Consider the following 72089-nt stretch of genomic DNA (forward strand, 5'->3'; position numbering starts at 1 on the left):
TTCAACCCACTATCGGTAGTAAAGAATTTATGAGGATAAATCTATTTTATTGTAGAAAGAAATTTAGTAGCAAACTGAGTTATGTTATTAAATTTAAGAAATGTCTATAGGTCAGCCAGACTATGAGGAGAAATGAGTAAATGAAACACTATGGTGAGAAAGTGGGGATAGAAGGTGAGGATAGGTGAAGAATGCTTACTCTTAAGAATATTAAGAATGTTCTTGCAACTGAGTGAAGATATGATTGAAGTTTGAACAGATACAGAGATGCCAATAGTTATTTTGCAAAGAATCATTCTTGATTATCTAAGTTACGGGAAACCACCCACCTCCTGACTATGATAATACAATGAGAAAAATATATATAAATTCTTACTAATTCTTTCTCTTTTGTACTCATTAACCATGTCCACCTTTCCTGAAGTTCCCCATGACCCTTTCCAGCACAACAGCGTGACGATAGTCAATAATAACTGAACTATACATTTTAAAATAACTTTAAGGGTGTATTTGGATTGTGTGCAATTCAATGGATAAATGCTTGAGGGGATAGATACTCCATTCTTCATGATGTGTTTTTTTCACATTGCATTTCTGTATCAAAACATCTCATGTACCCCACAAATATATACACCTATTATGTACCCACAATTTTTTTAAAATTATCATTAAAAATATGTATCCAATCAATTGTAGTTAGTGGAAAAGCAATATGATCCAGTTATCTTATACATGGAAGGAAAACTAGAAATTAGTTTTTAGAAAATATGCACAGCAAAATATGAGATTGCATGAGGAGGATTTTGAATAATAAATTTGTGATGAAATTGCAAAACTGATAAATTTCCCACTGACTTTCTTTATATTCATTAGAAATAGGCTGGGCGCGGTGGCTCACGCTTGTAATCCCAACGCTTTGGGAAGGCGAGGAGGGTAGATCACTTGAGGTGAGGAGTTCGAGACCAGCCTGGCCAAGATGGTGAAACTCCGTCTTTACTAAAAATACAAAAAAAGAAAAAAATTAGCCTAGCATGGTGGCAGGCACCTGTAACCCCAGCTACTCTGGAGGTTAAGGCAGGAGAATAGCTTGAACCCGGGAGTCGGAGGTGCAGTGAGCTGAGATTGCGCCACTGCACTCCAGCCTGTGTGACAGAGAGAGACTATGTCTCAAAAAAAAAAAAAAAAAAAAGAAAAGAAAAAAGAAGAAAAGAAAAGTAATTAATTATTTGTGGACCTATATTGTCTTCCCTGTCTTGTCTGATAATGAGGATAAGAAAAATCGCTAAGTAAGATGATTAATTATACATAATGAGAATGCTGAATTGGAAAACATGATTACCAACCTCGACCACCTCATCACCTGAAGAAGAACTGTGTGTAGAAAAGTAAGAACACTAGCACAACATTCTGCATTTTTATCTACATCTGGATTCCATTTGAGATAGGCTATTTTTGGTGAGAGACTTGCCCTTTTTAGATGGAGATGGAGTAATTAAACATACTTGGATATTTAATTAGAAGCTTGCTCAGGGAGTTATAATCCTGGCTCCTCCATCATTCTGATTGATGTGGCTGTAAAATTTTCTCAATGTACTTCTAATTCCTGGTTCCACGTGAGGGCCTGAATATCCTTCTCAGAGAAAGAATTAAGAGAAAGAACCAAGTGAACTTGTTCTGAAATACTGGACTGGTTCAGATAAATTCAAGACATTCACAAAATAAAGAGAGATGCAACAGTGGTGTTTCTTATACCTCATGATGTAAAATAAGTTGAGAATTAAGTGGCCTAAATGTTTACACACTAACTTGCTCAATAATTATATTTTGAGTGACTATGTTCCTGGCCTATGCAGACCATGAACTAAATTCTCTTGATAGATAAAGTGAGAAAAACGATCTTAGTTTTATTAAAGCTTTAACTATGGATCAGGTCATATTAGTATAGGACACCCAGAATCAGTGATTCTGTTTGTACATCAAAAAAGAAAAAAAGACAGAAAAAGAAATATTAATGAACTCCTATATATTTCTTATTTCTAAAAGAATATGATATAACTTCTGTTTAAAAAGACTTAAATAATTTAAGGTATACAAATAGGAAACACTGAAAATTCATCAGAAGAAAGTAGAATATAATATAACTTTGAGGTTCTCAGCAGATTAAATAATAAATATTCTTTAATTTGGAAGTTTGGGTTAAATATATTTTTTCTTTAAGGGCCCTTAGTGAAAAGAAAAATGTGTAAGCCTATTAATCAACTTATTCGATGTAGAAAAATGGCTCATTAGTTATTTTCCTTGCCGAAAAATCTGATCTTTTTTAATGAGAACAAGCTATGATCCCAGTATTATTTTGTTATTAAAATAAATGTACTAATTTATTTCTGTATATATTGTAATTCAAAATATTAATTACAGAAAAAAGATCAGAATCCACTATATTAAAGACATCACACTCAGAACTAATAGAAATATAGATTAGAATTTGGATACTTCATCTCCTATATAGCATCTGGTATCTATGCTGCTCATAACATAGAATAATGTATTATTGGCAAATGAGCAGCATACATAGTAAGCTATTTAAAAAATAATGACAGCCTAAGGAAACAGAGTGAAACATGTTTTTAGACTAACACACACGTATACATTTTTGGAAGAAAGTTTCTTATATATCTCAAAAACAAAGTGTGTTCCTTTATGTAATTGAAAATAATGGTGCTAAAAACATACTAAATGCAATATATCATGGTTGATTTCCAAATCTTTATCCGAAAATTCTTAAACACTTTGCTGCCAGATGCTACTTTAAATGCTTTCCAGTATTCACATACTGCTGAAAACCATCCTATGAAGTAAAATTAGTACCGTACTTCATAAATGAAGAAACACAAAACCAGGAATTAATTTGCCCAAAGTTGCACAGCTAGCACCTGGAAGGACAAAAAAGGTGACGCAGGAGAGTAAAAGAGAAAACACATTTGAAAAAGTGTTGTAGAACAGTAGGAAAACTAGAATTCTATTTTTTGACCCTTTTAGGTACTCATGAAAAATCAGATTCACTTAACAAACAAATGTTTCTCAGTATCTTGTAGAGATCTGTGTTTTAACAATTCCTTTATTTTTTAAATGAGTACAGCCAAGCTAATATTAATAAATTGATGTAAATAATAAGGAATATAAACATTTTATAACATAGTATCATCTTATTTTATATGTCCTGGGCATCTTTCACAAACTGGAAAAAAATAATTTTTCTGGTCAGACATCTGTTAACATATATGCTGTTTAAAATCACATCCAATAATAACATGAACAGTCTTTCAGGGATATTTATTACAACACAGTATTTTTAATGGCTTTAGGGTGCTTTATATTACAGTTTTTCTTTAATCTGGCAACACTCCTGTAAACGAAGTAGATCTTTTGTATCCATTTAAAAATGATGAATCTCGTACATAAAGAAGGTAAATAGCTTCCCCAAATCATGCGAAAGAAAAGCAAAACAAGCAATGAAAGACACTCAGATATAAGATCCTTGATTCCATGTTTAATCCAGTGTCTGTTATATTTGATTCTTCTGAGGAAAAATTCTCTGCCTTTAGCTATGCTATCTGATACAATAATTGGTTTCAGTAAACTGCATAAACATTTGGATAAGTGTGTATTATAAAGGGAGCAATGTAAGGGGTACTTTTTGGTGAATTATGATTTAGGATTTTATAAGAAACATTTATAAATGTTGGACTAGATAATTTCCTCTGGGTGAAAATTAAATAAAAAGCTCAATGATGTGTTAGCTACATGTAAAAATAACAAAAATATTCCTACATTTCTCAAATTATGTTAGCTCTGGAAAGGGAATCCTTAATTTCTGATTTATTAAATGTATGTAAATTTATAGACTTGGCAAACACAGCACCACAAAATGCACCCACAGCCATATGTACACACACAGACACATATCCATGCCTATGATCCCTCTAGATGCTGTAATATTACACAGAATAATACACAAAATGCTATACAAATTAAATCAGAATAGATATATTATTGTTCTAGGACTCTAGGTCTTTAAATTTGCTAATATGCTTGTGCTTAAATAATTCGCCAAACAGCTTGAAACCCAAGATTATATCTCTGATTCAATAGATGTGAATCTCTCCCCTTCCATTTGTAATAAAGAACAGATTAAAGATTTCACTAATGAAAATGATTGAGATTAATCCAGAAAAGCTAAGAGAGACCTTTCTAATAAATAAACCAGCTTTAAACACTGTTAATCTGATGAGGCTAGGGAGAGTTTAATTAAAATTCTGTCTCCCATTTATCTAGTATTCCGCAGTAAAATAGCTACCAAAACAGCTCAGCTTTCTCTTTTAACATGACTATTATGTATTTATTTATGTATTTTGGGGTGCTGATTGAACAAAATATTTAAGTTTCAATAGACAAAATGTTCTGTCGACTTTATTTTTTTTAAGTAGGTGATAAGAATCACAGGTGTGAGGCTAGACTTTCTTTTTCCCCCCCAGAAATGTCCGTTGTATTGGTCAAGGGTTAACACAGTATGGAGAATTTAAAACTCTCTTCCTCTCTCTCTGTTTGCTTATCAATAACTTTGGTAAAAGATTTTGTGTGGGCTTTTGGATTGTGTGTAGATATCATACTTTTTTTCCCTATTCCAATGACTAGTATAATTGGGCCTGATATTATTCAAGAGATCAACATCTCCTCTTCAACTGGCCAAAGGTTAAGAAGAGAAACCAGAAGATACTGCAGGTGGGAACAGGGGACTAAGAGAAACCACTGTGTCTACCAGTGACCCTGTTGGCCCCTCACGTGGCACTGAAGGTAACATAATGTGAGCATTCTATACATGTTTTATTAAATGCTCAAAGAAAGATATTTTCAAGGCTGTAAGAAAGTAACAAAATGGACTTCGTCACTTGATTCTCGAGTCGGTGATCCAAGTTGGTGACATGCATTCAGTAAACAAATAAAGATGATTACTATTATTATATTCAAATACACATTGTACTGTAGTTGAAAAGATGAGAAATAGAAATATTTTCTAACTAATCCAAGCCTACAAAGATAATCAGTTCTAATTAAAGGAACAAAACCCAAGTTTTGATTGGCTTACCTGTCTGGCTACTAAACACTATCCTACCAACTAAACCGTTAACAATTTATCTTTTTCTTATATAATATTCAGGGGGTTTTATGAAGAAACAGTTTATATTTATATTAACACTTTCCAAACTTAGGAATTCCTAAAATTTTATGGAAAAAAAAAAAGTTTGAACTTAGTGTTGCTGCTGCTTTTGTAGGGACATAATAGACATAATACGTTTGATCTGGTGAATTTGGCATTTTGGATATGACACATTATATAATAAATACTTACGAGGTAGGAAGTGGGACTCGGCTCAGGAGGCAGGGCTCGGACACCAGACCAAATTGAGGACTAGCTAAAAAAGGCATAGGGAGGAAGCATCTCTCCATAAGTCACCCCCACCAGTGTGCCATGTCAGTTTACCATTGCCATGGCAACACTGGGTTGGGGGCTGTTACCATCTCTTTCCATGGCAATGAGCTGATTACCCAGAAGTGACTACACCTTACTTAGAAGTTTCTGTGTAAATCACCCCTTAATCTACATGTAATTAAAAGCAGGTATAACTATGACTGCAAAACTGCCCTGAGCTGCTACACTCAGCATGTTACCTGTGGGGTAGCCTTGCTCTTCAGGCACAGTCACAGAGCTATAACACCTCAGGAGCTGTAATACGGCCACTTTAATAAAGCCGTTTTTTTTTCTACCCTATGACCAGCTCACCCTTGTCTTGTTTCCTTGGCAAGCCCAGAACCCTTGCAGGATAAGCCCTACTTTGTGGCTTGTTGGCCCTGCATCAGTGTGGTGCCTGGCCAGGGGCAAAGAGAGAAGATGGTGGCACGAGAAACAGCAAGAGAAGTGGCAGTTAGCGAAACCACAGTGAGAGAAGCAGCAGTCAGGGATTCGAGGGTCGGCAGTTGGCAATCAGCAGATGGCATTGGTAAATGGCTGGTTGGCAGTCAGTGGTAGGGAAGTTGGCAGGATGGCAGTAAGCAAGACGTCAAGAAAAAGCGATCTGCGGCACGACAAGCTGGGAGACGATGAGAGGTGGTGAAGCAGAGCTGTTAATACCTAAAAGCTAAAACACCAACCAAAGGCTCTTTTCAGAGCCATCGTTTTCCTTGGCCAATAGGGGAATTGAGCAGACAGGCAAGCAGCCATAGTGTCACTGTCTCGTGTGAGACTTGTAGTTCTGATCAGCAGGTGGGTGGGTAACCAGCCCCTGTGCCAGCCTCTCTCACCACTGCAGCTGAGCCCATCAGCAGCCATAGTGCCACTGTCTCGTGTGAAACACGCTGCTCCAACTGGCAGACTGGTGGGTTAGAGTCTCCATGCTGGCATCTCTCCCCATGGCAGCTAATCCCACCCAAGCTGAGGGATCCTGGAGAGATCATCACGCAGGTTTCCATGTAGAAGATTGTCAGCACAATTTGGCTCTGGTGGATGGGTGAGTGTCCCCTCTGCCCCCACCCCCATAGTATCAGGAGAACTAAGGAATAAAATAAAAGCCTTTGGCCAGGTGATCAGTTTGAAGCTCCCTTCGTTTGAGTGCTCCAAAGCATGTCCTCATCACCCCTTCCCCTGTTCCTTTCTCCTCTGACTCCATTTTACTGTTCCATCAGTCATTTTATTTTCAGTTTTAAAATGTATGTTTCGTTTGCAGTCTTATGTTTGCCTTTAACTTTCTGTTACCTGTGTTTTGGCAATTGTTTAAGGCAGGACACTTGGTTTTGAGAGGTCCCCCATTTTGTTGGCTCTGGGATGTTACGGTCATATAGTTTGGTGACCGCAACTTGGTCTTGGGTTCACCATCAGCCACCCCCTTGGGTGTCCCAGGGGTCTTGGCATTTGATGTGGGAAACTTCATTGGCTAAAACTCAGGCACTCTGGGTTTTCAGCATTGGTTTTAACCACCGCTAGATGTTCTGAGGTATTCAGCATTGACATTTTCTCTTGGATTGTGAGTTATATACCTTTCGCCTAGGGAAATATCAGTCTTGCCTTTTGATGCCTTGAAATTAGATATATTATTTTTCTAATAGCCAGTTGCAAGCCCCTTTCTGTGTGCTGTCTCACAACTGCCTTGCTCAAGTCCCTCTTGGTCAAAGGAACTGGGAGTTCCCAGGCTCCTGGCCAGATTGATAGCCATATACAGCGGTAGACAAGTGGAGACCTGAATTTCTTTTTTTTTTTAGTGTCTCTGCTACTGGGTAGGTGCTCCAACAGGTCAGAGCCCCTGAGGTCTTCCCTTGGGGAGCACTATTAACTCCCTTCCCTTCCTCCCTTCCACTGTCACTATTTGTTTAGCCTCTCTCTGCCCAACCCTCACTCTGTGGAATTTAGACTCAACATCCAACTGCCCTTTTGTAGCTGGTAATCTACTTTAGTAACACCCTGCTATGCATGTTTTGTAGAAAGTGGGAAATTAGAAGGGAAAAGTAACTAACTATTTGCTACACGTAGGCTAACCGTAACTCCCTGTAGAGATCTTTACTAGACATGTGGACAACAGCAAGCATCCCAAAAGTCTTGCCACTAGGGTGTTCTTTAGACTAATGGAGCAAATTCCAATTATTGGACAAATTGAAAAGGAAGAAAACTCATTTACTACTGTAATAATATTTGGGTTCAATACAAATTGGTAAGCCAACAGATTGACCTAGGCATGGTTCTTTATGTTATAATGATATTGTACATTTACACTGGCTTTGTAAAAATTAAGGAAAATGAGAAATTTCTTATGTGCAGGATTTTATGGCCCTCTACCAAGATCCTATCCTAAAGGCTAGCTGTAGAATGTGTCTGGCTCGTGATACTCCCAGGCACCCAGAAGCTTTACCAGACATCCTAGATGACCCCTTCCTAGCTGCTCCCCCTAGGAGGCCTATGCTTCCCCCTCATTCAGAAACTCCTCAGTCCCCTAGTTCTGAGGGGTGCTCCACCAGTCCTCCAGCACAGAATGCCACCCAAGGTCATTAGACACCCCTTCCTCTTATCCAACAAATCCTGGCTCATATCCCCTACTGCCTGAGAGGTAAACCCAATGAGTCCACAAGGAGTGAGTCCTCATATCAGCACTCCAAATTGAACTTGTGTCCATTACAGAAGATAGCTGATGAAGATGGAGGAACAATGAGTATAGGTGCCTTTTTCCATGTCTGATCTGGCTTTATGACAGGAAAAATTTGATCAGTTTTTGGAGGATCCAGGGTAGTTTCTAAAGGTGTTTGATAAGTTCACCATATCTTTAACTAAACTTAGCATGACATGCAAATATTATTATCCACTTGCACCATAGAGGAAAAACAAAGAACTCTAAGTACTGATCGTCAACATACAGATGGAGTGGCTGTGCATAACCCAGGCCATGACATTTATTGTGTGGCAGGAAGTGCAGTTCTAGATCTAGACCCTTGACAGGATTTCCAGAGAGGATCATAAAATCTTAAATGCAGATATCATATACTAATTTGTTTAATAGATAATGTGGAAAAGTGTGTGGTGAAGCCTGTTAACTATAATAAGGTAAGAGAAATAGGAGAAAGATGAAAATCCCACTCTATTTCAGGGCCACTTGGTTGAGGCACTCAGGAAATATACTAATATAGCCCCAGACTTTTCAAAAGCATGAGCTCTTCTGGGTGTGCATTTTATTATTCAGCCTGCCTCTGACATTAGGAAGAATCTACAAAAGATAGCAATGGGACCATAAACCTCCATGAGCTAACTCTTACACATTGCCTTTGGGGTTTATAATAATGGGGACAGGGCAGAAAAAGAGGTAAAAATCCAAAGAATTGGCCAAAAAGTACAATTGTTAGAGGCTGCTTTAGGCCCCCTGCTGCCTCAGAGTTATTTATCTCAAGGAATGAGTGAGATCAGCACCTAGGACACTCAGATAAGAGCCTCCCACTTGTTGGCCTTGAGGCCAAAATTAGTGTGCCTTATGTAAGCAAGAAGGCCACTGGAAGAGAACTGCCCCAGGCTTAAGAGGGATCCTGAGATACCCAGACCCATAGTGGCCAAGAAAGCAGAGGTTTGACGGGGCCTGAGGTCTTCTACAGCTCCCACTGGACACCTTACCATCTCCATAGAGGAGCCTTCATTAACCCTTGATGTAGCAGGCCAGAATACGTATTGGACACAGGAGAATCGTACTCAGTCCAATCGTATGTATTGGACACAGGAGAATCGTACTCAATTGTAACCCATTTCTCAGGGCCACTGTCTTCCCAGTCTTGTACAGTAACAGGAATTGACGGCCAGCCAAAAGTTAGGAAGTTCACCAACCCCTTTGGTTGCACCATGGAGAATCATATACTTGCCCACAAGTTTTTACTCATGCCTGAGTGCCCTATCCCTCTACCCCATTACAGGCTACAATTCAGTTTTGGGGTGTCTCAAGAGAAGGCAACAGTCCAGGAAGTGATGCTTCTCCTAGCTCTAAGTGCTTGCCTTAACACAGATAAGAAGACCTCTCTTCCACTACATATTGCATCTCAAGTAGATCTTTGTGTTTGGGACATGAAAGTTCCCAGTAGAGTGGTGAAAGTGCCCCAAGTCCATGTTATTTTAAAACCCTAAAAGAAAGCACTATGGAATTGCAGCCTCCTCAGGCTAAGAGACAGTTAGGAGCCTTTTTGGGAATGGCTAGATTCTGCTGGATCTGGATTCCTGAATTTGAGCTTACAGCAAAGCTACTCTATGAATCTCTAAAAGGGATGATTATGAGCCTTTGAACTGGAATGGAACCTGCCATTATGCATGCTTAACCCTTAAATACAAACTAGGAACAGCTTTTGATTTGGCACTCTCTAACTTAAAAAAGCCTTTCACCCTCTATGTGGCTGAAAAACAAGAGACAGCTTTGGATGTCCCAACTCGAATGCTCAGGAATAGTTCTAAACCAGTGGCTTACTTTTCTAAACACCTAGAGCAAGTGGCAGCTAGGTGGCAAGGATGCTTGTGAGCTGTGGCCACTACTGCTCTATTGGTAGAAGAAGCCAGTAAGTTCACCTAGGAACAACAATTATATGTCATGACCCAACCACCTACCCCCAATCCCAACACCAAACACAGAGGGCCCTAGAAGCAATAGGACACCAATGGCTAACAGGAGGTCATGCACTTAAATGTAAGGCCCTTCTTCTTATACCACAGATGTTATCCTTAAAGTATGTCGAGCTTTAAACCACACTACCCTGTTGCCAGATTTCACTTCCCAGGATACAGATCCCCAACTTGCTCACTCCCGTGGGGAAACCATAGAACAGACCTACTCTAGAAGATGACTTCAGAGAAGCCCCTGTCTATTCCCAGCGTTGAGTGGTTTACAGATGGTAGTTGTTTTATGCATGAGAGAGTAAGAAAGGAAGGTTATTCAGTAGTTAGCCAATGAAAAGTCATTGAGGCAAAAGCTTTAATTAGGGATTGCCAATTAGGAAAAAAAAAAAATAAGAGTCAATATATTTACCTATTCCAAATATGGGTTTCTAGTGCTCCATGCTCATGTGGCTGTACGGAAAGAAAGGGGACAACTAATGGGTAAGGGATTCCCTATACAACATCATTCTGAGATCTTGGAACTTTTAGATGCCGTCCAGCTCCAAAAGGAGGCAGCGGTTATTCACTGCAGGGAACACCAAAAGGGAGACCTCTATTATCAAAGGAAATGCTCTGGTAGACAGAGCAACTAAAGCCACAGCTAAAACAATACCACTAATACAGTCCACTTCATTAATGCCAGGTACTCCATCCAGGTCAGCAACACCATACTATACCCCTGAGGAAATTAAATGGGTAGAAAGTCTTACAAAAGGATCCCTCAGGAAGTTTATGAAGAAGCAACAAACTCTTCCTCCTTGAGGCTGAGCAATGGAAAATAGTTAAGTATCTCCACGGTTCCTTACATTTGGAATGGAATTCCCTATTGAAATTATTTTCTCAAATTTTTTTAGGAATGAATCTATTCTAGACTGCGAAGAGTGTCACCAGGGCTTGTGAATTTTTTGCCTGTAATGACCACGAAGACACCCCATCCACCCTCCCCTACTCAAATCTGTACAACGTAAAGGAACATATCCTGGGGAAGACTGGCAAATAGATTTTATACAGATGCCACCCTATAGGGGACGAAAATGTTTGCTAGTATTCGTCGACACTTTCACCAAGTGAATAGAGATTTTCCTCACAAGGACAGAAAAGCTATTAGAAGTGTCCACATTTTTACTCAAATAAATCATCCCAAGGTTTGGGTTACCTAAAACTCTGCAGAGTGAAAATAGACCCTCATTTGCAGCTAAAGTAACCCAGCAGGTTTCCTCAGCCTTCAGCATTCCTTGTCACCTTTACTCCTCCTGGAGACCTCAATCCTCAGGTAAGGTGGAAAAAAACTAACCATGTTTTTAGAAGGACATTAAAGAGAAGGCAAAAAGTAAAGCTCCTATTCCCACCCACAGCATCACATTAGGACTTTGATTGGAGTGTTGATTCTTTTAAACAGGTAGCGGAGGTCATTCAAAGGCTCACAGATGTAGGTTGTTTGTGTCCTCCTTTTGTGCCTGTGACTCATATGAAACAGTTTTAATCCTGGATTGGCGTACTCAACATGTTATTCCATGAAATTTAACAGCAATGGGGGTACTTGACAACACCCCAAAGAACACTCAACACAAGACTCAAAAACTCCTCTATCAGGAGAACCCATAGGCCTGGGTTTCTATACTACCCATAGCCCACTTACAGGTAAGGATGGCCTCAAAGGGAACTCTAAAACTTAGTTCGAGATGACATACAGGAGGGTCTTTTTAACTTTAGACCTCCTCTTTGATGAAGAGACACATAGAATGCTCACCCATATTATCAACCTGGGCCAGGATCAAAAGGCCCTCCAAACATAGGGAAACAAAATATTGCCCCCTGCCACAAGGGAAAGAATAAACCCTCTTATTCAACCAGGAGGCTTAATCTTGCTAAAAACTTGGAAAGAAAGACCCCCTGAAGACCAATTATAACCAGAATGAAAGGACCTCTTTCGGGGGTCCTTTATCCTTAATCCACTGCACCCTAGCCTCGCCCCCTAGTAAACTCTGAAATGCCACTGTTATGAGTCACCAATGTCCTCCTGATTGACAAATAAGTAGACATATTTAATTATAGTATTTAGCTTCAAGTGACATAGTGGACTCTTCATGATGTAAGATTTGTGGCTGCCATGGCAGAAAGAACTATGTTGGTGATTTTCTTCAACTCTGGCTCCTACTTCTCAGTGAACTTCCCAGGTTCCTTATTCTCCTCTGCCCATTCTTTACATTGTTGATGTTCTTTTGTTTTTTATAATTTATACAGTTTTACTAGACAAACTTATTCTTTTCTTTGAGTTTGACCACACACACAACAGTCTGCACAATATAGTCATTTGGATAACAAGGAGATACCTCAAATATCCAATGAGCATTTATTGATGTTAATTAGTGGTGTTGATACTAAAAACCCAATTGCCATTTATTTGTCCACAATGTATGCCAGGTTATATATATTCCCTTGTAATCTTCACAATTTTTCACTTAGTGGATTATGATGAGTTTTAAATATAACATTTCTGGTAAAAAAATAAAAATAATAATAAGATAATAAAAATAATAAGATAATAAAAATAAATTATTATATTAGCTCAAAACATAAATGCTTATTAATATATAAAGTATATTACATTTCAAATATATTTAAAACATATATAAATTATAAAATAAAATCATTTCTTTTTCTTGACTATTATTTAACTGAAGTTTTGGTTTTCTCTTTGATTCCAGGGAAAAAAAGATCACTTTCTTACTTTAGGGTTTGTTTACATAGAAGCCAAGGGAAAGCTTTCCTTCTGCCCTCTGAAGGTTCATTGAGAATGAACTGACAATAGACAGATTAATAGGAGAAAAGGCACACAGATGTGTTTATTGTGCATAGCACCAGGGGAACACAGGAGAATGATTACCCAATAACCCAGTAGGGTACAGAAGCTTATATACCCTTCTTCATAGGGGAGGGGAGATGAGGTGAAGGAGTAAATGATTTTTATGGGAGAATGAATGGACCTAATGTTTAGACAATGGTTAGTAAACACTTCTCTTTGGAAATTTAATGGGACCTGAGAACAGATAAGAGTCTGAAATAAAATTCATTCAGGCTCTGACTGATAGGAATTTTAATCTTTTCCGGTTAATACAATTTTAGTAAAAAATATCAAAGCAAACTGTGTTTGTCTTTCAGAGTCTTCCATTTCTGTGTAGAGGAGGTAACTTCCCAAAACAGCCTCATTCTGTGCTATTTGGGAGAGACAGAGGATGAGGTCAGAGGGTGTAGGAGGAAGGTTAGGGTGACCTTAAAGCTACTTCTTTAGTTTAGCATGTCAAAGTATAATATTTTGGGTTATCATTTTTGGAGACCCAACATTTGTTTGCTTGTTTGTTTTTGTGATTAGTACTCTTCTTAAAATAGAACCAAACTATTACTATTGTGAGAAATATATTGAAAACTTTGATGCAATATCTATGTATGTATGTATATATATATATATATATGTATCTCTCTGTTTCAGTGAAAGCTTGACTAGGAGGTTCATTCCTCTATTACCAAAGTGTAGTGTCAGCCAATTATCTTTTGATTAAATCATTAAAATTAATTAGTCTGATGGGTTTTGTCTAAACAATGTTTCAAAAACTGAAAGATGTGTTAGAATGTTGTGATAGTTAATACTGAGTGTCAACTTTATTGGATTGTAGGATACAAAGTATTGATCCTGGGTGTATCTGTGACGGTGATGCCAAAGGAGATTAAGATTTGAGTCAGTGGACTGGGAAAGGCAGACCCACCCTTAACCTGGGTGAGCACAGTCTAATCAGCTGCCAGTGCAGCTAGAATATAAGCAGGCAGAAAAATGTGAAAAGAGAGACAGGCCCAGCTGCCCAGTATACATCTTTCTCCCATGCTGGATGCCTCCTGCCCTTGAACATTGGACTCCAAGTTCTTCAGTTTTGGAATTTGGACTGGCTCTCCTTGCTCCTCAGCCTGCAGACAGCCTATTGTGGGACCTTGTGATTGTGTGAGTTAATACTTAATACTTAATAAACATACACACACACACACACACACACACACACACACACACACACATATCTATTCCATTAGTTCTGTCCCTGTAGAGAACCCTTACTAATACAAATGACAAATGTCTTTCATTGCTAGTTTGTTTAGAGCATTAATCTTAATATTTCAAAGAATGGTCGCTATGTATCTTTTCAGATATTTTATTGGGATTAAATTTATAAAACCTAAAATTAACCATTCTAAAGTAAAAAATTCAGGAGCATTTAGCACGTTTACAGCACAACTGCGTCTCTAGTTCCATCCTCTATTTCTACCATATTTCCATCATCTCAAAAGGAAACCTCATGCCCATTAAGCAGTTATTCACCATTTTGTCACTGCCATCACCAAGTCCCTGAGTATCACAGTCTGCTTTCTGTCTTTATACTTTCACCTATTCTAGATGTTTTCTATAAATTGAATAATACAATATGTGATACTTTACGTTTTACTTTTTTACTTAATGTATATTTGAGGTTCATTTATATTGGAGCATGTATTGATATTTAATTGATTTTCATGGTTAAATGACATTTCATTGAATTTATACTCCACAGTTGGTTTATCTTTTTATTCACTGATGAACTTTTGGGTGGCATCCGTATTTTGACCCTTGTGAATAATGCTGCAGTGACCGTGTGTATATGTGTATTTGTTTGAGTACCTCTTTTCAATTATTTTAGATATATTCCTAAGAATTGAAATTATTGAGTCAAGGGATAATCCTGTTTAACTTTTTGAGAAACTGCTAAATTGTTTTTCATAACAGCTGAATCATTTTACATTCCTGTCAGTGATGTACAAGGGTTCTATTTTTTCACATCCTCACCAACAATTGTTTTTCATTACAAATAAATAATAGTTTTTCTAGTGGTTTGAAGTGGTACCTCAATATGGTTTTGAGTTATATTGTCCCAATGATGAATGCTGTTGAGCATCTCTCCATGTGTTCATTAGTCACATTGAATATCTTTCTTAAGTAAATGTATATTCAAGGCCAATTCTCATTTTAAGTTTCTTATGTTTTTGTTGTTGAATAAGAGTTTTTATATAAACAAGATACTAGTCTCTTAGCAGATACATGGTTTGCAAATATTTTCTCTTATTTTAAAGATAGCCTTTCTCTTTCTTGATAATGTCCTTTGATGTACAAAGATTTTAAATTCTGATGAAGTTCAATTTATCTACTTTTTTCTTCTGTTGCTCTTCCTCTTGTTATTGGTAAGAATCCATAGACACATCTAATATAATGAAAATTTACCCATATGTTTTTATGGTTTTATTTCTTATATTTTGGTCTTAGACCCATTTTGAGTTATCTTTTTACATGTTGTGAGGTATGGATTCAAGTGTCTTATTTTGCTTGTGCATATCTAACTGTTTCAGTAACATTTGTTAAAGAGATTATTCATTCTCCTATTTGATTAAATGTACCAAAATCACTGGGATTTTGGTACATTTGTCAAACATCAACTGACCATCGATATATTGGTTTATTTCTGAAATCGAAATTCTTTTTGATTGGTCTATATGTCTAACCTTATGTTAGTATCACACTATGACAATGCTTGATCAATCATCTCTAAATCATTTACTTCTTAAGTCTGTATTATCTTGTAATCCTAAAATTGGAATATCGTTGTGAAATGTGAGCCCATCAGTCTGAAATTTTGGGCTGCATATTAAAACTTACAGTACAAGTTGACTAATACTTATAAGATACATTAAGGGCATCGTGCTTGAACAACAAAAGCACTCAGTGTATTTTTCATGTCTTTAAACATTTTGCCTCCTTTTATTTACCTTGTATCTTAAGAACTAATAGATTACCACTTAAAGTGTATTGCAGACCAACTCAAAAGAAATGAACCTTTAATCCTAGCACTTTATGAGGCCAAAGTGGGAGGATTGCTTGAGCCCAGAAGTTCCAGACCAGCCTGGACAAGATGGCAAGACCCTGTCTCTACAAAAATAACTTAAAAATCAATTGGTCATGATGTTATGCACCTCTAGTCTCAACTACTCAGGAGGCTGAGGTGGGAGGATGTCTTGAGCCCAGGAGTTCAAGGCTGCAGTGAGCTGTGATCATGCCACTGCACTCCATCCTGGGAAACAGAATGAGACCCTGTCTCTAGAAAAAGAAAAAGAGAGTAATAAATTTTCAGTCACTTTAATACTGAGACTGTTGCTTCTCAGTGAGCTTAAATTTTAGGACACTAAGCAGATTTATACCATTGTACTTTCCACTTGCTATGTCTAATCAAATCTCTAATTAGTAATGAAGTATCTCATTTTGGTTTTTAGCTTTATTAACAAGTTTCAGTTTAAATATTGATCTCCCACAATGGCTTATGAGGTGTAACAATGGAGGAAGGGATTTCTGAATAGTAGGAGCATATTAATCTCTTCTCTTGCTGCTAATAAGGACATACCTGAGACTGGGTAATTTATAAAGGAAAAAGGTTTAATTCACTTGCAGTTCAGCATGGCTGGGGAGGACTCAAGAAATTTACAATCATGGCAGAAGGCAAAGGGGAAGCAAAGCACTTTCTTCACAAGGCAGCAAGAAGAAGTTCAAGCAGGGGAAATACCAGAAACTTATAAATCCATGAAATCTCATAAGACTCACTCATTATTGTAAGAAAAGCATGGAAGAATCCACTCCCATGATTCAATTACCTCCTCCTGTTCCCACACTTGACATGTGGGGATTATAAGGATTACAATTAAAGGACAGATTGGGAGGGGACACAGAGCCAAGCTATATGATCCTGCCCCTGGCCCATCCCAAATCTCATGTCCTCACATTTCAAAACACATTCATGCCTTCCCAACTATACCCCAAATTCTTAACTTATTCCAGCATTAACCCAAAAGTCCAATCCAAAATCTCATCTGAAACAAGGTAAGTCTCTTTCACCTGTGAACCTGTAAAATCAAAAGCAAATTAGTTACTTCCTATATACAATGGGGCTACCAACATTGGATATATACAACCACTCTAAATGGGGGAAATTGGCCAAAACAAAGGGCTACAAGCCCCATGTAAGTTCAAAATCCAATAGGGCAGTCATTAAACCTTAAAGTTCCAAAACGATCTCCTTTGACTCCATGCCTCACATCCAGGGTCACACTGATGCAAGAGGTGGGCTCCCACAGCCTTGGGCACCTCCAACTCTGTGGCTTTGCAGGGTAAATCTTCCCTCCCAGTTGTTTTCACAGGCTGGCATTGAGTGTCTATGGCTTTTCCAGGCACACAGTGGAAGCTGTCAGTGGATCTACCATTCTGGGGTCTGGAAGATGGTGGCCATCTTCTCACAGCTCCACTAGACAGTGCCCCACTGGGGAATCTGTGTGGCAGCTCACATGCCACATTTTGCCTCTGCACTACCCTAGCAGAGGTTCTCCATGAAGGCTCTGACCCTGCAGCAAACTTCTGCCTGGACATCCAGGTGCTTCCATATATCTTCTGAAAACTAAGCAAAGGTTCCCAAATATTAATTCTCTACTTCTGTGTACTCACAGTCTCAACACCATGTGGAAGCTGCCAAGGTTTGGGGCTTGTCCCCTCTGAAGCAATGGCCTGAACTGTGGCTTGGCCCCTTTTAGCCACAGCTAGAGATAAAGCAGCTGGAATGCAGGGCATCATGTCCTAAGGCTGCACACAGCAGGCAGCCCTTGGGATGAACTCAGGAAACCATTTTTCCCTCCTAGACCCCCAGGCCTGTGATGGGAGGGGGTACTGTGGAGGTCTCTGAATGCCCTAGAGAAATTTTCTTTGTTGTCTTCATGATTAACATTTAGCTCCTGGTTAATTATGCAAATTGATGTAGCTGCCTTGAATTTCTCACCAGAAAATGGGCTTTTCTTTTCTATCACATCATCATGCCGTACATTTTCCATACTTTTATGCTCTGCTCCCTCTTAAATACTTTGCCACTTAAAACTTTCCTCTGCCAGATACCCTAAATCATCTGTCTCAAGTTCAAAGTTACATAGATCTCTAGGGCAGGGGCAAAATACCACCAATCTCTCTTCTAAAGCATAGAAAGAGTGACCTTTACTCCAGTTCCCAACAAGTTGCTCATCTCCATCTGAGACCACCTCAGTTTGGACTTCATTGTCCATATCACTATCAGCATTTTGGTCAAAGCCATTCAGTAAGTCTGTAGGAAGTTTCAAACTTTCCAACATTTTCCAGCCTTCTTCTGAGCCCTCCTAACAGTTCCAACCTCTGCCTGTTACCCAGTTCCAAAGTCACTTCCACATTTTGGGGTATCTTTATAGCAGCACTCGACCCCATTGGTACCAATTTACTTTATTAGTCCATTCTCACACTGCTTTATAAAGACATACCTGAGACTGTCTAATTTAAAAAAGAAAGAAGTTTAATTGACTCACAGTTCAGCATGGCTTGGGAGGCCTCAGGAAGTTTACAAAAATGGCAGAAGGGGAAGGGGAAGCAAGGCACCTTTTCACAAGGCAGCAAGAAGGCGAAGTGCAAGCAGAGGAAATGCCAGATGCTTATAAAACCATCAGATCTTGTGAGACTCACTCATTATCATGAGAACAGCATGTGGGAAACCACCCCCATGATTCAATTACCTTCACCTGGTCCCGCCCTTGCCACATAGGGATTATGGGGATTGCAATTCAAGGTGAGATTTGTATGGGGACACAGAGCCAAAGCATATCAAAGACAGTCTCTGATTACTGGGTAACTACCATTTATGTAAACCGAAAGAGACATGAACATTTAAAACAATAATCTCATTAGTAATTAACTCCTGTTGTACTGAAACTCAGTTCTGAAATAATCAGTCATATGGTTGAAAACTAAGTAGAACTCAGTGACATTTGGTTAACTACAGTTTCTGTGTTTTTTTAAATGCCATATATTACCTTTAGCCAGATTTTTCTTCCCCATACTATCTTTCATTGACAATGGTTAGATAGATTATTTACATTAATAATAAGGGTTGTGAAAAGAATTTAAAATGGCTCCTGATTCATCAGTCTACATACATTATACTTATAAAGTTGAAGTATATTTTTACACAAAGTACAGTGTATTGTTTTTGATTTCTTGAAATAAATGACACATGGATGACACATATGACATCATTAGCCAGAAAATACCTTCGTTTTGAATTTTATATACCCTTAATATTGTGAATAAATAGGTGTTGAATATGCATACATACAAAATGCATGCTTTGTTCCTATAGGTTTCATGTAAGTAATGAATGATAGAGTGCTACCTACTTCTATCTCTCTGCTTTTAAGATAATTGTAAATTTATTTAGAGTTTCAAATATTAAAGTTTCTGAATGAATCAATCTCTGTGGACTGCACTGAGGGAAACCTATTTACTTTTTTGTAGTTATAATTATAGAAGGCCAACAATATCAGCTACAGAAAATAATTGGTAAATGTCTGAGTTGAGCACTATGAAGTTCTAAGCAGCACATTGCCTTTAGACAGCCTGATTAGTCTGTACAGGGAGAGTTCTCTAACCATACAATGTTGAAGAAACCAGTCTTTACAAACTATTGATTGTTCTTTGGTAATACTTATTTACTTTTCAAATCATACAGTTTATTATGAACTGGTAGGAGTCCTAAATATACTCTATTCTAAATACCTCAGAGTTGAAGAAACAGAGTTAAGAAATGTTCAAGTATTTGATCATGTTCAAATGCCAAGGTTAGCATCTTCATTTCTTAACTCCCAGTGCAGTGATGAACAAACCATAAAAATAACATTTTGTAATAAGGGCACAAAAGACAGAGTGTGAATTTTCACAGGAAAAGCTTAAAAAAATATTGGAAAATATAGTAGGAGAAATCTATGAGAAACTTAAAACACACCTGTTTTCATTTTATCCCTTTAAGAGGATTATGAAAGGTAAGTGGTGCTTTCAATTCCAACTATTGTTTCCTCACTCATGTTTTTCAAGTTCCTAAGAGTCAATGTATCTAATCTACTTTCCTTTGCTCCTTTCATGGTGGTACAGAATGTACTAAATGCCAATTATACCAATGATAATTATTCTAGTTTTTCTAAGATATCTAAGGTGTAAATAATATGCCCATTTTAAAACTGAACCTATGTACTCAGATTAACAAATGGTATAGTATGATTCACCTAGTAAATGATATAATCGGGATATTAACCTTTGTCTGAAATTCTTTCAAGACTTTCTTTCAATGCTGCTACCTGCATTCTAATATATCATCTTTGTTTTCATGACTTTTATACTTGTGCTCATAAGGCATCATGAGACTATAAAATTTCTACAGTCAATAGATGCATTTGTCTTTACTATTGCACATTAAAGTTTTACAAGTGTTTGGGTAGAACTTTGGATATATCTTGTGGGTCAAACCTGCTCTTTTCACCTTTGTTAATGGCGACTCTATCTTTCCAATTGCTCAGGCAGAAAACTTACATTTTTCTTTAACTTCCTCTTGGCACTAACCTTAATGTGCATTCAGTGCTCATCCACGTCACAGCTTTTTCTTTGTTATAACAGTGATACCAGATGCCCTCAATTCTCACCTGAATCATTCCAATAGTCTCCATCTCCTAACTCTTCCTGTTTCTGATCTTGCCCACATTGATTCTATTCCTAAAAGAATTAACAGAGTTATCTTTTTAAATGGCAAATTAATCATATCTTTCCTCACTTCAATTCCTCCATCTCACTTACAATAAAAAGTGAGAAACCTTAGCATGTCCTAAAAACACCCAGAGAAACTGGATCCAACCCTCATACACATGCAAACAGATACAAACACACTTCTGACCTTATCTCCCCACTTCCTCTTTAACCCTTTTCCCCAGTCAGTATGACCTCCTTATTATTATTCTCAAATCTACTAGAATGACACTTTTGAATCAGGACCTTTATAATTATTGCTTCTTTGGCCTGGAACTCTTTCCTTTCAGTTGTATGCACTGCTAACTCCTTTATCTCCTTTAAATCTCTGGTAATATTATCAATGTGGTTATCTTTAAATACCTTATTAAGACAGAAATCAATTATATAGTTTGGGTCTTCCAGAAGAAGACTTCATGAGTTACCTACATTGAAGAAACAGCTCTTTAAAAATTCAATGTTTTGCAGAATGGTGCATTTGTAAAATAAAGTAATAATTGTATGATAATGTAAAATTGCTATAGAAGTTTTTAAGCATTTTCTCTCACTTTCTATATTTATGTAAGTATACTATTGCCACAAAGTTATGTAGACCAGCATTGTGTCTCATCTTATATTCCATATGAAAATAGCATAGCTACAGTTAGTCATCAATTTCTTTGACACGTAAAATCAAATACAGAAAAAGGAAATAAAACACAGCTGTTTTAAATATTTAATTATTTTTTATTTAATAATCTAACAAAAAGTAATTATGGATTATTATCTTACCTTTTAATGTTTAGAGTACCAAAAATTGTAAGAGACAAGGAAGTACTATGAACTCTGCATATGCATACATGTTAGCTGGGGATCATGTTACAGTGAAGATTCTATTTTATTAGACATGTGATGATGCCAGAGATTCTGCATTCTTTTTTTTAACTTTATTTTTTTGAGGCAGAGTCTCGCTTTGTCACCCAAGCTAGAGTGGAGTGGCACGATCTTGGCTCACTACAACCTCCGCCTCCCAGGTTCAAGAGATGCTCCTGCCTCAGCCTCCGGAGTAGCTGGGATTACAGGCGTGTGCCACCACGCCTAGCTAATTTTTCTATTTTTAGCAGAAAAGAGGTTTCGCCATGTTGGCCTGGATGGTCTCAAACTCCTGACCTCAGGTGATCCACCTGCCTCGGCCTCCCAAAGTGCTGGGATTACAGGCGTGAGCCACCGCGCCCAGCGGAGATTCTGCATTTTTAACGGATTTCTCCGAGATGCTGTTCCTAATTCATACTTGAAGTAGGAATGGCTGGAAAGCAGAGCCTGAAGTAAAGATGAAAGTGCCCACAGTTTATTTGCAATTCATAAGCCTCGAGTGGTTTGAATGAGAAAAAGAGAAAAATGAAGAAAGAAAAAAGAGGGAAAGAAGCGAGGAAATATGATTCTTTACGACATTCACTGCAAGGAGTTAAAATTGTCAAAAAAGTTTCACTGATGTGTAGTCACAATGAACTAAATTTTTCATGAAAAGGTGCAAGGATGAAGTTAACCTTGAGAGAGAGAAAGGCTCTTGAAGTTAACCTTGAGAGAGAGAAAGGGATTATCTTCAAAGCTTGTCAATTCTCACTCAATGGACAGCTGTTTCCTTCATGCTTTTCAGTATCATCAGCTGGCCCCTCAGTGACTTCTTAGAAATCTAGATTCTTTCATCATGGAGGCAGTATTTCAGCTAAGCCCAAAAGTATAAGGGAACCACCGGAAACAGGCAAGGTGCTAAGAAAAAGAAAAGAGAAGCAATGTGTAAGAAGGCCCAATATTCACAACAAATACGTTATTTCTCTTTCTTCCAAGCTTATTTTACTTTTTCCTCCATAAAAGGTATCACCACTTGATGGTGAATATATATTTTATCTATATATAAAATATTTAAATATAAATATATTTATATTATATATCATATATGTTTATAATAAATATATTTATTTATAATATATTAGGTAATATATAATAGTATATGTATATATAATATATAAAATACTTATGTAATATCTTATATATCATATATGTGTATATATATGCATGCACGTGTGTGGGTATATATATATAACAGGTTTGTTTTTATTTTCTTCCATTATAATAATGTATTGTACTTGAGAGCAAAGATTGTTTTTGTTATCTAGCCCCAGAATAATGTCTAACACATAGTAGCTGCTAAATAACACTATGGTAAATAAATAAATGTGTCAGTAAATTTTTAAAAGGTATCTATATGAAGAGATTGAGTCCAAAATGAAACAGTTAAAATGATTTTTCCCTTCACTCTTGGTTATATAGTTTTTCCCCATGGCAATGCATTTTCCTGTGCTAATTCTTCAAATCAGGGAGTCACACAGAAATTCACCTGATGAAAAGTTTTGGATTAGCATTTCATTTGCTATTGCAGATTAATTAACCAAAGCCAAAAATTAGCATGGTTTGTGTTTGGGGCAATTTGTGACAAATCATTTTTTCAGAAAATAATATCCCCTAGGCTAACAGAAATTATAAAGTTCTGATAAAAATGAGCAAGTATATTTTGCTAAATTTTGATTATATTTCTCCTTGATTTAAAAAGTAATTTAAATCATTTTCAATACTGTCTTTATACAGTTCATTATTTTTAATTTAATTTATTGCAAATAGGACTATTTTTACGAATTTTAGGCATAATTTTAAATCATACTCTAGGTCGAGAAACCTTTTCCTACAGGATAGATCTAAGATATTTTAAGGTATATTACTTAACAACTTAAAGCACTTTATTTTGACATTATAAAATAGTATTTATTAATGTATCTGACATTGTAGCTTCATGGTAGCACATCTATGAGTCTCCTTCATTTTGCTCCACATTTACTAGTAGTTTTATTTATATAATTTCTGTTTCCCAGTAGAAATAGTGAGAGAAAAATCAAATTAACTTTGTTTTATATTTTTGACTGTTATGCTTAGATGTTCCTTTTATCAAATTCAATATGTGATGCATTTTTTTCAGTGTTTACGGTACATGCTAATATCACAGATTGTATTTCTACAGATAATTCTTTTACTAAGAGACAGAATTATAATTTCACTTACTTATGTATTTATCATTTATTTTGTGATTACTATACATGTATTACCATACAAAGCATTTATGGGCAGACTGAAAACGTTGTATTCTCTTTATATTTCCTAAAAAAGAGATCATTTTGCATTAATAGTTGCCGTGACACAGAGAGATACTATACTGAATACTGCAAAATAACATAGCTGTTTCAAATATAAAATATTTGTATTGAAAATTTGTCTTGCTTGTTAAGAAACTTCCGTAACAGTTTGACCTGTTGCATCTTTTCTTGTTAGGAGAAGGATAATTTTAAAATAACTTTATATTTTAGTGACTATATCTCAAGGCATAGGCAACCTGTAGACATAAAAATAGGTTGGGGCAATATTTGCTTTTATAAACTTTCATTAATCTACAACAAAGAAATGTCAGAGATTTGTATATTTTCCATTTGCGTCTTTTAATAGTTTTTATTTCTCTGCTGAGATTTTTTTATCTCTCTATATTTTTCTATCTCATTGTTAAAATATGTGTTTTTAAATATTTGTCTGCTAATATTAACTTTTGGGTCATCGTGGGTTTCTTTTTTCCCTTTGATTGGCTTTGAGTTATATTTTTCTAATTCTTATTGTGCTGAGTATTTTTATTGTATTCTGAACATTTTGAATATTATAATACACAGTACATTTTGTTATATTCCTCAGAAGAATGTTAATCATTTTGCTTAAAAGCAGGCAATTTTTGTAAATAAACTCACACTGAATACTCTCTCTCACTCTTAAATGACATCTCCAACCTCCTGTAAGTTTGTTTAAACTTTAGCTGGTATCCGTCTTGCACATATATGGTTCAGAGATATGAGCAGTGTTTATAGGCAGAAATTAGGTTCCACATTTTGACTCTCATATTTAAATAATCCCCATCAAGTGTCTGTATAATGATTATTTTCTATCAGAGATTTAGGCATCTTATTTCTTCCAGCTTCATACTTTTGTTCAGTCTTTAGTGGCTCCATGTAATTTCAAAAATGTTCAGAGTTTATAGTACTTCTTTGTCTCTTACAATTTTTGATACTCCAAACATTTAAAGGTAAGATAATAATCGATAATTACTTTTTGTTAGATTATTAAATAAAAAATAGTTAAATATTTAAAATAGCTGTGTTTTATTTCCTTTTTCTGTATTTGATTTTATATGTCAAAGAAATGATGACTAACTGTAGCTATGCTATTTTCATATGGAATATAAAATTATTCTGTCTCAAGTTACATCTTCTCTTAACTATAGAATTTTATGCCCAATTGACTTCTTGATCATTGTAATGTCTGTATGACATCTCTAATTAAATGTTACATAGCATCTCAAACTTAATAATTTCTAAAAGGCATTTCTTAATTTTCTAACAAAATGTTTCAGCCCTAATTCCCATCTCAGTGCCACTTACAAATACCTGAAGTAAAAAACCTATGGATTTAACTTTTGAATTTTTTTCTCTCAGTCTCTAAGTCCAAGCTATTATTCAATCTTATAAACCAAACCTTGAAACAATAATGTGAATAAAACCCACTTAAAATTGCTAATAGTATTCCCCTATTACAATTGTAACGTCAGTAGTTATGTCTTCCCTCTCACTCCTGATAATCTTAATTCATATATTCTCTTTTTGCCTGTATAGGAAAGTTAGTTGTTTATCAATTGTATTGATATCCAACAGCCAGCTTTTGTTTTATTGATTTTTTACATCATTTTTCTGTTTTCTATTTCACTGATTTCTGTTCTTTATTTCTGTGTCGGTCTGTTTTTGTGTTTCTATAAAGGAATGTCTGAGACTGAGTAATTTATAAAGAAAAGAAGTTTGTCTTGCAGTTCTGCTGGTTGTACAGGAAGTGTGGTACTCTGCTCAGCTTCTGGTGAGCCCCAGGAAGCTTCTAATCATGGTGGAAGGCAAAGGGGGAGTAGTGCCTTACATAGTGACAGCAGGAGCAAGACAGAGAGAAGAGTGAGGTCCCAGATGTTTTTAAACAACCAGATCTCTCATGAACTAGCTGAGCAAGAATTCACTTACCATCAAGGGGATAGTGCTAAACTATTAATGAGGGATCTATCCCCATCATTTAATTACCTCCCACTAGGACCCACCTCCAATACTGGGAATCACATTTCAACATGAAATTTGATGGGGATAAACTTCCAAAACAAACCAATTACTAATTTCTTTCTTCACTTTATTTTGCCCTTAATTTGGCCTTCATTATTTATGGTGGAAATTTATATCATTGCTTTATGAACTTTTCTAAGATAGATATTTAGTGCTATAATTTCTCTTTAATTTATTGTGTTTACTTTTACTTAATTTCATAGACTTGTTCATTCTCCTGGTGTTTTTTTCTTTAACAAATGAGTTATTTAGACATCTGTCACTTCATTTTAAAATAATTTAAGATTTTTTAGACATCTTTCTATAAATCATCTCTAACTGCATTTCATTGTTGTCAAAAGACACACACTGTGTGACTTCACTACTTATACATTTGTCAAGTCTTATTTTCTGGGCTATACAATTGTATATCTTGGTAAATATTCCTTGTGAATTTCAAAATTATGTGCACTTTCCTGTTATTGTGCAGTGGTTACAGTGTTCGATGGGTGTCACTTTATCCAAGTTGGTTTATGGTTTGTTTAAGTCATCAGAATTCTTACAAAGTTCTGTTAACTTATTCTACCAATTTTTGACAGAAGAGTGTTTACATCTTTGATTAATTATAAAGTAACAATATCTTATTTCAGTCCTATCGTTTTTGCTTCATGTATTACGAACATCTGTTATGAGGTGAATAGAAGCTTAATATTGTTATGTCTTCTCAATCAATTGATCATTGTAAAATTACTTTAAAAAATATCTAGTAACATTCTCTAATCTAAAATCTAACATTGATATTAACATAAGTCATTCTAGACTTCTTTTGATGAGTATTATCATTGTAGATATTTTTCCACTTATTAAATAGCTTTATTATAGTCTACCTTAAGTAATGTTATACTACTTCTTATACTATAGTACAAGAATTTAACCCCAGTTTTCTATTTCCACTCTCTTGGACTTTGTGCCACATTTTAAAGTTTAACTTATTTATTCACATTTAAAGTGAGTTTCTTAGATCTTGCTTTTATATCTGATCTAACTTCTGCTTTGGTTAGATGTAATTAGACCATATATATTTTGCTGTGATTATCTTATAGTTGAGCTTAAATCTCCCACATTGCTTCTTTTCTTTTATTTGTGACATCTATTCTTTGTTATTCTCTTTGTTTTGTTTCTCTGTGCACTCTTGGGTTATTTTTAGGCCTCCATTTTAGTCATTTTTGGCTCCTTAATTATGCCTGCTTGTGCTTTATTCTTAGCGATTGTCATAGTTTTTATACTAAGTATCTTTATTATAGTCTACCTTAAGTAATGTTATACTACTTCTTATACTGCAATGTAAGAATTTAATCCCATAATTCTTCCATTTCCACTCTTATGGACTTTGTGCTGCTATGGTCATACAAGTTAACTACACATATGTTATAAAACCCACAATACTTGCTAATGCTTTAGCTTTTAACAATTATTTTAAAAGAGCTTTGTAAAGGGAAAATATAATATTTTATATTTACACTCATATTTAACTTTTCTATGAATCTTCATCCATTTACATGAATCCAGATTTTTACCTGAAATCATTTTCTTTCTGCCAGAGATGTCTTTCAAAATTTCTGATGGTTTGACTCACAATAAATTTGTTCAACTTTTGAAGATATAGGAAAGTATTAACTTTTCCTTTTTTTCTTCCTCTTTTTCTTTGCTGAGTATGAATAATAAGGCATTGTATGACTCTTTCCTGGCTTGTTAAGACTAAATGGGAATATGCTGTCATTCTTTATTTGTCTGTAAATAATCTGTCTTTCTAATTCTGGCTGCTTTTAAGATTTTCTTATTATTTCTGTTGTTAAGCAATTAGTGATTTCACGTAATAGCCTTCATTTTTTGTTTTATTTTGTCTGCGTGCAGTTTTTTCAGTTTCTTGAATATATATGTTCATGGTTTTCAACAAATTTCATAAAATTTGAAACATTTTGTCCATTACTTTTGTCAAATATTTTTCTGTGCCCCTTTCTCCTATAAGAATTTTAATTACATGTATATTAACCAACTTAAAATTGTTCCACAGCTTACTGATGCTCTATTCTCATTCTTTTTTTTCTGTCTTTTTAATCTTTTGTTTCATTTTTCATAGTTTTCCTTGCTGTGTCATCAAGTTCACTTATCTTTTCTTCCATGTTGTTCTGTTGTTGATACCCTCCAGTGCACTTTTTAGCCAAGAAATTTTTTCTCCAAAAGTTTGACTGGGTGTTTTGTTTTGTTTTTCCAATATTCTTTGTTGTTAACATCTCATACTTTCCTCCTCATTCTTGAACTATCAAATATGATTATAATAACTTTGTTAATAGCCTTGTCTACTAATTATAAGATTTTTATCATTTCTCTGTTAGTTTTGATTAAGTTTTTTTAAGTTTTTTTTTTGTTTTTTTTTGTTTTTTAATTGAGACAGGGTCTTGCTCTTTCATCCCGGCTGGAGTGCACTGGCGGGATCTTGACTCCCTGCAGCCTCTGTTTCCCAGGTTCAAGGGTTTCTCCTGCCTCAGCCTCCCAAGTAGCTGGGATCACAGGCATGCACAACCACGTACAGCTATTTTTTGTATTTTTTAGTAGAGATGGTATTTCACCATATTGGCCAGGCTGGTCTCAAACTGCTGACCTCAAGCGATCTGCCTGCCTCAGCCTCCCAAAGTGTTGGGATTACAGATGAGAGCCACCATCCCCTGCCTGATTAACATTTATCTGCTTATAGGCTACATTTTCTTGCTTATTTGTATGCTTGGGGTACAGATAGTCTATAATGTATCTTTTTGAATGCTGGACATTTTGTAATTTAAAAAAGATTTTATTTCCAGTTTGAGACACAGTGAAGTTATTCAAAAATAGTATAAATCTTTCAAGGCATACATTTAATCATCAGATGAGCAGGGCAAGAGAAGTCTTTAGGTTTAATCTTTTTGCCTACTAATGAGGCAATAGGATTCTGAGTACTCTACTTGATGCCCCACATATTACAAATTTATTCAACCCTTGCTAGTGGAAACCAAACTATTCCAAATTCTATGATCTCTTATGATTTTTCCAGACTCTTCTTTCTGGTGTATCCTCTCAACACCCTCTTCCTGCCTTGTGCTATGTAGGCACAGAAATTTGCTGATAATTACTCAATTGAAGTCTAGAAGGGAATGCTTTGCGGGTCTCCTGAGCTTCCTGAACTCTGAGCAATAATCTAATTTCCATGCAGTTCACAGTTATCTATTCTGTAAACTCTGAATGCCGTTGTGGCTTGAAAATCTTCCCTCTGTCTCTCCAGTCCAAGAAGACATCCTGCTCTGTTTGGATGACCTCTCCTAGTAATGTGGCCTGGACACTCTTTCTAGGCATTAAACTAGCAAAATGGAGGGCTCACCTTGTTTTTTATTCTTTCACAACAGCTATCTAGTGCTGCATATTATCCAATGTCTGCAATCTATTTTTTAAATATATTTTGTCAATTTGTTGATATGCTTAAGGCAAGAGATTAAATCATTACTTGTTACTCTGCCATGGCTTAAAAGGAAAGTCTGAAAATGGTGATCAAATTTAAATTTGTAATGAAATGGATGTTGAAAGCTATCTTTCAAGAATTTGTTAAACTTTTTCTGCCACTTTATTTTCTATTAATTAAAATTAAGATATTATACATACTAAAGAAGCTAATTTCTTTACCAGAAGGAGAAGGTCTTCAGCCTCAGGCACCTAACAGGTATGGAAGGATTTTTCACTGCAAGTTGTGTGAATGTAAGTGCTGTTAGTTCAAATATGTATAAAAGAGTCTGCAAACACCCCAGGGCAGGGCAGCTATTCTACTTTAAGAGTACCCTGAATCAAATTATTCTTTAACTTCGATAGAAAATGTGTAGACACAGCAGGAATCTGTTACATTTATTATGTTAGCTGAGTTGTTAGTGAAGACATTTACCCAGTCTATTTATAACAGGAGCCTGCTAGCATATCTCCCAAATTGAAACTGCCTCCCTATTAATTCCATCTCAAGGCAGTCAGCGAAGATTTTGTATTTTGTTCAGGCAACCACTGCATCCTTTTTTCTTTTCATCCTTCTTTCTTTCTTTATTATTTTTAGTAAAGTAAATCATATTGGATTACCTCTCTGATGAAAATCATTCAGCACATTCTTATCTGACTTAGAGTAAAATCCAGAATATTAACAGATACTAAAAACCCTGCATTATCTGCCTGCTTATTTTAATAACCTAGCAGTTTGTCCCTCTTTTTAAATATATCTTCTTTCAAATTAATTGAGTGTTTTTTATGGTATCATTGTATTTCCTTGTTTCACTATTAGCTATACTTTTCTGTGTTATAAGTTGATATTTCAGCCTTAGGTTTTATAGCATAAATCTTTACACTTATTGCCATCTTCCTTAAAGTAATGTTATGACACTTCTGATATAAGAAACTGATAGCGCTGTATTTCTATGTCATTTCTTCCAGCTTGTATGCTATTTCTAAAGGAAATACTTCAGAAAGAGGGAAAATATTTTTAAATAGAAATCTAGATTAATTCAAGAAAATGAACAGTATTAGATATGATAATGTGAATTCCCAAAATTTGAGACAGGTATCAGCTAATTTAGAAAGTTTATTTTGCCAAGGTTGAGGATGCGTGCCCATGACACAGCCTCAGGAGGTCCTGATGACATGTGTCCGAGGTGATCAGAGCATAGTTTGGTTCTGCAAATTTTAGGGAGACATCAGATCTCAATCAACATATGCAAGATGAACATTAGTTTGGTTTGGAAAGGCGAGACAACTCAAAGTGGAGAGGGGGCTTCCAGGTCATAGGTAGATACAAGACAAATGGTTGCATTATTTGAAGTTCCCGATTAGCCTTTCCAAAGGAGGCAATCAGATACGCATTTATTTCAGTGAACAGAAGGGTAACTTTGAATAGAATGGGAGGCCGGTTTGCTCTAAACAGTTCCAAGCTTCACTTTTCCCTTTAGTTTAGTGATTTTGGGGGCCCAATATAATTTCCTTTCACACTTCCCCCCCCTTTCCTTTTTAAAATCTTTTGGATAAAGCATTTTAGAAGAAAATGATTCTCTGTTTCCAGGTTTCATCTGAACTCTCATGACTAGGATGTTTTATTCCTAGACAGGTAGGTATTGAGTTATTAGGAAAGCTCATTTTTAGAAGGTTGTGAAGTCTCATGTTCTGTGAAGATAAAATAGGGGGAGGAAGGGAGAAAAACAACAACAAACAAAATAACAACTCTGGAAAACTGATATAGGACACATTACTCCAAAGTCCATGCATCAGTAGACAGTATGAAAGTGGTGTATGTACGTACATAGGTTGCCATTATTTTCTTCTGAATTTAAGTTGTCTAGCTTCAGTTTGCAGGACTTTACGAAAGTACAGCTTAGTTTCCAGTAACTCCAAATTAGGAAAAATGGGAAAAACAAAGTTGAGAACTTGTAGCCAAGAAAAGTTAGAATTCCGTCCAAAGTGTAGAAAATAATAAAATTGAAAAACATTCAGCAAGACTAAGAATCTAACAACAGCTGTACTACAGTTTTTGAAACATAATTTTTCTTTCTCCAGTTACCCATTTTTACTAAAAACAAATCATGATATGACTGATTTGCTTTATTGTACTTGGTCTAATTACTTGTATACAGTGCAGCAAGAATAATTATTTTTTTACGTGGGCTTTTAAATTGGCTTTGATGGAACTTTGTTCCATAGAAGGAATCTCAGATAAGAGTTTTTTGAAACCAAGCCAAGCCATAGAATTGTGCCATCAAATACCTATAAGTTCAGTGATCCTTTCATCTTTAAGTTCCAAGATAAACTTGGGGCTCCTGGGCCAGTTAGAAAGTGACATTCTTTACTTACCACAGGTCAGGAACCCTGTGCAGTGAAGGTATGAGGCCAGTTTCCCAAGGGGCTTTATTGGCTGTATAAGTCAAGTTTTATTCCTTAAAGGAAAGACATCATTCTAGTCAAAGCCTTGGTAAAATAACCAGTTTCTCCAATTGTGTCCTGTTGCAAAATGAAAACAGATTCTTGTTGCACTTATGCAAATAACTGTATTGCCATAAGTTAGGAATATTCACAAATAGTTTTCAAATACTGGAGAAATCAGGTAGAGAGATAAAACATATGCTCCAAATTTTGTTCATAAGAGTATACCAAATTGTATACTAAACCTGACCAATAGCTCAAAACAAAAGTTTCATTGACTCTGAAAAAAACAAAAACAAAAACAAACAATCAGCAATGTTTAAAGCAAAAAAAGCCAAAGAGATTATTTTAGTTTTCTAACCATTCAGTTTATGCACTTAACTTCTGTTCTGCTTGGTATTCATGAACATTTCAGCTCTCCTTGAGAGTTCTGAAAGTTTTTTCCTCTATTCTAACGTCACAATTTCCAAAGTTATCAGAAATTTTCATTTTAGAATACCTGTTAGAGGTCTATAGCTGATAATAAACCATCTTCTAAGGAGGATCAAAACAGGACAACAATTGTTTGTGGATAACAAAATGTTTTAGGGCAGCCACAGTCAAAGACACAATTGACAAGGAAATTTGTTACCTCTGTGGTACACAATAACTTAACATAGCAATTATAATTCTTACTGATAACATATACTAGGTTACATCAGAATTATAGGAGTTTCCCATGATTTTGGAACACATACCAATAACATATTTATACAAATACAGCCTAGAGTAAATCAAGCACCATTTCAAATTTGAAAATGTTTCCTGTATAATTTTTGTACTAAATAAGCCAAACTACGTCATTTTTTGACTTTAGGGAACATAATATCTTAAAGGGTTAATTAGGTTAGAAAATATACAATATATAATCTTATAATTTGATTTTGGAAAGTTTGTCAAATATCAAAGGTTTAAAATTCTTGATATAACAAAATAGGATCATTCATTTAACCAAAGCGATAAGAAAGATTTCAAAAATGGTGAAAACCTTCATTCTTCAAGACAGGAGACTAAATATTCCACACAATAAGCCCTAACAAAAACAGCATGAAGCCAGTTAAATTTGTGTTTGAAAATGTTATAAACAGTCAATAAAATTTTAATCTCGACCACAAGATACAACTTCCATAAGCCTTTTATAACCTTTATAAACGTTATTAAGGAGTCAGTTAATGCTTCAAGAAAACCTTGTTAATTTGACACAGGGGCCAATATGCTGATCGTGCGTCAGTGTGTCTTTAACATTCATGATTAATTTATACAGTAAATAAACTTATTTTATCCTTCAAAATCGGCCCTTACAATTTCATGCACCCACCTCTTCTGCGATAGTCCCTGGGTCTTGAGCTAAAATAGTTTTAATTTCTGGCCTTGTGTCTCAGGAATGTGATAATTTTGATTGGCATCTTCTATGGGGTCTGCATATGGGAATTTAATTGCTATTAGTGTTTCAAATTTAGCAGGATTGGTGTCCTTTTGATCCCAGGTGTCAAAGCCTTGTAGATCAGTGTCACAGTACTTTAAAAGCACACACAGAGGGATACATGGATGTAATAACCTTATTTTTTTTAAATATTAATCTCATTTTTTCCTAAGCAAACTGGAACTTAAATAATGATATACAAACTTGATTTTATAGAAATTTTTTTGTTGTTGTTTATAAATCCTCTTATTGTGACTTACACTGACCATTCATGATATGCTTGGACTTTTTGGTTTGTTCTGAACATCCCACTTTTTAAAACAACTAGTCATTTTATTCTAAGACTAAATTTGCCATACAAGAGCCTTTCTTATCTGAAATTATTTCCGTTTAAGCATTTTTACGAAAAAAACCTCTTTATTTTTTACAACTTTCTTTATTTTATTTCCTGGTGCCTTTTACCTCATTTTTATACATGACATTTAAATAAGCTTTTAAAGAGACAAAAATAGTTCACTTTTTTTTTTAAGGACACAATTTTTTAAAGAGTGTTTTCCTACAAATATATTTTTAAGAGAAAATACCCAGATAATGGCATATGTATTATTTAATTTAACTTTAAATTCTAAATTATGATGAGTTTGTCTACAAATATCTATTCTATTATTTCTTCCTAATTATTTTATTTCAGTTGCTTACCTAAATTATTGATAATATCTTCAATTGTCATTATTTAAAGTTATGGAACCATATTGCACAATTATAACTGAGATAGTGAAAAAGATTTGACCTCCCTGACTCCATCTGGCTTCTAACCTCCAAGCTGTCCTTGTTTATTCCTGGGTGTAGGCTGAACTAACTTTGTGAGGAACTTAGTTTATAGTTTAGCTTTGAAACAGAGATGATAACAGTCCTTTCCCAAAACAAACAATACTGTTTATGGACTAGACCACCTAAAGCCACAAGGTTAAAATTATGGTAATATTGCTAAATTCAAGATGTAGCCATTTTTTATTAAACCAATATAAATGTCTTATTTATTAAAGATTACACAGCAAAGATCTTTCTGTCTTGGGCTAGGTGTATAGTTTTGTAATCCCTATGCCAAATTTTGACATGTTACAGTATTTGGCAGGGATAAGTATGAAACTGCTTGATGGATAATTGCAAACAAAAATGTATGCCAGCAATTCTTAAGACATTACTAGTATTACTTTACCAATAATTTAAAGCTAGCTTATTCATTAAAGATTTTACTTAAGTTATGTAAATTTGAAAAAGTATTTGACTAGTCTTTTTTTATAATAAAGTGCTTGATTCAAGCAATTTTCTTTTTTATTTCTTTTTCTTTAATTACCTGTTTAATCTAGAAGTTATAGGACTTTGCCAATGGTCTATTTCTTTTTATTTTATTTTATTTTTCTTTAAGTCCTGGGATACATGTGCAGAACGTGCAGGTTTGTTACGTAGGTATACATGTTCAATGGGGGTTTGCTGCACCTATCAATGCATCATCTAGGTTTTAAGCCCCTCATGCATTAGGTATTTGTCCTAATGCTCTCCCTTTCCTTGCCCCTCACCCCACGATAGGCCCTTGTGTGTGATGTTCCCCTCCCTGTGTTCACGTGTTCTTATTGTTCAACTCCTACTTACAAGTGAGAACATGAGGTGTTTGGTTTTCTGTTCCTGTGTTAGTTTGCTGAGAATGATGCTTCCAGCTTCATCCGTGTCCCTGCAAAGGACATGAACTCATCCTTTGTTGTTGTTGTTCTTGTTGTTGCTGTTTTTGAGAGGGAGTCTTGCTCTGTTGCCCAGGCTCGAGTGCAGTGGTGCAATCTTGGCTCACTGCAAGCTCCACCTCCCAGCTTCACGTGATTCTCCTGCCTCAGCCTCCCAAATAGCTGGGACTACAGGCGCCTGCCGCCATGCCTGGCTAATTGTGTGTGTGTGTGTGTGTGTGTGTGTGTGTGTGTGTGTGTGTGTATTTTTAGTAGAGATGAGGTTTCACCATGTTAGCCAGGGTGGTCTCGATCTCTGGACATCGTGAGCCACCTTCCTCAGCCTTCCAAAGTGCTGGGATTACAGGCATGAGCCACAGCTCCTGGCCAAACGTGTCCTTTTTTATGGCTGCATAGTATTCCATGGTGTATATGTGCCACATTTTCTTTATCCAGCCTATCTTTCATGGGCATTTTGGTTGGTTTCAAGTCTTTACTATTGTAAATAGTGCTGCAATAAACATACATGAAGCACTTTTATTTTCTTAGCCCATTAATTAGAGCTCTTTTATATATTTTCAGTATTGAAAAATTGTGTCTCCAATACATAAATACATAGACATATTAGGTATGCCAATAGAAGTACATCCTATAGATTTATAAACACCTTTTGTTTTCCTATCTTAGACTTTCAGATTCACAAGTCTAGACAGTTGTCAGCTAAATTGCATTAAATTTGCATATTAAAGGAAACAGCTCAGGTGAAAATCAAATAGCAAAATTTACATAATAAGATATAGAGAGAAAAATTCTGGTGGTATTAGAGGGAGATTAAAGATGGATGCCAAATCAAACATAAAAGTATAGAACTGTATCATAGGATTGTATAAGGAGACTAATTTTATTTACATAGGGACTAGCTATCTTTTAACTGGATCTCTGAGCCCTAGTCAGAGCCCACACTGAATCCTGGGTTTCCAAAAAGGAATACTTTTTATGAGATTAGACCACGTCATGCTTTTACAGTGCACTTACTTTTTTTAAAAAATAAAAACATTTCTAAGTTTCTAAACCATATTCTTTCTTAAAAACCTAAGAGTAACCTCTGTTGCAATAACTATTTTAGGCAAAGAAAAAAGAAACAGGTAACACAGTACAAGTAAGCAGTTTAAGAGCTAAGATGAACTTGTCTGTTTACATTCTTGGGGTTCCACAAGGAAAATCAGGTTTCTTCCCCAAAGGGAGTCTGGTACCTTCTTTATTTTCCTTAAGGAACCCCAGGCTATTATAAACTATTTTATGTCCCTGATTCAGCAGAGGGTGCAAGAGAAAGAAGAGACAGCAGAAGCAAATGAAGAAAACATAATTCAGTCAACTGAGAAGAAAAAAACTGTTGCTCAAAAAAGACAAAGTCCTAGGAGAAAAACAAAGCAAAAACATGAAGGCCTTTTAAATACAACACACAAACATATGCACACATGCAAAAACACATCATGGATATTAGCTTTTAATTAAGCTGACTTTTAACCACTGAGCTTCCTTAAAAAAAATCTTTTAAAATCTCATTACCATATTTCACCTAGAACAAATTGCTGCTATTTCAGAAGTACAGCCATTGCTCTTTCAGTTTGTCCTGGGTTGCAAAAAGGTGGCCTTGTTATGTAAATAAAGTCTGTTAATAATCAAAAATCTTTCCTCTTTTTTCCCCTTATATATATATCATAATATTTATATATATTTATATATTATATATGTAAATATATCATATATATCTATATATTATATATGTCAATATATCATATATATCAAATATTATATGTAATATATTTTTATATTATACATAATATATACTTATATATTTATAATATATTACATATATCATATATGTATTATGATATTATATATTAATATAATACGTATTATGATATTATATATAATACATATATGACATATATTATATAATACATATATGACATATTATATATTATATAATACATGTATTACATATTGTATATTATATAATACATATATGACATATTATATATGATATATAAGATCATATATAATATATAATATCATATTATATAATGCTTTATATATAATATATTATAATATATAATATATAATGTTTATATATTATATATTACTATATTTTTATATATAATATATGTTTAATTTTAAAATATTATTATATATCATATATGTTTAATTTTAAAATATATGTTTAATTTTAAAATATTGTTAAAGGTAATTTGATTGTTTAATGCAAATATAACATTGTCATTCTATTCTTACTCCCTTTTCTTAGCATACATTTTGTCCTCCATTCAGTTGTATAAACATTCCAAGAATGCCATCCTTTAGGCTTAGACTGTTTTTTCTGCCTGTAGATACAGCATCCACACCCCATATGCAAGGACTCACTCCAGTGTTGTGGCTCACCCTTTTGTTTCCAATATCTCATAATGTCTCAGCCAGCTTTCGTCTCCCCAAAAGGCCTTCCCGACTCATATCATTTAATTACCAGCCCTATCCATTATTCTTTACTTCCAGTTTCCTCAGTCTTCCCTTTCACAATTTGTAATTCTATATTTATGAAATATTCTCCTCTAATAGTTTGGTAAGTTCCATGCGAGTAGGAAACATGATTATATTGCTTACCATCGTATTTACAGAATCTAAACACTGTCTGTGATGCAGTCACTGAGTAATTCTGGAATGTATGCAGGATGTACTTAGAATAAATTTTCTTCTAAGTTGTTCTTACAAAAGTCCCAGAAAGTAATGTTTCAACCTATTGTACATAATACAAAGAGTCATATGAAGTTATTTAGATTCTCTTTATTTTGTCTTGTGTTCTGTCTACAAAATAGGCTTTAAAAAATAGGCTAATAAATTGTGTTTTTAACATATTTTCAGAAACTAGAAGAAAAAAGTTAACATATTTTTTTTTAATCCCTTGAGTTTCTTTGAAGTGACCCTGTCAACATCTCTCAGTGTTTCAGCACTTAAAGTTGTTTCTTGGTCTGTTGCCAAAGGACCACCACAGTGATTTATACTGGCAGCTTCTTTAAAAATATATATACAGAACATTTTAAAAATAAGGTGTACTTTGGAGCAAGTCAAATTACCGTTACTTGCAATGAAAAGGCCATGTGCAGATATGTCATTATTTTTATTTTTAGGGCTGATAATGGGTAAGATTCGACAATCAACTGAATAGTTAACTTCCACAAGAGGATGTCAATGGACTTTGCAACCACTTAGTCTGAAGTCAATGTAGTTTTTGAGCCAGTGGTTGCAGATGCTCATACACGTATGACATGAAACCTGTAGCACAGAAAGAGCTAAATAAAACCTTTAGAAGATATATAATGGAAAAGACATTTCTAAATCTATTTTTTATAAAAACTGTTTTTCCTTAGACATTATTTTTACTTATGTAGGTTATAAGTAGACTTTTTACACACACACATATACACATGCCCACACACATTATATAAATGTTAAATTTGTATTTCATAAGGCAATTAGCTTTGGAATGGTAACAGCAGACTGTTGAATATCTTGATGGGGTTGCTCGAGTTCAACTATCAGACACCCAAATTAACATATATTTGACAAAAACTAGCTGATTTGGTGGTGGGCGTCTGTAGTCTCAGCTACTAGGGAGGCTGTGGTGGCAGGATCACTTGAAACTGGAACTCGGAAGTTGCAGTGAGCTGAGATCTCGTCACCATTCCAGCCTGGGAAACAGAGCGAGACTCCATCTCAAAAAAAAAAAAAAAGAAAAAAAAATACTGACTACTTTAAATGTTACCAGATCATGGCAAATGTAAGAACATTTATTTGGCATACCACGCACAGCAACAATGAAGAGATATTTTATTATTCAGAGTTCTCTAGGGAAACAGAACCAATACAGTATGTATCCATATGTGTATATATAGAAAGAGATTTATTAAAAGGAATTGGTTCATGCAATTCTGGATAGAAAAAAAAGACTTATTAGAAGGAACTGGTTCATGCAATTCTGAATACTGGCAAGTCAAAATCTTTAGTGTGGGTTGGCAGGCTCAAGACCCAGAAGCGCCAAGAATGCAGTTCCAATCTGAAGTCTGGAGCCCAGGGATCCAGAAAAGCCAATAGTAAAGATGAAGTCCAAAGGCAGTTTTCTGGAGAGAGATATATGTATCTAGAAATATATATATATATATATGTAAATACATACACACACACACGTATAGTTGCTGCAGATAATGTCAGTCTTTTTGTTCCATTTCTTCAGTTGATTGAATGAAGCTTACCCACGTTATGAAGGACAATTTGCTTTGCCTAAAATGTTAATCTCATCCAAAACACCCTAGCAGAAACACCTAGAGTAATGTTTGACCAAATATCTGGGCACTCCCTGGCCAAATCAGGTTGGCAACTTAAAATTAACTATCACAGAGGTCATGGGTTTAGCAATAAAAAAAAAAAAAACAAAAATCAACAAAACAAAGTTGAAGGAGCATATGTGGAATGTAATATTAGAAAGAACTAATAGTACTCCAGCATAAAGTTTATACCTGAAATAATAGAGTGACATTGAATAATTCCTAACTGCAAAGGTGTAAGTTGAAAAACATTGTGTTACCCTTATAAAATCCAAACTGGATGTTGCCACTGATAATTGAAAAAATTGCAAAATCTGGACATAGCCTAACTGGGTAGCAAACCCAGACTTCCCAGTGTTAGTGAAGTGATTTGGAGCAAGTTGAACAGCTGTTCTGTGCCTCTGTTCCTCATTTGTAAGAAGGGAATAATAATATTCATAAGGTCTCTGAAAGATTAAACTACTTAAGCTTGAAATAAGCTTAAAACATATTTAGCACATAGTTAACCTTTGATAAATAGTCATAGTTCTATTGTTATTATTATTACATTCTTTACTAGTACCTATCTCTCTTAATCTCCTGTACTTATCATCTGTACTTATTACCTCAAAGTAGAATTCTTCAGATGGTATTAAAAGTATTTTTACTGTTAAAAACAAAACCAAACCAAACAAAAAACTTTGTGTACTGCAGTGAGGCAGAGTTGTTTCTATCGTGGACTTCACAGATCTGAAATTGCTTCTGAGAGACACTGAGCTTTGACCTATGAATCAAACTATAAAGTCAGCCAGTTTATTCAGTCTTTTGTCTGAATGACATGAAAGGATCAATCAGGTAGAGAAGTAATTAAAGCTGAGTGTCTTTCTGTATATTTACCTAGAGGCAAAATCAATGAGCATCCCCAGTTAATAATAAAAAGTGATAAATAAATAAATAATCACATACATTTTCGAAAGACACTGTGTCTCAGCCTTGAGGTAGTTGTCAGTCAGTTGGTGAAAGACCGATTCTGGCACTTGAAATTTTTGAAGCCTATCTTTAATGTCCATCGTATAATGCAGCTTATTTCATTTTCTTTTGAACGAATAAATGACTGCCTTTTGGTCCCAACATTATTAGTGTAAAAAAGGTTTTCAGAAGGGCAAGGAGACCAGAGCTTATCAAACTTATAAAACAAAATATCCCAAAATGTTACCATTAAAAAAGCCTCATTACCATGCCAGTAATGTAAATAAATGGACTCTACTTTCTTTCTTTTCTTTTCTTTTCTTTTTTTTTTTTTTTTTTTTGAGACAGAGTCTTGCTCTGTCGCCCATGTTGGAGTGCAGTGGCACAGTCTCCGCTCACTGCAAACTGTACCTCCTGGGCTCAAGTGATTCTCCTGCTTCAGCCTTCAGCTTCCTGAGTAGCTGAGATTCCAGGTGTCCGCCACAGCGCTTGGCTAATTTTTGTATTTTTTCAGTAGATACCGGGTTTCACCATGTTGGCCAGGCTGATCTTGAACTCCTGACCTCAGGTGATCTGCCTGCCTTGGCCTCCTAAAGTGGTGGGATTACAGGCATGAGACACCACACCAGGCCTGGACTCTACTTTCGAAATACCTCTCTTCCCCGGTGTATGGCTGATTTTTAATATAAGTCAAATTTATACTATAATCAAAATTTGTACTATAATCAAAAGCAAATGTGAGCCATCTGTGCAGGAAAACAAGGTATATTATGAAAATGTGGAAAAGGTGAACGTGTGTGGCAAGAGTCATAAAGGATTATTATTCTGTTATCCAGATTCATCCATTGTGATTTGACCCATTAACATAAGTTTTGTGTATTATCCTAATGAACAGTAACATACTATGGTGTAGAAAAGATTTTTCACATATTACATGTGAAAGTAATATAAAACCAGAGAGACTGCTGATCATGATTCAGAATCCAAGAGAATGCTTTGAGATCTTGATTTCATTAATAATTTAGGCCTGAAATATATTTCCATGGAAATCATTAAAAAAACTCTATCCTTATATCAATGTGAATATCAATTTTGTATAACATCAAATCATGTCTGATTGTTTCTGGTCTAGATCATTAAAGGATTCTATTGATATTATCTTTAGGCCAGAAGATTCTAAAATAGTTAAGTCATTTAGAATTTAAGGACCTCATTGTGGTAAAATTTAGTGAGTATTAAGAATGTAGCTGAAATAATTAGGCTTGTTCTACTTCAGAAAACTCACTCCCTGGTGGCTTTTGGAAAGAAATGATGTTGGAAACTAATTGGGGTTTAAATAAAGTCGTTAGTGTCTGCAAACTTCTTACAGGCTTCTCAGTCATGGGTATGATTAAAGCTTAAGTCATATATAATTTGCAATTAGAGATTATGATGAAATTTTATTAAATATAGCTTTTTTCTGAGAAAGTAAATATTAAGTTCTTTTGAAAATCTCTTAGAGAAAAATAGGTATTTTTAAAGGGGTATTACAGAAAAATTGAAGATGACATTTTGAATACCCATTCTTATCTTTATCCATTCAAGAAGAGGCTTCTTCCTGGTGTTTGGAAGTTTGTTTACACAGTGTCTTAGTGAGGTAGGAAACACAAATTTACAGTTTGGAGTTTAGGCCTGTGGACATTAGCTTTAGCCATGAAAGTTGATGTCATATTAACTTAGAAAAGAAAAGGAAAGAGAATAAACATATTAGGAGGTCCCCACAATATACAGAGACAGCAAGAAAGAGCCATAAAGGACGCTAATTTGGTCAGAAAAAGTGGTAATAGTAAAACTAGTATAGAACGAAGCCAAAGAGAGGAAAGAATTTTAAAAACTCAGTAGGTGAAGAGGCTATATGTGACAAGAGAGAAATTAAATTAACGGTGTTGAATATTGCAGCATTAGACATAAGGTGGCCACAAAGAACACACTGAATTTCACAAAGAAATAATTGGAACTTAGGCAAACAGGTAATATTAAAGAGATTTTGACTAAATGACGACCGACTGTAAATTATGAAAATGGAAATGTTGTATAAATATTTTCTTCAGGAAGCTTAGCGAAGAAGAGCAAGAAAAAGGATGGAGGGTGTATTCAAAAAGGCAGATTGTTATTCTATTTATAATATGACTGATTTCTGAAATATTTGTACACAGAAGGAAGAATTCAAAGAACACAGAAAATGTTGAGATAGAAAAAAAATTAACTGATTAACAATATGAAGCCTAGTAAGAGGGAGAAAGAGAAGCAATTCAGCTTACAGGGCTATATATGGTGAAGTAGACAGCATTCAAGGAGGAAAATAGTATTTACACAGCAACCATTTTTCCAAGCACTTGTCTTGGATACTTAAGAAGTCCAACTTTATTTAAACACATGTTTACTCATTGTTCTCTAAGATAGTAAAATATTACTGCTAAATGTTTTCATAATAAATGCTTGGTTTACAAACACCACATATTCTCACTCATAGGTGGGAATTGAACAATGAGAACACATGGACACAGGAAGGGGAACATCACACTCTGGGGATTGTTGTGGGGTGGGGGGAGGGGGGAGGGATAGCTTTAGGAGATATACCTAATGCTAAATGACGAGTTAATGGGTGCAGCACACCAGCATGGCACATGTATACATATGTAACAAACCTGTACGTTGGGCACGTGTACCCTAAAACTTAAAGTATAATAATAATAAAATAAAAATAAAAATAAATAAAATAAAATAAAAGCAAAAAAAAATAAATAAATGCTTGGTTTAGAAATAATTGGTTTCAAAAAGGAAGTTTCTCAAACTCAAACATTTTCAAAAATTTCTCACCTCTAAGATTTATTGCCTACTCTTTTTTTCTTAGTCAACAAATATTTATCAAGCACCTGTTATGTGTCAGGCACTGGTCCTGGCACAGTGACTTAAAAGGTGAAGAAGGCAGGTTGAATCCCTGCCTTCTTACTGCTGCTAAGTCAAATAAATACTATATATGTTAAAAAATTAAAATAACTAATGTTGTGGCTTTCAGAAGTATTAAGCAGTATAAAATATGTAACATGGCTTGAGAAATGTACTAGCTAAGGTAATCTGAATGCATTTTCCCTGAGAAGACATTTAATTGAAAATATGAATATAAAAAATGAAACTATAGTATTTTACAGACAGTATTTCTGGAAGAAAGAACCATTAAGTGTAAATGACCAGAGAATAAACAAAAAAATATGCTTTATGTAAAGCATATTTATAGAATATAGCATATTTATAGAATATAGAATATATTTAAAGAATATTTAAAAAAAGATAAAAAATAGTTACTGGAATATATACAAGAATAGAGTGATGTTAGAGGGAGCTGCATTTGGATGTTAGGCTGGCACAAATATTATCATTGAGGAACAGTCAGATTGGATATTTGTTTTGAAGTTAGAGAAGATACAGAAGGTATAGAGGAATCATAGATGATGCCGTTTTTTAACCATACAAACGAGTGGATAGTGATTATATTTAATAAGTTGGAGATGACACGAATAGACTGCATCTTGAGAGAATTTTTTGGTAAAAATCAGTAGTTCTCTTTTAGACATGGTAATCTGAAGGTACATTTTAGTGATACCTACACACAAAGAGAAGGTGTATCCAGACTATTGGTGACTGCTGAAGGAATGAATGCAAGTAAGGAAGACTAAGAAGAGATAGTGAGATAAGAAAAAAAATCAAGCTATACAGTGTTGTAGAAGACAGAGAAAACTGTGTTTTTTTGAAGGCAGGGTGAGGCAGTGGGAATCTCAAAGGTGGAGGTTGCAGTGAGCCCAGATTGCACCACTGCACTCCAGCCTGGGCAACAAAGTGAGACTCCGTCTCGGCAACAAAGTGAGACTCTGTCTCAACAACAACAACAAAATGAATAGAGATTTAATTATCAGTGATTAGAAGGAAACATATTGTACATAGAGGAAGCATCCCTAGTACCTCATAAACCCATTTATTCATCTATTAATTCATCCCTGCAACATATATTTGCTGACCTAATATGTGCCTAGCACTTTTAAAGTATGGTAAACTAGAGTGTGGAAAAATGATTGCAAAACCAGCATGTCTGGCTGGTGTTACATGAAAGTCAATGCATAAATGACAGTTATCTAAATGATTATTTCAAACTTAAAAATCACATTTTAGAAAAGTTGATGCAATAAAATATATCACATAATTTACCCTAACACAGAGCATGATATATATAACATATGTTAAAACATGTATTCTATTATATTAAATATGTCCAATGTATGAGCATATTTTAACATATATCTAATGTATTCAGTTCTCTGAAAAAGTATTTATATCTTACCTATCTTATGCTTCTATATTTAAAAAACATAATATAATCTGTAGCATGATTCAGAACTGTGTGATTTTAAAATGCCATTACTTACATAGTAATCATTTTATATAAATGCATGATGTTTTATGAGGATATATTCATTCTACTTACCTCATCCTCCCCACAACATTTGAATTAATTTCAGCAGCAGTTTAGAAACAAGTTTACTCAATTATTTCATTTCATCCGGTGCTTAAGGACTCCAATTAAATAGATTGTTTAACTAAATAGATTGTTTAATTATTAAATATTAATAATTATTAAATATAATTATTATATTTAATATATATTAAATATATATAATATAATATAATATAATATTATATTATATTATATTATATAATATATAATATTATATTAATTATATATTATATAATTAATATATATTATTAATTATATATATAATTAATATATTATATATAATATTAATATATATATTATATATATAATATATATAATATATATAATATATAATAATATATAATATTATATATAATATATAATATTATATATATTATATATTATATATAATATAATATAATATAATATTATATATAATATATAATAATATATAATATTATATATAATATATAATATTATATATATATTATATATTATATATAATATAATATAATATAATATTATATATAATATATAATATATATATATTATATATTATATATAATATAATATAATATAATATTATATATTATATTATATAATATATAATATATATATTAATATTATATAATATATCTAATATATTATATATATTATATAATATATCTAATATATTATATATCTAATATAATATCTAATATATTATATATTAGATATTATATTAGATATATAATATAATCTAATAATTAATATATATAATAATAATCTAATAATTAATTATATATAATATAATATTATATAATATATAATATTACATATTATATATTATATATAAATATATATAATATATGATATAAATATATATAAATATATAAATATAAATAATTATTAAATATTATTAACAATTAAATGGATTGTTTAATAATCCACAAACAAGACTCATACTGCATTGCAGATTTATTTAAAATTTATTTCACTTTACTTAACAAAATGTTTTAACCATTATTCTTTTTAATCATATATTTGATTACCGGTGTTTTGTCATCTTATGCTTAGGCAGATACATTGCATGGTCTCATTTTTCTTCATTGATGGAAGGATTATACGTTACAATGATAAAACCTGGTTTAATTTTTAACTAGTTGGGATCATTTAACTCCTTGCTTTTAGTCAAAATATCAGTATTTATATTTAACTATTGCAAACTGATTTTGTATATGTATCTTTTTTCATGAAAAATGATTCATTTCAAAAAATAAATTATGTGGCTAACTGCTTTTGCACACCTTCAATTTTCTCACTTACAGCAACTTCACCTCCAACTGTTAAATTCTGCCCAATATTTATGGATTCAAATTATTCAAAATGATTGCATTTCTATTTTATCTAATCCCTTATTTCTAGCAACTAGACATGAGCCATTATTGAGCTTCAGTCCCCAAATTTGCACTGTGTTTGAAATAACATTGTCTCTATCCTGTTGCCATATGCCTAAACACTTGACCTGACACTCTGATTATAACCTAGTTCCTTCAGCAGGGGATCTTTCTTCTGGTCATCTGATCTGTTACATCCTCTGGTTCTGCACCTGCCCCCTACCTGGGACACGATGTATTGTTGATCTTTGCTATTTCACAACATCTGTGAACTGTTTTTATTTTCTCTTTGCACTATAAATAAAATAGGGATAATAGCAGTACCTCCTATGTTGTGAAGAATATTACCAAATTACTGATAAATATACTTATGTCTTACAAGTGCTTATTCAATGAAAGCAATTATTATCATAAATAATGTGCATCTATACTTTATCCCACAGAAACTATCCATAATATTATTAACATAACTTTAGACTTGTAGCAAAAGAAGCAGGCATAGAGGTATTCAGGATCTAATTAAATGCATTTAAACTACTTTTATAAAAAAAGCACATTTAAATTTAATGTTAACATTTATGGCTAGAGAAAAAAAATTAAATGATGAAGAACTCCAACAGACTTCGAAATTATTAGTTGAAGAGTTGGTAAGTGTAGGAATATGGTTGCAGATGTCATTCTAAGTAAGGTTTAAGGATATCTCTTAAACCAGGAGACAGAAATTACAATGGTGAAAATTTATCTGCAAGAAGAAATGGACTTCCAGCATCTCTAGAATGCCTTAAAAAAACCTCAATGTGAATACTTTTGTAGCTTATCAAGAATCATTGTAGAAACATGTAACCTAATTTCTTGAGCCCTTGTTTCTAGGTTTGATGTATATAAACCCATAGCATGGTTTTCACTTTTGTCTTGCCATGAATAATTAACATGACATAGGAAGCTCAATTAGTCTGGAATAAGATTCTCAGCTTGCCTGAGATGATAAATTTTCTTAGAGATTATGTATCTTCTAAATACTTACAAATTTAAACATAAATACAAAAATTAAGAAGTAAATCAAATCCATACTTTATTACTCTTAAATTTAGAACAGTGTGCATACGTTTGTTAATGAAACTGGTTTTAATGTTTAAAAAATGTGTCATATTGGATGATTGACTAGATTAGCATGTGAACCTAATTTAATATTATTTCAATTTTTTGAATGTTTTAAAACTTGTTTGAGGCCTAAGATATGGTCTACATTTAAGAATGATCCATGTGCTGGGAAAATAATGTGTCTTCTGCAGCTGTTGGATGAAGTGTTCCATAAATATCTATTAGGCCCATTTGATCTATAGTGCAGATATATTTAGTCCAATGTTTCATTGTTGATTTTCTGTCTGGAAGAGCTGTCCAGTGCTGAAAGTGGAGTATTGAGGACTCCAGTTACTACTGTGTTGGAGTCTGTCTCTGTCTTTCACTCTAATAACATTTGCTTTGTATATCTGGGTGCTTCAGGGTTGGGTGTATATATATAGACATATATTTAAAATTGTTATGCCCTTTTGCTGAATTGACCACTTTATCATTGTATAGTGACCTTCTTTGTCTCTTCTTACAGTTTTTTGTCTTGAAATTTATTTTTCCTTATATAATATAGCTACATCTGCTTTGTTTTAGTTTCCATTGGCATGGAATATCTTTTTCCATCCCTTTATTTTCAGTCTATGAAATGTGTTTCTTGTAGGTAACAGTTCCTTTTGTCTTGTTTTTTTCCTTAATCCATTCAGCCACCCTGTCTTGATTGGAAAGTTTAGTCCATTTACATTCAATGTTTGTATTAGTCCATTTTCATGCTGCTGATAAGACATATCCAAGACTGCGTAATTTATTAAGAAAAATAATTTAATGGACTCTCAGCTCCATGTGGCTGGGGAGGCCTTATAATTATGGCAGAAGGTGAGAGGCACATCTTACATGTGGCAGACAAGAGAGAATGAGAACCAAGTGAAAGGGGTTTCCCCTTATGAAACCATCAGATCTTGTGAGACTTATCCACTACCAGAACAGATGGGAGGAACTGCCCCCATGATTCAATTATCTCCCAATGGGTCCTTCCCACAACATGTGGGAATTATGGGAGTTAAAATTCAAGATGAGATTCTGGGGGACACAGCCAAACCATATCAATGTTATTATTGATAAGCAAAGCCTTAAACCTGTCATTTTGTTATTTGTTTTCTGATTGTGTTGTGATCTTTTCCTCCTTTTTCTTTCTTCCCATCTTCCTTTTACTGCAAGTGATTATCTCTGGTAGTATGTTCTAATGTCTTGCTTTTTATTTTTTGTATATCTGTTGTATTATTTTGATTTGAGGTTACCATGAGGCTTATGAATTCTATCTTATAACCCACTATTTTAAGCTGATAACAGCTTAACACTGGATGCATAAGCAAACAAGCAAGCAAGTAGAAAACCAATAAAAACTCTACACTTTAACTTTGTCCCTCCACTTTTTAACTTTTTGCTATTTCTATTTATATCTTCTTGTACTATCTGTGTCTTGAAACGTTATTGTAGTTATTATTTTTTATTGGTTCATCATTTAGTTTTTTTCACTTAAGGTAAGACGTAGTGTATACAACACAGTCACGATGTTATACTATTCTGTGTTTTTCTGTGTACTTAATATTACCAGTAAATTTTCTACCTTCAGGTGATTTCTTATTGCTCATTAACATCCTTTTCTCTCTGAGTGAACTTTCTGAGTGAAGAACTCCCTTTAGCATTTCTTGTAGGACAGAAATGGTTTTGATTAAATCCCTCAAGTTTTGTTTGTCTGAGAAAGTATTTCTCCTTCATGCTTGAAGAATATTTTCACCAGATATATTATTCTATGGTGCAACTTTTTTTTTCTCCAACACTTTAGATATATCATGCCACTCTCCCCTGGCTTATAAGGTTTCCACTGAGAAGTCTGCTGCCAGACATATTGAATCTCCATTGTCAACATGTTATGTGTTTCTTTTTTCTTGTCACTTTTAGGATCTTGTCTTTATTCTTGGCCTTTGGGAGTTGTATTATTAAATGCCTTGAAGTAGTCTTCTTTGGGTTAAATCTGATTGGTGTTCTCTAATCTTCTTTTACTTGGATATTGATATATTTCTCTAGGTTTGGGAAACTCTGTGTTATTATTCCTTTGAATAAACTTTCTACCCATATCTCTTTTCTACCTCCTCTTTAAAACCAGTAACTCTTATATTTGAGCTTTTTTATTTTCTAGATCTAGGCATGCTTCATTCCTTTTCATTATTTTTTCTTTTGTCTCCTCTGACTGTGTATTGTTAAGTAACCTATCTTCAAGGTCACTAATTCTTTCTTCTGCTTAATTATTTCTGCTATTAAAAGACTAATGCATTCTTCAACATGCCAATTGCATTTTTCAACTCTTGAATTTCTGCTTGTTTCTTTGAAATTATTTCAATCTCTTTGTCAAATTTGTCTGATAGAATTCTGAATTCCTTCTCTGTATTATTTTGAATTTCTTTGAGTTTCCTTAAAACAGCTATTTTGAATTCTCTGTTTGAAAGATGACATATCTTTGTTTCTCCAGGATTGGTTTCTGGTGCCTTATTATTTTATGAGGTTGTGTTTTCCTGGATTGTCTTGATGCTTAAGGATATTTCTCTGTGTCTGGGCATTGAAGAGTTAGAAATTTATTGCAGTCTTTGTAGTCTGTGTTTCTTTGTACCCGTCTTTCTCAGGAAGGTTTTCTAGGTATTTAAAAGGACTTACGTGTTGTGATCTAAGCCATATATGCATTAGGGGACACCCCAAGTCCAGTAACATTTTGGTTCCTGTAGACTGGTAGAGGTACTGCCTTGGTAGCCTTGGATAGGATCCAGAACAATTATCTGAATTACCAGGCAGAGACTCTTGTTCTCTTTCCTAACTTTCTCTGAAACAAATGGAGTTTTTCTCTCTGTTCTGAGCTGCATGAAGCCAGAGGTGGAATGACGCAGTACCCCTGTGGCCACCATCACTTGAACTGCACTGGGTCAGATCTGAAGCCAGCACAGCACTAGATCTCACTCAAGGCCTGCCGTAACCACTACCTGGCTAATGCCTATCTTCACTCAAGCCTCTGGGGCTCTACAGTCTGCAGGTAGAGAGGCCAGTCAGGCCGTTGTTCCTTCCTTCAGCACAGCAAGTGTCCGCAAGCCCTAATTAGGTCCAGAGGTGCCATCCAGGAGCCAAAAATTGGAGTCAAAAACCTGAGAAGCCTACTGGTGTTCTATTGCAGGATGGCTGAGTTGGCACTCAAACCGTGAGATGCAGTTCTTTATACTCTTCCCTCCCCTTTTCTCAGTCAGAGGAGCTTCTTCCCATGGCCACCACAGCCACACGCCCGTGGGGAGTACTTCCAGGCTCCCACCAGTGTTCACTTAAAGGCCCAAGGGCTCTTAAGTCAGATTATGGTGAATGCTGCCTAGCCTGGGACTCACCCTTCAGGGCAGTGGACTCCGTTCTGGTCCAGGGCAGGTTCAGAAATGCCATCCAAGAGCCAATGCCTGGAACTGGGGGCCCCAAAAGCCCATTTTGGGCTCTAGCCCCTGTGGCTGAGCTGGTACCTAAGGTACAAGACAAAGTCCCCTTTCTTTTTCTCTCCATTTTTCTCAAGTAGAAGAAGTCTCTATCTGTCACACCACACCTGGGAATGTGCTAAGTCTCACCTGAAGCCAGCGAGTGTCAGAGTCTCTCCTATATTAATCCATTTTCACACTGCTATAAAGATACTACCTGAGACTGAGTAATTTATAAACAAAAGAGGTTTAATTGACTCACAATTCAGTTCTGCATGAATGGGGAGGACTCACAAAACTTATAATCATGGCAAAAGGGAAGCAAACAACTTTTTCATAAGACAGCAAAAGAGGGCATGCATGAGGAAATGTCACACTTTAAAACCATCAGTGCTTGTGAGAACTCACTCACCAACATGATAACAGCATGAGGGGAACCTCCCCCATGATCTAATCACTTCACACCAGTTCCTTCATCAACACATGGGGATTTCAATTTGAGATGAAATTTGAGTGGTGACACAGGGCCAAACCATATCATCACCCAAGGCCATGGCATACTACCTGGGTATCACTGCTGGTTATTCATGGCCCAAGAGCTCTTTAGTTAGCAGGTGATGGATCCTGCCAGGACTGGGTCCTTCTCTTCAAGGCAGTAGGTTTCCTTCTTGCTCAGGGTGTGTCTAGAAATATCATGTGAGAGCTAGGGCCTGGAAACGGGCCTTCTGACTGATGCCCTATTCTACTATGGCTGAGCTGGTATTGAAGATACAAGACAGTCTTCTCACTCTTGCTTCTCTTCTCCTTAAGTGGAAGGAAGTTGTCTTTTTCAAAGCCGGGAACTGTGCAGCCTGGGATTTGGGGAGGGGTGGCAAAAACACTCCCTTAGCCACCCTGGCTGGTGTCAGTAGGTTGCATGCCCCCAAGTTCACTGGCTCTGAGCTTAATTCTTTCTTTGGACTCAGCTAGCAGTTGCAGTTCTTATATCCTAGATTGCCTTTCAAGTTAATTGTGAGCCCCAGAGTCCTTTAGCCTGTGCTGGTGGGACTTGCCGGAACTCATGTCTCAAATCCTGGGATGAATAATTCCCCTGTAGGTAGGGCTGGTTTAAATACTTCTTCCACAGGAGCTGAGGTCAGCCCAGTTTTGCTTTCTGCTATGACGGGGAAGCACTGAGTTTAATGCAGTGCCTCACAATTGCTGTGCTCACTCTCTCCCAAGAGTTCAAATTCTCTCTCTGTGCCACGTGGCCATTGCTGGGGAATTGGAGAGGGATGGCCGTGGTGATTCAAGACTCTTTTTTACCATCTTCAACGCTTCTTTCAGTGATATGTAGTTAAAACCATGTACTGTGAGTGCTCATATGATTTTTTTTTATTTTTTGAGCTGTTTTGTGTGTGTGTTTGTAGATAGTTGTTAAATTGGTGTCCTTGAAGTGGGAGACAATCAAAGAAGCCTTCTATTTGGCCATTACAGTTCTCCTCCTTTCCTGTGAACCTAATTCAAAATGTCACTGAGTTCACATTACTGGTAATGATGAAGTAGCTTTATAAGAAATTATTTTGCATGTGGCAGTTTTACATTTTAGACAAGAAAAGTAAAAAAAAGAATTTACTGAAGAAAAAAAGCAGTAAAAGAACTATACAAGATTTGATTCTTAAAAAATGACTGAGCTCTGTAAGACTTGAACTTAAATGGCTTCTTAATGGAGTAGGCACTTCCTAGTCTGTCTTGTGTAGGGTGGCTACAACTGAAGCAGAGAGACATGTACAATCTTATTAGATTACAGTCAACGAATGGAATATGAGACTAATAGAGTATCTAAAGTGAATGGGAAAATCTGAAAAGTAGAAGCTTAAAGAAAGATGAACCCTTAAAACTGCATAAAAACTCCATCCCTAAAGTGTGCACGCTTTGAGGCTTTGAGGAGACTCCAATATTCCTAGCCAGAAGGAATAGCTGAAAGCCTGAATGAATGGGGCTATCACATGTGTTAACCTCTGCAGAGGTAATTGAATTCAGAATTTGAGTACAGTTAAATTACTTCCTGCTAGAGCAATAAAAAATTGAGTCTTCAGAAAAAAAAAGTGAAACCCAGAAACTTTAAAATAAATCACCTGGAATGTACAGTATGCAATAAAATACTACCAGACAAAAAACATCAACCAATATTAAAAATAAAAAAATTCAAGAGAAATGGACTCCACAATGACCAAGATGATGGAATTAGCACACAATGGCATTTAAGTAGCATTTGTAAATTTGTTCATGTTAAAAGAAAACTATGGTCATTGTAAAAGAAGTGATGCAGAATCTCAACAATGAAATAAATACTATTTTAAAATAATGGAAATTCTAGAACTAATATGAGGAATGAATATAATAAAAATTGAAATAAAAAATTGAGCATCAATGTGCTCTGAAAAGATATCAAATGCTACAATAAAGGTGGTGTGTAAGTATTTATTAAAAAGTTGGACAGAAGTTGCCACATATTTTGAGAAATGCATATATCTCCAAATGATTCCCGAGCAAGATATTTGTAAAGTAAATCAAACCTAAGTAATTACTAATCACCCTGCTAAAAGCCAAATATAAAAAGAAGATTTTAAATTATTCAGAAAAAGGTGACGAGGGAAAAATGATATAAATTATCTGGCTGATTATCAGAATCAATGAGAACCAAAAGACAAAGAACAACACCTTCAATGGACTAAAAGTAAAAAACAATAAAACTGTCATCCCAGAATTGTAGATTCAGAGAAATACTCTTCAGATGTGAAGACCAATATTACAGTTTTGGGTAAACATACACTGATAGAATCAACCACTAGCAGATCTATGCCCTACACTGTGAGAAATGATAAAAACTTTCTTTTTTCAAGATAAATGGAAATGACACAAGGTTATGTAATTTGAATTTACGAATTTATAGGAAATAATAAATATGTTATCATGTATGTATTTTTACTCAATTATAATTAATCACAGTTAATATTAATACAATATTAACTCTAATAAGAATAGGATTAGAAAAACACATATTATAATCTTAAAGTAATGACTAAATACTAATGCATAAAATATAGCTAATTAATAAATAAAAATAAAATACTAAGCATATTTGATTGACAAAAGCAGATCAAGGAAATAAAGGAAGAGTAGAGTAAAACAAAACAGATGATGACGCAGCAAAGTGGTAGACATAACACTAACCATAGCAAATAGTATGCTAAATGTAAATGAAATCAAAGCAAATAGTACTTTAAAATGTAAATAAGTAAAAACTCCAATTTAAAAAAAGGCATTGTCAATAAAAATTAAGATGTAATTAGATGCTACTTATAAAAGATTAATTCTAAACATAATGGCATAGTAGTATAAAAGTAAAATAAGGTAAACATTAAAAGATTAATCATAAAACCAGCCAAGATGGCTAAAATAATAACGGTATAAATACATTTCAAGGCAGAGAGCATATATACAGATAGATACATTTAATAGCAATAAACATGTATAGTTTAGGAGGGAGATAGTAATAATATACATGTACTTAATAATAGGGGTTAAAATATATAAAGCCAAAACTGATAGAACTGATAGAACTTCAAAATGTCAAGATGAAAAAAGAGAAGAAATACTTCATAATTTTAGAATAAAATATGCCAAATATATAAAATAAAGAAATGCGATACGTGATCATGAGCTGGAATTTGTAATAGAATATAAAGGAAGATATTATTAAAATGATTAATGGCTTTTTAATACGGACAATGAATGAGATAATATTACTGTATCAATGTTAAATTTTCTGATTTTGATCTTCCTAATATGGTGATGACAGAGAATGTCCTTCTTCTTAGGCAATGCAAATTGAAATGTTTAGGTGCAAAGGACAATGATATCTCCAACGTAGTCTCAAATAGGTCAGAAAAAATAATTATATAGAGCATGAGAGACATAGAATATAAACATATAGTGAGAAAACATGTAAATAGCAGGTTAATCTGGATAAAGGGTGTTCAGGAGTCTCCTGTAGCATGCTGATAATTTTTCTGCACTTTAGAAATTATATTAAAATAAGACAAAAGTACTCAAAAAGTTGTGTTCTCTTGGAATATTTTGAATATAAAATTTGATAATTTGACAGACAGAAAAAAATAGTTTTAGAGCACTTAATTTATGTTTTTAATAATTTTATTTAGTTAAATTTGTAAGAATCATTTAGGTATTTTGCATGATTTTTCTTATTATTTTAAGCTTGTTTGTTCAGGCATTTTGGGGCTTGAAAAGAAAACTGAGCATTTTTAATATATGTAAAATTTCATACTTTTTTTGTGTGGCTAATGATTAAAATATGTGTTTGACTTGTTCTAACTATAATCAGAGCCTCCTCAGAAAGTAATATTTCTTTGGAAATTAAAATTTAATAGACTTATGAATAAAATAACAAGATATAGGGGTATCACTTAAGAACATAACTAACTTTTCTAGTTAGTTAACAGATTCTGACTTTTTAAAACAAAATCTGACTTCTACCAATTAAAAAAAAAGAAAGATAGAAGACAGAAGCCCACATTAATTAATTTCAGTACTTGGATCATATTCTTTGTATTGTAATTCACCTACCAGGGTGTTATCACTCCAGTGACTTGCAAAGTATTCACTATTTACTTATCTAATTCAGCCCTTTATTGCCAGTAAGACTGTCTCTGATAGGACTAGCAAAATCCCGTTGTTTCAAAATTAAAATTGAGTGTTTATAACATAATTTCTTGAAAGAGTACAGAATCATTTAGAGTAGATAATTCAATGTATATTACTAAGAATTGCAGAAGTATGTGCCAATAGTGGAAACCACTTTCTTTTTGGAAAAGCTGAGGTTACTTGGCAGCTCACATTCCTCTGGAGAGGTTAATCTTGCCTGTGTCTGAAACATGTTACCATAATTTTTGACACATTTTTTTACTTGATCGTATTTGACAGCACTTAACAATTAAAGACAGCATATTTTGACCTTGAATTCTTAGGGCATTTCTATAGTGACACTTGTGTTGGTTTTTGTTGAAAGGAAGGATTTGTCTTGATTGCTGATTTGCCTTTTGTATCATTTGATGTTTTAGAGTCTTGACATATCTGTAAATTCAAGCTAAGAAATGTGCTGATGTGGAGAAATACACAAGCATCGGGCTTGCTTTTCAACTTTGATTCTGCATCTGAGGCAATGTGAAAAAGAGACTGATGTTTAATAGGATAAACCCATAGACCCGAGATGTGCTTATTATAAAACCAAAGTAGAAAAGTTGTTAATTTTCGATTGGTTCAGTATAACAAGTCCTTCTCAAGATAGTTTCATTGATGAAATTTTAAAAAATTATCTGAAAAATAATAGTTAGAAAAGGACAACTTCATACCCAATTGATAAACTTTAATTTTTAAATTAACTTTAAATAAACTTTTAAATAAACTTTAATTTTAGAATAGTCTTTTTATTTACAGAAAAATTGATAAGTTCATGCAGAGCTCCCAGATACCCTTCACTTACTCTTCCCCATTGTTAACGTTATATTATTATGGTACACTTGTTATAGTTAATGAAAACATATTGACACATTATTGTTAACTAAGGTACCTAGTTTATTCTAATTAATTTAAACTTTAATTTTTAAATTAACTTTAAATAAACTTTAATTTTAGAATAGTTTTTTTTATTTACAGAAAAATTGATAAGTTCATGCAGAGTTCCCAGATACCCTTCACTTAGTCTTCCCCATTGTTAACATGTTACATTATTAGGGTACGCTTGTTATAGTTAATGAAAACATATTGACGCATTATTGTTAACTAAGGTACCTAGTTTATTCTAATTAATTTAGTTTGTATCTTTTTTTAATTTTAGAATCCTATCTTGGATACCACATTACTTTTAGTAGTGATGTTTCCTTGGCTGTGACGATTACTCAGACTATATTAGTCTGATTTCATACTACTATAAAGAACTGCCTGAGACTGGGTAATTTATAAAGGAAAGAGGTTTGATTGACTCTTAGTTCATCATGGCTCCAGAGGCCTCCGGAAACTTACAATCATGACAGAAGGTGATGGGAAACCAAGGCACCTTCTTCACCAGGCAACAGGAAGGAGAAGTACCCAGTGAAGGGGGAAGAGCCCCTTACAAAACCATCAGATCTCATGAGAACTCACTCACTATCACAAGAACAGCAAAGGGGAAACCACTCTTGTGACTCAATTACCTCCACTTGGTTTCTCCCTTGACACCTGGGGATTATGGGGATTATAATTCAAGATGAGATTTGGATGGAGACACAAAGCCTAACCATGTCAAAAAGCTTCCTTATTTTTGACATTTCTTGTTTCCTTGTTTTGGACCAGGACTTCTCAAAAACTGTAAGAAAGACAGTGATGACTTCTAAGCTCTTCAAATATCAGAACTGAAATGGGAAGTCTAAATGATATTTTCAATTTTTCACTAGTTAATGCCTTCAATGACACTTCTCTGTATATGCTTGAAAAAACAAATTATGATTAGCCACATTGCCTTAGCAGTAATTGTTTAATTGAATAGTTAATGAGTAAAGCTTAAAATTTCCCAAGGGCCTTCAAAACATTTAACAGCAGGTAAATTTGTTTTTAATTTTTAAAAAATTTGTTTTTAACATAAGGTTAAGACGACTGTGATGCTTACCATATGCTTTTGTAGGAACACGTTCATCCATCTGTTAGTTCATTCAGTGATTAGGAATACGTTGTGAGAAATGTGGATTTGCAACTTCTGTGATTGCCGGCATCTACCACAACCTTAGTTCTAAAGAGATGGTCATGAACCAAGAGCAATGAAAAGTCACTTTAGGAAATAAATAAATAAATAATAAAAATTCTCTCCTGAAGCAGAGAATAAAATCCTACTAAAATAAGGTTTCTTTTCAACTGAACTAAATCTGAGAATAAAAAGCTTTATAAAAATTGAAATATATTTCCTGGGTAAAATGACCTAAAAATTAAATAAACACAAGTTGAAGAAATAGATTAAAAATATTTTAAATTAAAATAATTCCTGGTAAACCAAAATGATAGAGAAGCCAAACTTTTAGGTGCCAACAATCCTTTCTATGTGGAACATGATTAATTACATTTCTAGAACAATGAGAACCAATACATATCAAAATAATGTTAATATTTATTAATATAATAATTTGTACCAAATATTTATTTAGCACCTACCACATACTAAATACCATTAGAGAATAAATGAAGAATGATACAGGTCTTTCTCTGAAGGTATTGATGCTCCCAATGCCATAGAACAGATACATCTGAGGTTGATCTAATACAGCACTGAGTCTGACGACTATATTAAAAGTCAAGGAAATGAAAGACCAGAGAGTGAGATGATTTGCCTAAATTCATATAAATTGAATCTCAGGATCTCCAAATCCTAGTCCTTTGCTATAGTTACAAGAACAAAAAGAACATGCATTAAAAAAAAAAGATAACAAAAAATTGTGATACAAAGGATAGTGTTTAGTTCCATCAGAAAGTGCTAATAAAATATTTGTGACTAAAAATATTTTATGGATAATAAATCAAATGCCACATCTATATTATTTTGAACTTACCACTTCAGTATTCAAAGTGATATAAGAGAGTTTTATTGTTATCGGGGATAATAAAGTTCAAGGATCTCACCAGGACTTGAAAATATATTCAGATTATCTATTTGTTTAAAGTAATGAGTCAGCTTGGTTTACCATATAAGCTTCCCTCTTGAAAAAATCCTGACTTTTGTCTCAATAGCTGTCTCCCCACACACAGCTTATGTCAAAATATTTCACATGTAATCATAAAATCTTGGCTAAGCATCTCATACCTGTCTTCAGTGTTTCTGTTCCAAATAAGCACCAGTAACACTTATCAAATATTGAGTAAACAATATGCTAGAAAAATCTCAACACCTTTGGTAATCATCTGTTTCAAATAATATGGTCCCAAAATAGCAGTTAGTAGAATGTGTGTAATTTTACAACTAGTGTTTTTGGCAATACTACTAAAAATAACATTTGGTGATGAAGTTATTTCTGGCAGTATGTGTGTGTGTTTTTTTATTATCAAAGACAATACATTTGTTACCTTCACACTGGTATTTGAAGAAATAAAGTATAAATGGAGATGAAAAATATGCTAGACGATTTGTAGTAGGCAGATTTTTATATAGCTCCTAATAGTTCTCTTCCTGGTATTCATAGTCTTGTTATTGCGGACTGGACCCAGTGACCTGCTTCTAATAAAGAGTATATGGCAAATGTGACATGATGTCTCCTCAAGAATTAGGTTACAAAGGACTGTGGCATCCACTTGCTACCTTGCTCTGTCTGGTAGTACTGTCTTCCTCTATTGCTTGCGTACTCTGATGAAGCAAGGTGTCATGTTGCAGATTGACCTATAGAAAAGCTCATGTGTCAAAGAACTAAAAAAAGCCTCCAATGAGTAGCTTGTGAGGAACCGAAGTCTGATTCAAAAATATGAGAGGAGCTGAATCATGCCCAATATTAGCTGAGTAAGCTTGGAAGTGGAACAAATCAGAACCTGTGATGACTGCAGCTAAGCTATGAGTCAGAAATTCTTGACTCACAGAAACTGTGGCGTAATAAATGCATGTTGTTTTATGACTACAACATTTGGGGTAATTTATTTCACAAAAATGAATACATAATTCATTGTTCTAATGAAAAATGCATGTCATTGACAATGTTCATCATGATGTACCATGATAAAACTTTTTCTCCCAATTGTTACTACCACAGAGTAAATTGTATTGCCCCGTGTCACCATTTTAAGACTCAGGAAAGATACAAAGGCAGAAAAAAAAACTGAGTTTACCAATACATTTCTTCCAAGGGGTATTTTTATTTAAAAGAACAAGCTGATGGGGAATACAATTGAAGTTCAACAAATGTCATTGAAATCAAATCAAATTGGAACCCACCCATACTTCCTTCCAAGAACTAGCCTCCCAGCCCTGATTGTGAGGCATAAATGTACCCTGAATTTTTACTAGAGGGTAAAGTGATTCTTGGAAGATGGCACAAAGGTTCTCTTAAGTAGCACAATGGCCGTCTGCAAGTTATTTCCAGGTTCAGCATTCTCATCTCAGTGGAAAATTAATTATAAGAATATCTCAGCTTTTAATGGATTTTAAATGATCTAAAAACCCTCTCGGTACTTTAATATATAATTCTTTTATATTAAAAGCAGAAAAGATATGAGAAATAAACTTTATGAAGCATACAGCACATCAATAACTCTCTATGTATTTGAAGTTCTTATGCTTACATTTTTTAATGTATGCCCTGAATAAGATTAATTTTCTCATAAAAAGCATTTGCAATCTAGCTGAAAACACTTAATGGATATTTGTGTTATTTCTTTAGAATAAATGGTGACTACTTTTCTTTCTTGCTTGTTTAGCATAACTCTTTTGTTAAAAATTTATTTGAAAGTCATTTTCATAACTGTAACACAAATATTTTAAAGCATAAGAAAATGTTTTGTTTTCTAATATAAATAGTGAAACTGTTTTAATCAGTGGTAGTATTCCATTCAAAAATTTCAAATAAGCTATAGAGCCCAAAGGATCACTGTGAGGTATTTACAGTTAATAAAGATTTGGTAAAAATGTGTTTATTTTAGATGTTGCAAAACTGCAACATTATATGAACCATTACAGAGTTCACCAAAAGTAGATCAAACTATCATTCAAAAAGTAGATCAAACTATCATTCAAAAACATTATCAACTATGAAATTTGACCTTGGGCCCTCTGGACCTCAGTTTTCCCATTCACTAAAATGGGGAACCATGGTACTGGTGTGTTCCAGGAAATCTTAATAAAATGCTTTACATAAATATCTACTATAAGATGATCACAAAACTTCTAATAACTTAAGACAATTTTAGACTTTGTATTAATCTCAAATACCTAGTTCTTAAAAATTTTAAACATAGGCCGGGTGCAGTGGCTTATGCCTGTAATCCCAGCACTTTGGGAGGCCAAGGTGGGTAGATCATGAGGTCAGGAGTTCCAGACCAGCCTGACCAACATGGTGAAGCCCTGTCTCTACGAAAAATACAAAAATTAGCAGGATGTGGTGGTGTGCACCTGTAATCCCAGCTACTCAAGAGGCTGAGGAAGGAGAATTGCTTGAACCCAGGAGGCAGAGGTTGCAATGAGCCGAGATGGTGCCACTGCACTCCAGCCTGGGTGACAGAGGGAGACTCAGTCTCAAAATAAATAAATAAATTAATTAATTAAAAATAAAATAAAAGAAATTAAACATAACGTTTATATAAAAAGTTGAGTGAATTCATCAAATCGGAAAAAAATTACAATATATTTATAATACATTTTTTCACTCATTATTTTATTTAGTGGTTTCAGAAACCTTGTATTCTCTTTACAAGAAGAGACTATTATGAGGTTCAGATAGTTTATGTGATTTGATCAGTTACCTAGGATAGTAATGAAAAATTATAACTATAACCCACATCAGCAACTAAAATTCCAGTATTTTTATTTTACAACAATCACTTCCAAATTGTCAGAAGCACTCAAAGAATGAAATGTTTGATATTAATTGCATTTTAAATGTTTTCATATTGACCTTTTGAAGTATGTTCACACTTAAACCTGGATTCTAAAATTTGTAATATTATGTCATTTCATTGCCTAAACATACACAGAAACAAAAAAAATAGGAAAAAAATACTTACAGATCTAAATGTATATATACATACATATATATATATATGTATGTATATATATGTATTTTTTTTTTTAGATGGAGGTTTGCTCTGTCACCCAGGCTAGAGTGCAGTGGCACAATCTCGGCTCACTGCAACCCTGCAACCTCTGCCTCCCAGGTTCAAGCAATTCTCCTTCCTCAGCTTCCCGAGTAGCTGGGACTACAGGTGCATACCACCAAGCCCTGCTAATTTTTGTGTTTTTAGTAGAGACAGGGTTTCGCCGTGTTGGCCAGGCTGGTTGAGAACTCCTGACTTCAGGTGATCCACCTGCCTCGGCCTCCCAAAATGCTGGGATCACAGGCATGAGCCACAGTATCTGGCCCTAAATATTTTTTAAAAATAATTGTAATATCTGTTTTCCTTTCTCTGGTAGTATAGCAGTTAACGATCTAGTGGAAAAAGGAGCAGTACATCACAACAGGGAATAATTGGATAATTGCACATATATACATGCATAGACACACAGACACAAACTCACACATGCACACATAGCATGTTTGTTCTGACTATATTAGATATATTTTACCCACAACTTTTCATTTTTTAAAGGTGAATAAAACATTTGCCTATAAAAATAGAGCTAGGAAATTTAAAGCTAATACAGAATGTTGCACCTATGTAGATTTTACATTTGTCATAGTTGAAAATTGATTGACTCTGGAAATAAAGTAGTAAAAACTGCCATTGTGTGAAATTTCAAGTTATACAGATATATAGATACTGTTAAAACTACATATTATAATATGATATATTAGTTAGCTGTGATGCTCTCTTTACAAGAACATTTTAAATTTATTAGGAATCCTAGAATTTTGTATTATCAATCATAAATGACAGAAAATATTTATTATTTCAGTAATTTTAACAGCTATATTGGGAAAAATAAAATCTGTTATTAGTCAGAAGTACATTATTGGGCTCTATACATTTCATAATTGCTTTAGTAATCATATTGTCTTATAAAAATAAAGTAAATAACAATATCAATAAATGTCAGTACTGAGTAAAACACAAGAAATTATCACGTATCTGTTTTACAATTTATTTTCAAAGAGAAAAATTACACTAAATTATAACCTGTATGAAATATCCCGTTCCAGTTTGAGGAAAGCTTTTGAAAGTATTCATAAATACTTCTAAAAGAAACATTTGCTTAGCAGCAACTCAGATCTACTGCTATCAAATTACTATATATATGCATACTCTGAATTTAAAATGAGTGTGAATATCTACTGACTTAAACATCGTAAATGAACTGTGCTATTAAATAATGCCTACAAATTTAGCTTTCTACCTTTAGTTGAATTCTTTCTTTTGTAGCAGATTTATTTATTTGAAAATAACCGTTTGTCTTATTCCATATGTATTGACTCACAATTGTAGTAGACATCTGTTACCTTTTGCTAACCACAGTGCTGGACATAAGTTTTATTTTGCCTTCTCAGCACACATTCACCTATTTACTCTATTGGGAATACTCCCAATTTCTTTTCCAGAACTACCATACCTCTAGTCCACCTGGTTCAAAGATAGACAGGTGGCCCATTTCTGAACAAGAAGATGTAATTTAAAAATATTTTCTAAAATTTGGGGAAAGAGAAATATTTCCATGTTTCCATTCGAAGTTACTGATCTAATAGGATAAAGTTTTGGATATAGAAAGATCATCTTGCCAACTTGATATAGAGGAAGCTTCTCTGCCTTCTCTAGATTTAAACCGTTATAGGAAAAAATAGGAGGAATATTTGACAAAACACAGAATCCTGAGGAGAAATCTGAGCCCCTGGAACTTATCATTCCTGAAGCTATAATTCTCACTCTTACTTGCAAAGGACCTCTCAATTTGCAGTTCGAGCTTAGTTTTTATCACCACAAAGGATGCTAAATAGTTCAGAAATATTACTTACAAAACATCTTTTAAAAGGAAACAGTTTATAAAAAGAAAAAATCCAAGCTCTCTTCAATATGAATTCTTTAGACAGAAACTGGATCAAACAAGTCATTATGTATTATAGGCTTTCTAATTCTATGCTATGATAGATACAAGTGAACTTGGTTTTTCAATTTGTAGATCACAGTGTGGTTATATTTTTAACCACAATACCTTTGAAAATCTAATTGGCTTCAATTAAGTTAATATAAATCATTTCCATCATTTAGATGAAAACAGAAAAACTGACAAGTTTCTTCAATCATAACGTATAAAAACCATCCATAAAATACGTCAGGCCCAGCTGTTTCTAGTCGTATGATTTGTGTTTTGTTTCACTTTTTCATAGGAATATTAATGCAGTGATGAAAAAAACCCAGGTCATGCAATCAGAAGGCTTAAAGGCAAATCTTACAAACACTGTGAATTTGAACAACTCTCTCTTCACACTTAGAAATCTGTTTCTTTCTGTATTCTGATAATATTTAACATCTAGAGTGGTGGCTGTGACTGATGAGACCATGCTTGGGAGAATATTTTGGGAATTCTTAAATGCTATACAAATACTGCAGATGTGTATGTGTGTGTGTGTGTGTGTGTGTATAAATATGTACATACAAATGTATTCTATGTGCTATGTTTATGTTAATGTACACAACTAGATTCCACACAACCTGAGAAACTTTTGTGTAATAAAATACTGTGTGAGGTACTTGCATTTCCTGGAGTCAAGACCCCTGTCTACAACAAGACATACTAACTTTAGGTCAAGTATCTGCCACTGTCCAGCTATGTGCCCTTAGGCAAGTCTATTTGACTTATTGGTGACTTAGTTTCCTTATTTATAAATAATAATTATTATTAATTTGGCTAATACACACAAAGAGCTTGCAACAGTAAGACCTACAGCCGGCACATGATAGGCATTCTACTACTATTAGCTTTTAGTTTGAACAGTCATTAGGTAATTCTATTTCACAGCTTACTCAACCTGTAACTCAGGTTCAGTTCTCTCAGATAAGGCCCTGTTAGGTTTTTCCATTCTCTGTAACCTGAACAGCATTTGTATACTTCTGCTATTTCCCAGAATGCTGAAAAACGTCAGGCAGGACACTGAGGAAGAGATCCCAGAGAAAACAAGTTGTCACATTTTAGCCTCTGGAAACAATCAGGCTTCCTGGAGAGGTGACAATTTCCCCTTTGGGTGTTAGCAATGGGCAACACATGTTATGTTTGCTTGTTTGTCAGTGGATCTTCTCTGGTGGATGATGAGATCATTAAGGCCATGGGTCGTTTTAAATTTATTGGAACAAGTCCAGAGAATTTTCAGCTACAGGAGAGAAATCAGAAGATAAATGATGGGAGCCATGCAGGCATAAGAAAGAAAGGGATGTAGAAAGGGAAGTAGTAATTGCAGACAGTTGCATTAGTCTGCAAAGCAATGGACTTAGAGTGCAAAAAACAGACACGTTGCTGACGATGATAACTCTCCACAGGGATTAGGCAAAGAGTACATAAAATGACAATGATAATTCAAAGTTGTAGTAACTGTGACATCAGTAGTGTCAGTGGAAACAGTTGGTGTCAAGTAAAGAGGATCAACTGTTTTCTAATCTCTGGGGTCACTGGTGGTCTTGCTAACACTCAGATATTTTTGAAGCAATTGGAGTTTCCTCCCAGTGCTCTAGAAACCAACAGAGATATTTGAGATAGTAACAGATGAATGGAAATTGATTTATCTGAGGGATACTTCCTCTGTGATGTAAGTAAAAGAATATTCTAAGACACATTTATATTAAGCTATTTGAGATGTCTCTCTGTTTATCTATTTATGTGTGTACATCCCTGTCCCCAGGTCCCAAGAGAGAGCACCTAAAAACCCTTCTAGAGTTGCTACGAGAATTTTTAATTCTATTTAATGTTTCACTCTGGTTCCTAACACAGAGATCCTAAGGCTTCTTCAATTTCCTGAGTGACAAGCACATCCTTTGTTTTGATGAGACAATTTCTAATGGGCATTTGGACAGCCCAGTGAGCAGGTAGGGAATCAAGGTTGACTTGATCGCTGAAGATTCAAATAACCATGCCTATGTAATGCAGCCTCCATGAAACCCCAATAGACCAGGGTGCAGAGGGCTTCTGAATTGCTGAATAAGTGGAGGTATCTGGAGGGTTGTACACTCAGAGAGGGCATGGAACCTCCATGCCTCTGCCTTCCCATACCTTACCCTATGTATCTTTCCTATCTGACTATTCGTCTATATCTTCTGTAATATCTTTTATGATAAATGGGTAATCATAAGTCAAGTATTTCCTTGAGTTCCTTGAGCTGCTCTAGCAAATTAATTCAACCCAAAGGGGAGCAGCTCTTGAAATACCTGATTTCTAGCCGGTAGGTCAGAAGTAAAGGTGATAATCTGATACCTGCGACTGGCATCTGAAGTGGGAAGTGGTTTTGTGGGACTAAGCCCTTAATCTGTGGGGTTCGATGCTATCTCCAGGTAGACAGTGTTAGAATTAAGTTAAATTATAAAACACCCAGTTGGTGTCCACCAGAGAACTGCTTGATAGTGGTGAGAGACACCCACCCACACATTTTGGTGACGGGAGGTGAAGTGCTTTGTGTTGTATTGAGCATAAAATTAGGAAAAGTAGTTTTAGTTTTCCAGTTACTTGTGTGTCCCTACCCACGTGTATGGGTAAAAACTCACACACAGGCCGGGCGAGGTGGCTTATGTCTGTAATCCCAGCACTTTGAGAGGCTGAGGCAGGCGGATCACGAGGTCAGGAGATCGAGACCATCCTGGAGAACACGGTGAAACTCTGTCTCTACTAAAAATGCAAAAAAAAAAAAAAAAAAAAATTAGCCAGGCGTGGTGGTGGGCGCCTGTAGTCCCAGCTACTCGGGAGGCTGAGGCAGGAGAATGGCGTGAACCCAGGGGGCGGAGCTTGCAGTGAGCCGAGATCGCGCCACTGCACTCCAGCCTGGGAGACAGCGAGACTCCATCTCAAAAAAAAAAAAAAAAAAACTCACACACATTTTGGTGAGCACAGGCAAAATGCTCTGTGTTCACTGTGTGAGAACAGGAAAAACACATTTTGCTTTTTCCTATCTCTTATAATATGTATTTCCCTATATCTATCTTCTATCTAAGATTCTTCTAAATATAGGTCAATATATGGTTAATATTTCACCCTATGCGCCAACGGGTATATAGACTACAAAGAAGTTTTGTGAATGCTGCCGAAAAGCCCATCAGACATAGAACAACCCATAGTTTTGATTACTCAACTGCAGCTACTCTTTTGCTCATACTTGTGCTTTATAACAATAACAATAGTAGCAACAACAAAATTATGCCAAACACAACTATATCTTACATAAATGAAAATTTCCAAAAGATTTAGAGGATACATTGAAAACAACTTTAAAGTATTTAATCAGATGAAATGGAAGGAAAAAGGTAACATACACGAAAATGTGAACAATTGTAGGAGAAACCAGCTTAAGGTGAAAGACTAGGAGTTCAATTTTGGACATGAGTTAACACATTACCCACTTATTATGTAGTAGGAGACAGATCTTGTACAAATTCTCCCTCCCTCCCTTCCTTCCTTCCTTCTTTTTTTTTTTTTTTTTTCCCAGACGGAGTCTTGGTTTGTCACCCAGGCTGGAGTACAGTGGCACAATCTCGGCTCACTGCAACCACCTCCTGGGTTCAAGCAATTCTCCTGCTTCAGCCTCCCAAGTAGCTGAGATTACAGGCATATGCCACCACACTTGGCTAATTTTGTATACTTTTAGTAGAGACAGGGTTTCACGATGTTAGCCAAGATGGTCTCGAACTCCTGACCCTGTGATCTGCCTGCCTCAGCCTCCCAAAGTGCTGGGATTACAGACGGGAGCCACTGTGCCTGGCCCACAAGGAAAATATATATTCTAAGTGAACAAAATAGTCTGAAAAGTTTTGGATAAGACATAGTTCTTTCAAAAGAGTGTCTTGATGTGTTAGTTTCTTAATTGTAAATTAATCCTAGAACTATGGTTATAATTAACAATGAAAAGATTAACAGAAGAAAGGAAGGGAGAGATGGTGGGAAGAGGAGGATAAAAGAGAAATGGGGAGAGAAAGAAAGAAAAAAGAAAGAAGAAAGAAAGGAAAGAAAGAAAGAGAGAGAGGGAAAGAAGAAAGAGAGAGAGAGAGGGAAAGAAGAAAGAGAGAGAGGGAAAAAACAAAGAAAGAAGAAAGGAAAAGAAAGAAAGAAGGAAGGAAAGAGAAAGAAAGAAAGAGAAAGAAAGAAAGAGAGAGAAAGAAAGAAAAGAAGAAAGAAAGGAAGGAAGAAGAGTGATAAAGAAAAAGAAAAAAGAAAAAGAGAGAAAGAAAAAGAAGGAAGGAAGGGAGGAAGGGAGGAAGGGAGGAAGGGAGGGGAAAGCAAGCAGGCTGACCAGGTGCAGTGGCTCAATCCCAGCACTTTGGGAGGCCAAGGCGGGTGGATCACGAGGTCAAGAGTTTGAGACCAACATGGCTGACATGGTAAAACCCCGTCTCTACTAAGAATACAAAAATTAGCCGGGCCTGGTAGTGCGTGTCTGTAATCCCAGCTACTCGGGAGGCTGAGGCAGGAGAATGGCTTGAACCTGAGAGGCGGAGGTTGCAAGGAGCCAAGATTGCGCCACTGCACTCCAGGTTGGGTGAAAGAGTGAGACTCTGTCTCAAAAAAAAAAGAATATATATATTCCCTGTGAAAAATGTATCAAACCTTGAAAATGTTTAGTACATAGAGAATGTGTTTTACAGATGAGTTTTTGTCAAATATAATTTCAAATTGAAACAGGGTATCACTCTGTAGCTTAGGCTGGAGTGCAGTGGTGCAATCACAGCTCACTACAGCTTTGACCACCCTGGCTCAAGCAATCCTTCCACCTCAGCCTCCCAAGTAGCTAGGACTACAGGAACACTCCATCACATCCAACTAGTTTTTAATTTTTTTGTAAAGAAGGAGTCCCCCTGTGTTGCACAGGCTGATCTCAAACTCCTCAGCTCAGGGGATCATCCTGCCTCAGCCTCTCAATGTGCTGGGATTATAAGCATGAGCCACTGCTCCAGCCCATCTGCACTTTTAGATAAAAGATACATGCATTAGGTATTTTTGATTAACTGCTTTCTCTAAACATAAAAATTGGGTCTCAACATATTCTACTTTGTTTTGTTTTTTCTGGCTCTTCTTACTCTGTTCTTTCTGTATAAAACCTTATTATAAATCATATTTGCCTGGGAATCTACAACTTCACCTCTAGGAATCTCATCATTTTGGAACCATTTCCTGATCAATTCATTCCTCTGGATGTAGGCTAAGTTAGGTATCTTTTCTTTGTGCTCCTAAACATCATTTCTGCAACTTTGCAGTAGCGTTTTCACATAACATTGTCATTATTAACTTGGGATACCTGCCTCATTAGATGCTAACCTCTTTGGGTACAAGGAACATAAGCTCATTTCTATCTTCAGCACCTCTTTCAGTTAACTTTAACATTTTTTTTTTTTTTATGAAAGCCTACTAGCCTCCAGGTACAATATAAATTGAAACAAATTCTTTCCTGTAAAAGATTTTACAATCCAGTGGAAAACATTCAGTACAGTGCAAAAACTGTAATAATAAAGATAGGCCATACCTATTGAGGTAATTGATGAAGGAATAATAGAAAAATTAAGAATTTCTGATCAGGTTAATAGAATCAATGACAAAGTAAAAGCTTTTATAACTGTGCCTGGAGCAATGACCTAAATTTCCCGCTTTTTTTTTTTTTTTTTACTTTGACCCAAAGATAATAAGACATTGTCATAGGCTTTTTTTTTAGTTATTAAGGATGCCTAGTTTATTCAATAAGCATACAGTTCTAAAACTCAAAACTGGCCAAGTGCCATGGCTCTCGCCTGTAATCCCAGTTCTTTGGGAGGCCGAGGCAGGTGGATCACCTGAGTTTAGGAGTTCGAGACCAGCCTGACCAACATGGTCAAACCCTGTTTCTACTAAAAATAAAAAAAAGTAGCAGGGCATGGTGGCGGGCGCCTGTAATCAAAGCTACTTGGGGGACTGAGGTAGGAGAATCACTTGAACCCTGGAGGCTGAGGTTGCAGTGAGCTGAGATGGTGCCACTGCACTCCAGCCTGAGCTACAAGAGCGAAACTCTTCTTGAAACTCTGTCTCGAAACAAAAACAACAAAAAAAATCTAAAAACCAATCTATTTGCTTGTCCTGTGAAAGAATACCCAAATATTCCTTTTAAATTTTCATAAATATAATCTTCATGCAAAGTATAATACTTTTTATGAAAAGCAAGTGATCCCACTATTTTTCTTTAAAGCATAAATTCATATATATATTCCCGATACCTTATAGAGTCTTCAATTTAATGCCAAACAATGCCTTACACATGAAATATAGCCATTCCTTTTTACAATCAGCTCATCACATATATATTCTATAATACATATAACAATTTATTTATGGAAACAGGGTCTCACTCTGTGGCTCAGGCTGGAGTGCGAGGATGCAATCTCGGCTCACCACAGCCTTGACCTCCCTGGCTCAAGCAATCCTTCCACCTCAGCCTCCCAAGTAGCTGAGACTACAGGCACACACCATCACATCCAACTAGATTTTTAATTTTTTGTAGAGAAGGAGTCTCCCTATGTTGCCAAGGCTGATCATATAACAAATATATTTTATGTATTTGTTATTTAAATGCATGTACAGAGTTATTTATATTAGAATTATTTATATTATCTTATTTCTACAGGATTATTTTCTCAGAGAAAACATTTTCCATTAGCAGCAAATGATAACATGCTAGCCCCATTCTATTGTGCACGACTTCTGTTGTACTCTTGCTCAAAATTTAAAAACAACAATAGTCAGTAGAGAGTTAGGGTTCAAATTATTCATTTTGTGGCACATAAATATATAGATTTAATTATACCAAATATATTGGCAATTTCTTATATACAAAACTGTCATATATTTAAAAATATAGTATCTAGTCCTTTTTAAAACAATTTGATTTCATTTGTAGAGAAGGAAGTGACAGTCATATTGGTTGAAGTTAGAAACATACTTAGCAGCCACACACTTGAGTAGCACAAAATGGAAAAATAAATTAAAATTTTAAAACAACTACTATTTATTTTGCTCATATTATACCCCAAGGATTTCAGCAACATGGGAGCTAGTATAATATAATGACTTCTGTCTCTGTCCCAGGCTTGATTTCCCTCCATGTTAATTGAGTGCCTTCTATGTTCCAGGGACTGTTCTAAGTGCTTGGAATATATCATAGAACAGAAGATACAAAAACTGCCACCCTGGTGGAACTTCCAGTTGGGAGAAATATGCCATGAATAGCAAACATAATAAGGGAACTGTATAGTGTAAAGATGATAATGTAAAGTCAAGTAGAAGAGGAAAGCTGACCTGAGAGTGTTGGGAGGAGGGTAGGCTGCAGAATTAAATGGAGTAACAAGGTTTCAGCATGGGCTTATTGGAAAGCGGAAGCTTGAGCAAAGATTTGAAGGGCTAAAATGAGTTATTTAGAGGAAGAGAATTGCAGGCTTAGAAAATGTCTTATGTGTTCACAGGTAAACCAGAAGGCCAGAATGGCTGCAGGAAAGGGAATGGGGAAAGCAAGGAGGAGATTAGAATACACAGGTCATGGGGAGCCATCTCACAGAGGACTGTGAAGCCAGTGTGGGCACTTTGGATTTTATTCTGAGTAAAATGAAGAATAATTGGAGGGTTTTTGCCAGATAAATGATGCCATCTGGCATATTTTACAGAAATACATTATATAAGTGATATCTCTTTTATTCCTGATAAAATTGATATTGGAGACTATGGCTCATATATAAAGATTTACCTAGCACGGCTCTGGTCAAACTGGAGGACAGAGGCCTTTCCATAGGAGGTTTGCCCCTCATGCCTGTGCCATGGAGAAGCAGATGGGGATTCATATTTTCTGTCCTGCAAACTGGATTCCTATACTATAAAGAAAAACAAACCAAAAAGAGTGGAATTAAGGGGGTATTTTTTTATTTACGAACTCTCTAATTAGATTAAAGAAGTGAGTGAGGGGTATAGAGCAGTCATTCAGGAGTATTTTATGAAGACCTTCCCAAGTGGAATAGAACCTCAGGAGTGGGGAAGGAATGATTTCTTCCAACAGGTCCATTCTTGCCTGCTCATCTGCAATGCAGATTCTGCCCCTG

This window comes from Pongo pygmaeus, chromosome 3 (assembly GCF_028885625.2).
Source record: "Pongo pygmaeus isolate AG05252 chromosome 3, NHGRI_mPonPyg2-v2.0_pri, whole genome shotgun sequence".
NCBI classification, from domain to species: domain Eukaryota; kingdom Metazoa; phylum Chordata; class Mammalia; order Primates; family Hominidae; genus Pongo; species Pongo pygmaeus.